Here is a 65,007-nt window from a genome sequence, read left to right on the forward strand (position 1 = left end):
GGTGATGCTATACATTAAATGTTGCAGAGAAAGCCTAGTTTTAAAAGTAAAACTACTGGCAGATAGGTTAAATCACTAAAAGTATGAATGCTTTCATAAGCAAATACACAAAGCTGTTTGGTATACACTGGTTATGGAGTAGTATAGTTATATATTCAAAGCGACAGAGCTAATGACAAACATCAGAATAACTGAAATACAATGATGTGCTCTGTATATAATATATAACATCCAATCCATAGAGGAAATCAAACCAGTTTTTTTATATATAAATTTCAAGTTCCATTGCAAAAAAAAAATAAATGGAAAAAACAAAACGAATATTATCGTGACTATTGATTACTTGATAGAATTTCAAATTTCTGTGCATAACTTATCTCATTTTAATGATTAACCTCTGTGAGAAAAAAACATTTAAATTAACTATATCATAGTATAATACATTAATTGACACTGTTGTTTTAATTGACACTGTGGTTTTCATATGATTAACATACAAACTCAAAACTTGATATTTCATCAAAATTGAATAAGAATGTAGTGTAATGAGGAAGTTGCTACAGAAAAACAAACCAACATTTGTGCGTACAGTTGGTTTATCGGACCAAATATTAGGCGTACAGTAAGAAAACTGGAAATATTTTATATTTTTTCGGATAGATATGGAAAACTACTCTTGTATATCGTTTTGTTTTCAAAATTAAACATGTTGGGACTTAAACTAATCGAATATCTCGTTTTAAAACGACTGTTACATTATTCGTTTGCATGTGCATATCAGGTTGACAGTTGAATTTGCAGCAACAAATACCTCAATAACTTCCTCAATTCTATAAAATTTAGTATTTTATTTTGACAATCATGCACAATTATAAGTTCTGATCAGCATGCACAATGCTATTCTTAAAAAAATTACAATAGACACTAAATAATTGGAAAAAAACATGCTCATACCCACTTTCGTTTTCGCTCCCGTCCGCCATTAGGGCGTATCACATGAATTCACCTCGCTTAAAGGAGTATCGCACCGCTATACGTTCGACCCCCTGGTGAGGCAAAATTCTAGTCGCCCAAAAATCTCTATGAAAAAGTCTGACATGTATATTTTATGAGAGTAAAAGTGTAGAGCCCACAAATTCTAATGAAAACCAATACAAATAATGTCTCCTTTGAAGTTTTCTTTTCTTTTGTAAAGTTAAATAGTTAAATATCAGATTGTTCACACACATGGCTTCACTTTCTGTAAAAAAGCCACTTTTTACCCCTTAAACATTCAATATGTGTTACTCACTAGAATAAGTGGCTATAAGAAATAATGAAATATTTACAAAAAGTAATGGTGGAAAATAAACCTGGACCATCTTTTTATATTGGTTTTCTGCCCCACTTGATCACAAATAGTCACATGGTATAGGCACCGTGTAAGTATGTAGATTCTATAGGCCAGATTTTTTTTCTTCTGAAAGCATGTAGATCAGAGTGTAACTAGGCATTTATATCTTTGAGTTCAAAAGGTCATAGTGAATTTCCTGTACAAGCAGTATAAATCCAGGCTAGCCTGAACATCTGTACAGACTGTCCAGACATTATGCTTGCTCGGGTTGTAACTCTGTCATTAGTAGACAGAAGTTTTTTAAATAACTTCACACAAATGTTCACAATAACGAGACAGTGTGTCATGTACAAGAACAGTGACTAGGACAAAGGTCAAGGTCATACTATAAGGTGAAATGCATAAAAACGGTCTCCGCTTGCCCGCACCATAACTCTTATCTCTAGCTGGTAGAATTTCAAATTACCTTGCACAAATGTTCAACATCATGAGATGGTGTGCTGCTGGGTCAAAGGTCAAAGTATTACTTTAAGGTCAAATGCAAAAAATGGTCTCAAACAGCTTGTCCGCACTATAAATCTAGCACTAGCTGGTGGAATTTCAAATAACCTGGCACAAATGTTATACATAATGAGACAACATATTCTAATAAAGGATTCTGTTTTTCTCTATTTTAAGAATTTACCACAAAATTTGAATTTGAAGTGGATGTATTATCTGAAGTCATTATTTGCTTAGATTTAGATGCACTGAAACATTTTTTCTAAACATACATCAATTGTTTTATATGCACAAATACACATTTGCTATATGGATGAATTAACTACATATTCATATCTTCATAAACACTATTTGTATAGAATTTTAACACCACATACTCCAAAGGGGCATGTTAACTATTATCTGAAAATGGTACTTGAAATTGAGCAATTTTGCACTGTGAAATTCTTTTTTTATATATTTTCACTGATTGTTGGTTTGTTTTTTATGCAGATTTTAAAACATTTCTGGTCAAATCTGAGCAGTTGGTCCATTTAATCAGCTTTTCTTGATAACTTACCAGTAATTTTTCATTTCTCCCACAGGACTTAACAACTGTGAGAGACAAATGACCCTTATACACAATGTCTGAAGTCAATTTTCACATGAAAAAAAAGCTATTGGCTAAAATGTGCCACCAGATTAACCTGAACATCTTGCACAAGTCATGTCACCTGAGTCCCCCCCCACACCAGGCAGGCTGAACATCTTGAACAAGCCATTGGTACAAGACTGTCACCAGGCCACTGAACACCTTGCACAAACCATTGGCACAAGACAGTGTGCCACCAGGCCAGCCTAAATATCTTGCACAAGCCATGGGCACAATTCTGCAACCAGACTAGCTTGAGCATCTTGTACAAGGCATTGGGGTCAATGTCTGTAAATCTTGTACAAGCCCTTGAGCAAGTTTACCACCAAATTATCCTACACATCTTTAAGAAGCCATTGGCAATAATGTATCACAGACTACCTTGTTTATTTTGAACTAGACATTGTTAACCACTATACCAGGCTAGCTGGCATACCGTGCACAGACAATTAGCATCAATATACCATCAAGCTGGCCTGAACATCTGTCTAGTCTCTCAATAGTAAATGTACATCTACTTCCATTTTAACTTCTCAGACATTGATAATGGACACTCTTAAATTGAAACTAGGACAAAGTCATTAACATAGAGTTTCTTGAGATGAATTCATCAATAATCTGTTTTATAATGTAAATATATGTTTTGTATAGGGACCAATCAATAATTAGTGTGCTTAATAATAATAGTTTATAGTTATTAGAATACTGGTATACATTTGTTTAAAGGTTAACAAATTTGTATCTCAATGTTAAAAATCAAAGCCTTGTTTGACCTCTGTAAATTTCAGATACATGTGTTTGGTTTTAAAGTAATTTTTAAGAAAGTGAAAACAAGTTTTTTTGTTGGTCTTTTTAATTTTTAGCTCGCCCATCATGTATGATAGCATGAACTTTTAGCATTAGCTGTTGGTCTGCAATAGATTGTCTGCAATTCATTCATATGATCTATCTGAAACCACAAGGTTAAATTTGATCAAACTTGGCAGGAATGTTCCTTGCATAAAGCTGTAATGTTCTGGTCCATTTTACAGCTTGGTCACACAAAAATGAAATAAAGTTTAAATGTGCAGTTCTTGAAAATCTTCTCTGAAAGTGCAATGCCAAAAGCTTAGATAATTGATTTGTAGAATCTTCTTGTGAATCTCTATCAAGTATGTTTAAAATTTAATTTATGGATGTCATATAGAAAAAAATATTCTCAAATCCTAATGCCTAGTGCTTATACATTTGATGTAAAGCATATTCATGTGGACCTTTACCAAAACTTTGTTCAGATCATGTCCCTGGTATCAAAATTGGAATGGTATTTCACTTGATCATAAATTTAATATAGTAATGTTTTAAATTACAATGTTATTAATAATGAAATAATAAATTCAATCAGAATAAGTGTCAGTGAAGATGAATCTTCTGTACAACCCCTTCTCCCCCACCTAATTGTCCATTCCAGTTTTAATATGGGTCCATCTACCCTCTCAGACCCTGAGAGGTTTGACCCTTTCCTGACCCCATTCATTTATTCAGTATTATAAATAGTGTATTCTTGTTTGAAGCAATAAAATGTTGTTTTTTGTGCAGTCAGAAAAAAGCCAGTTATCATAGGTGTGGTTTTTCTTTAGTAGATAAAGTCATTGGAATATATAGAAAGAATTATATGATACAGAAAAAGTTGTTAAGACTATTGAATATTGAGTTTTGTTTTATTTGGTATATTATTATTGTTTTTCTCAAATTAGAGAAATGCCCACATATTGGTATATAAACATGTTGACCTTCACCTGCCGGAATAGGTGATTTAGCCTTTGCCATCAGTATATAGAGCCAGGACAGTCTAAGTCTGACTAGGTTCAATACATGCTGGTGATGGACTAATATCAAAGTATACATCTTGATATTTCCTACACCTCCCCCACCCCCAATTAATAATTGATGATGGACAGTTTCACAAATGAATGCTAAGCAGTTAATTAAAGAAATTCAGCTAGTTAAGGGGGAAATAGTTTCATGAGCATAAGTGACTAGACACTTGATGTTTAACAACGGAGAACACTGTTACCTGTTTTTTCCCCTACACTTTTCGCATTTTTTCTACACTTTATTGCTTTTTCCTTACTACATCTCACTACCTAATATGTTTATTCAGATACTTTTCCCATGTGCACTGGACAATGCCCCTTCCGTTTCCTGTGTGTCTGTCCGTCCATATTTCTGATAATGTGAAGCTTTTAGGAGATTGAAATATTCTTTGTGTTTTGTTTTTTTGCCCAAAAAAATAAACAACAACAACAAACACCCCATAATTATAATGTCAAGAATGTCATTTTAACACTTGGAAAGAATTATGAGAGCTATTTTGTGATATTCTTTGGACTAAAAATGTCTTGTTCATCAAAAATAATGGCACATGCTAAAAATACATTATCTGATAATCCACAGCACAGTAATGTAATGAAGTTATTTAATAAAAACTATATTACACCTGTGTAAGAGCATTTTGAAGTCATTTGTGCATATTAACAAACATAGTGTAAAAGTGTGCTAAATTTCGCTTTACACTATAGGCGTATCAATTAAAAAATTGATTTTTTCACCTATTGACCATTTTTATTTTGGATATGTGATAAATAGATTATTATATTCATATAGATTCAATAGTAAATTTATTGAACTTCTTGAATAAAACAAATGCTAGGTGGCAAGAGGCTTGCATTTTATGTTTTATTCAACTTGTTCAATAAATTCAGCATTAAATCTACACTCATTCAATATCCTCTATATGTACATGCATCAGATGTCACAAGTGTGAAAAAAATCAGTGAATGTCTGTGAATTTATAACAATGACTTTGATAGAATATTTTTTAAGGTATTTAATTAATAAGAATCATGAAACTCACAGATGTTTGACTATGATTAATCCTGTATGGAAATAGTACATTTATTACAATACAGGTTTTTTCCTACCTCAATCTGTTACAGAGTTTGTTCTGATAAATTCACCTATTATAATGTGTTGTAGTCATGATTAATTTGTTTTTATTTAGTGCCAACTTTGTTATCTTATGTTGGATTAATTCCTTTTAGAGTATCTCAATTTTTATGATAAGGTTGAAATTGTACACAGATTTTCTTGTCATGAATTCATGAACATGGATAGTTGATTTATAAATAAAACAAACTGAAATCAGTAACTGACTTGTTGTTGTATTTGTTATATGTCACCCATATTCCATCATTATAACACAAGTATAAATGCGATAATCTTCTTTTTGACCTAAAAGTGCTGCACCTCATGAAAACAAAGATCAACAAGAAAGGGCGGCATTCAATGAAAGCACCCCAAAACAAAACCCTACAGGAAGGGGCCCAGCAGGATACAAAGCAAAAACAGCTAAAAATTCTCCTTGTTGTAGCTATTTACTGCCTACTTTGATGCCTTATACCTTCTCTGCCGTCTTTGAATACAAGACATATATCATACAAATTGACCTACAATTCTTTTGCGCATTTTTAACCTTCACCTAAACGATTTTGTGTAACTAACATGTCCTGATTTGGTTTTCAAATTATAGTCTTAGAAATTTCAGTATCAAAATATTTAAAATTTAGCAGCTTGTCCAGACTAATAAACAGGTTGGGCTTGGATCTGAAGTGGTCAAGTGGTGACATAGTCAAGTTATATTCTGTAGCACTAGATGTTTAAAAGGACTCCACTGACAGAATGGATATATTTTCTCTAAAGATTTTTTTATACCATTTTACATCATTTTATACCAATAACTTGTGTGCATAATTTATCAAAAAGGTGCAAAGTTATTTGCGGACACCAGATGAGTTCTTAGAATAGATTGGCTAAAAGATAAAAGTAATAAGATTTTCAAAGCAAGCAAACTTAATATAGTTTATTCTATAATTTTTCAACAAGAAATCTTTTGAAGACTAAACAGAGTAGATAAATAAAAAAACAAACATGTTACATGTTCTTTTCTAAAAATACTTCAGTTACTGAAAAGTCGTAAAAAATAATAACATAATTATTCCACACTGCAAAAACAACAAAACGTAATAATTCCTCAAAGAAGATTTTTTAGCGAAATAAAACATTTTTATGAAAATCAATCTTCTAGATGATTTATTCTGTGACAACAATGCAAAACAAAAAGCTACATTTGAAATAAGGCAGACATGTGCACCAAAATAAACAAGTGTTGTCGAACAAACGGAACAATTCACTATTTTCTATGTTTTTTTACACTGAATAAAGATCATAAGTTCTCAAATGTAGAAAACTTATTAGGTGATCCTAAAGACATGATTTTGTTAAAATTCAGTACTTTGGGAAATGGGACTTAAGTGCAAAACTTTAATTCTTATGATGTATTGTTATGCAAGTGCATTAACGGGTTAACTCGTATTAAATTTAACAGAAGTTAACCAGTTACTGCACTAAGGTGATTTTATCAGATGTGCACTTATCCATCTTTCAATTTGATAAAACCATTCATTATTAAAGGAAAAGTTTTATACAAAGTTTTTAAACTGAATAGCAAGCAGACCATGATATGTCACAGCAATGGAATATATAGTACAACAAATAATAAACATTTACAGTATTTTTAAACCAAAATACTAACATACATGTATTTTTAATTACATTTTTTTTTAACATTATCATTTTTTTTGGCAAACTTCCAAATTGTTAATCTAATTTTACAATACAATAAACAATCACAAAACATTGGGCTGTGCTGTTTCCTTTTACCCTTTTCTGGTTAAATTTACAAAGGGATACAACTCAATGAAAATCAGTGCTAGAGATATGATATCATAAAAATTGAGCTTGTTGGTATGAAGTTTTAGGTGATTTTTTTGTTTGTTTGGTTTTACAGTGCATAATACAATTTAGATCATATGGCGTCGAAATAAGAAAGATGATTTTGGCTAACCTCAGGTGTTACAAACATAAAGCAACACCAAGGGTCAAAAACACCTCAACTGCCGGAGCTTAGAGATACAAAGACTGCAGTTAATCAACCCCATTTAGAGCTTATTATGATCATGCAGGGATAAACAAATGTTGTGATTCTAATGCATCAACCCTTAAAGGCAACCCCTCAGTCACAAAGGAGTTTCTGGTGAAAAATAAGATACAAATAAGCATGCGTTACTGTAACCAATGGTAAAGCTAATGCTGATGTCAAGTGAGAAGGCAAGCTTGACTATGAGATTGTCTTATCAAAACAATTATACATGTAACAGAATAAATGCTGATAAACTAGAGGTGAACTGATGATAAACTTGTAGTACACTGCTGATAAACTGGTGATAAATTGCTGATAAACTTGTGGTACACTGCTGATAAACTTTGTGGTACACTGCTGGTAAACTGGAGGTAAACTGCTGATAAACTTGTGGTACAGTGCTGATAAACTTTGTGGTATACTGCTGATAAACTTGTGGTGCACTGCTGATAAACTGGAGGTAAACTGGTGATAAACTTGTGATAAATTGCTGATGTGGTACACTGCTGATAAACTTTGTGGTACACTGCTGATAAACTTGTGGTGCACTGCTGATAAACTTGTGGTGCACTGCTGATAAACTGGAGGTAAAATGTTGATAAACTGGTGATAAATTGCTGATAAACTAGTGATTTACTGGTGGTAAATTGCTGATAAGTGTTTTACTGGTGGTAAATTGCTGATAAACTTTTGATGAACTGGAGGTAAAAGTTGATAAACTGGTGTTACAATGCTGATAAACATGTGGTACACTGCTGATAAGCTGGTGATAAATTGCTGATAAACTGGAGGTAACTCACTTTAATAAGACTAGATATCAAAAGTTATAAAAACATAAAAGTTACCTAATACATTATAATTACACACACATGTTTATCAGTAAACTAATGTACAAGTATTCAAGTGTGTAACATTAAATGTCATTTATGCTACATCATTCAATGAAGTTACTTAAAGTAACATTTTGCCCATCCAAGTGTAAATGGTGAGTGCACAGCTAAAAGTCCATATAAATTTACATTTTGCTATAATTGTGTTCAACTTCAGATTTTACGATGCAAAAATAATTATCCATGTCACCCATGGAAATTCTATAAATTTCGTTTGGAATGTAGCAGAAACATTCAATTTAGAATACGTAGTTTTTTGAAATTGTATTGTAACCTAATTATTTCTAATGACCAATTATTGGTCCATCACTATTAAAAAAGTGAATCTGTTAAAAACTAGAAATGTGTCCATAGGACACGGGTGCCCCCACCGCGCCACTGTTTGTCAATCTTATGACTCTAGGTCAAATATTTTTTGAAAACTAAAAATCTTTTACTAAGTAAAGGGCAAGAACTTTACAAATACTGAATAAATCCACAAGCAAACCCCAAGTTGAAAACAAACCTCAAGTGAAAATTGCAAATTTATACTACTGTAAGTCAATAACTCTAACAAAACTGAAAAAAATCCACATGCAAAGTCCAAGGTTCATAGCTTCACAGTGATGTGAATCATTATTCCTGTAATTTAGTGATGTTGATCATTATTCCTGTAAAGTTAGTCGATTCTAACTCTAGCACTCAAGCACTCAAGGAACAAATAACAACATAATGAAACAGTTTTTACTAAGTCAAGGGAAATAACTCTACAAATACTGGATAAATCCACAAGCGAAACCCCAGGTGCAAAACTAAATATGCTGAGCAACCTTCCCATAAGGTTTAATGACTCTATGTCAAATCCTTTTTGAGTTACATGCGACACAAGTTGAAAATTGCAAACATTTTCTAAGTCAAGGGCAATAACTCTAAAAATACTAAATAAATCCAGACGAAAATACCCAGGTGCACAACTACACATGCTGATCAATATTCCTGTAAAGTTTCATGACTCTATGTCAAATCCTTTTTGAGTTACATGCGACACAAGTTGAAAATTGCAAAATTTTACTAAGTCAAGGGCAATAACTCTAAAAATACTAAAAATATCCAGACAAAAATACCCAGGTGCACAACTACACATACTGATCAACATTCCTGTAAAGGTCAAATACTTTTTGAGTTACATGCGACACAAGTTGAAAATTGCAAAATTTTACTAAGTCAAGGGCAATAACTCTAAAAATACTAAAAATATCAAGACGAAAATACTCAGGTGCACAACTACACATGCTGATCAACATTCCTGTAAAGTTTCATGACTCTAGGTCAAATACTTTTTGAGTTACATCCGACACAAGTTGAAAATTGCAAAATTTGACTAAGTCAAGGGCAATAACTCTAAAAATACTAAAAATATCAAGACGAAAATACCCAGATGCACAACTTCACATGCTGATCAACATTCCTGTAAAGTTTCATGACTCTAGGTAAAATACTTTTTGAGTTACGTGCGACACAAAAGAGAACGGACAGACTGACGGACGGACGGACAAGGGTAAATCTAAATGCCCGCCACTAAAGTGGGGGCTCAAAAATGACTAAGTCAACTAAACCCGACTGAAAAAATGAATATAATGTCACTTTTAATCCAGACACGCTGTATATCTTCTAAGTATTAAACATCATATATGTCTATATGTTGTCCTGACTCAAAACTGTTTTCCTCCAGGAGTGGTATCAATTTACTAACTGATTCTTCACATTTTAGAAGCTTCCCATTCTTGTACATATCTGAATAATATGAAAGCAAAGTAAATGTATCATTCATTTATCTGTAACATAAATACTTGTCACCAAAAAAGCTACAGGTTCTTGTCTATGGTATAGTGACTTACTAACAGGGCAAGCTTTAATATCTGCTCTATGTAAACGTATGACAAATATATGGCCGAAAGATTTTCTTACAGTGGCAGAAATCTTCATATTGTACCATTTACTACATACTTGTTCAGAACTATATTTAACATTACAAAAATCTCTTCTGGAGATAAATAAATCAACAACAGGGTTTTATTTACGCTATATACAGTGACGGATATACATGTATTCAAGACCTGAAAAGTGAATTAATGTTTATGATAATTCCAAGTAATTTCTAATATTCCGTGTCAGTATAAATATCAGGTTAACTCTTTGCAACTTATACAAATATTATCTGTGTTAACAGTATTTTATTGCTAACCTAAAAACATGTTGGTCAAGAGTGTATAAAGCAATTAACTGATAATAGATGTAAACAGCTGGATGCTGAATTCTGTAACATACTTCTCCTGAATTCAGCTATTGAAATAAAAAAAAAACAACACAATAAGTTTTATTCACTTTGTATTTAAAAGTAAAAAGATCTGGATGACTGTCTATAGTAACTGGTTAATTTTACAGACAGAGGAAATCAAAATAATATTTTGTTTAGATATGACACCACACCCCCGTCTTGTACATTTCAATGGATTTTCAGTATCATAACACATGATGTTGTCTAAAGCAATGTAAAAATACATTTCAAGCTAAGTAAAGAACGTAAAACTTATATATTATTAACTATTTTAATTAATTACAGTATAAAATACTTAGTATATATCGAATTACAAAAATTTTATTGCAAATATCAGTCAAATCTTAAGACGAAGCTGAGGTATCATTAGCTTATTGCACTTGTCCAGTTGGTCCGACTTGATTATGTGGTCATATTGTTGAAATCCTCTACTGGCAGGAATATAACAAATCATTGGGGAACACGGCACTTCCTGAAGATGTTGCCTGAAATTAGCAACCCTAAATATTCCATGTACTGAGGGGACTGAACATTTGCAGAAAACCTATGCAGGACCTTGCAGTCGGAGGGTATTAGGAAAGGCAGCATCGAGTTTCAGCACTTCTTTTAACATTCCAAGACATATTCACTCAACAGTATATAATGCAATAAGAGGACAAAATATGTAATAAACATGCTGACATATTCCCTGCAGCTGTACCATATATGTAACAAAGCACAATGTTAAAAACAATTTAGTAATGCGATCATTTCTTTTTAATTATTTATTTTAATGTAATGTAAGACACAAAGACTAAACAAATGGTCCTTTAAAATATGCTTAAAAACATTTCGTCATTGGTGTCCATGATCGTTAATCTTATTGTGTGAAATGCTTCAAAATGAGCAACTGTTGTCATGTATTGATCTGAAATAGTACATAAAATAACTGTTATTGCTTTTTAGTATAAAAACGGTATTGATTTAGATTCTGAAGCAATTATGTTTTAAATGTCATAATTATAAGTGTGATATTTAAATGAAATTTACGAACAAAACATATTTTTATGTTAATAATTAAAAAAAACATTAAAAAAACAATGTAATGAGAAATCAGATTAATTAAGGTAAGTAGTAATACGTCTAAAGTAGCTTGGTTTAAAAAAAGAATAGAACAATGGACTTTTACCTTGAAATGTTCTCATTCATTCCTTTTTATTTTCACAATCCCTGCATTTATTAAACTCACATCCTCAGGTATTTTATAAAAAATAACCGTATAATCTATCTAGAATTGGAATCACATAGTGAAACACAACAATAAAAATGAGGTTTAACACACTTGGGCTTATCAGGTCAGACATTATTTGTTTACATTCATGCCCTGTTAGCCTCTCTCTGGTGATGGAATGTAAAGCATGCATATAATTTGAGAAAGGCCTATAGAATAACTTTCCTATGATATAGTGACTTGCCTAAGATATAGTGACTTTCCTACTATATAGTGACTTTCCTATAATATAAAGACTTTCCTGCAATGCAGTGACTTTCCTATGATATAGTGACTTTCTTACAATTCAGTGACTTTCCTACCATATAGTGACTTTCGTATGATATAGTGACTTTCCTATGATATAGTGACTTTCCTATAATATAGTGACTTTCTTGCAACACAGTGACTTTCCTATGATATAGTGACTTTCCTATGATATAGTGACTTTCCTATGATATAGTGACTTTCCCACAATACAGTGACTTTCCTACAATACAATGACTTTTCTATGATAATGTGACTTTTCTATGATATAGTGACTTTTCTATGATACAGTGACTTTCCTATGATATTATATAGTGACTTTCCTATGATACAAAGACTTCCCTACGATATAGTGACTTTCTTATGGTGTAATGAATTTCCTATTTCTATGATATAGTGAATTGCCTATGATATAGTGACTTTCCTACGATATAGTAAATTGCCGATGATGGAAGGACTTGCCTTTGACATTAGTGCATTATCTGGGGCACAAGTAATTGAGCGACCTTTATTGCTTTTTTTCTAATAATAACCAGTATACTACAACTGCTAGTCTAGTCCCTGAAGTGTTATCAACGTCAGTTTGTTATGTCTAACAATTTACAAATCAAGTAAAATACTGACAATCTACCAGTCTGGGTAAACTGGAATTTTGGTCCTCATAGCCAATGCTCCTGTAAAATGTAGTAAATATCTAATCATTGCTGGAATGGGACAGTAAAAAAATGGCCTTAGTTGGAAGATTTTTCAAGGAGTTATCCCTCTTCACACAAAGTTTTCCACTTCCTTTCCACAGATTATAACAAACCTCACTACATGTACATTCATACATGAATAAATAACCAATAATTAAATTACTAAATTTCAATGGTTGACTGCAAAACCGAAGTACCTGATATGAAATAATGAAGGACATACAATATTTTTGCAGTCAACCCTTCATATATGTTCTATATTCCCATAAATATAATCATACATATTAAATATAGAATGTTACCATTAAATGCTTCTCTCAGTGTCGGGTCAGCACATTGACGGCACTGGGCTTGCATGTCTGTGTCTAGTGGTCCCGGGGCCCAGTTCAACACACGTAGTGATGGGTCTTCTTTTGCCATTGTCAGGAAAAACATATCCCTAGCTGCCTTTCCTATTTATAGTATAAATATTGTGTCATCAACATTTCATTGAACAATTTTTGATGTATTATCCAGTTAGTCATTTTACCATAAAAAGTACGAATTAGATAATAATATATCCCCAGCAGTGATTTTTATCACCAAATAAAATCACGGTTTGTAGTTTGGATGTGCGGAATTATATCACGAGGGCATAGCCAAAGTGATATAATGCTGCGAATTCAAATGACAAAGTGATAAAATCACTACTGTGGATATAATATTTCGATTCCAATACAACATCAACAAATAAATGCTGCCATACCTGATATCCAGCTAAATTGTGCCTGAATTGTTTCAGTACTTATTTTCAGTGCATTGCATTTCAATTGAATACTTCACATGTCAAAATATAGATTGTCAACAGTGATTCCAAACAAATGTTCAATAGGGAAAAATGTGGATCCCGTTAGAACAACACTTACAATGCTGACTAACTGTCAAACAGTAGTAAGAAATTCCTTTTTGACAAACTTTTCAAGTTAGGCTGAACTTAACATTGTTATTCATTTTCATGGCCTGAAACTGTCAATTAGTAAAAAATACCTTTAAGTGAGCTAAAGAAAGGCTATTGCCCAAACTTAGAAAAATTTGTTTTATGGAAAATCTGGCACTTTGTAGTGGCACCTTGGCCGAGTGGTTATTTAATGACAGCTGCATGGGTTCAAATCCTCGTCAGGAGCAAGTTATTGTTTCTTTAAGCGAGAAACTTTACACACATTGCTTAGCACTGGTTGGTTGCAGGAACAGATTCGAAAGTGTACCTATAAGCTTATAGATTCCTACACAATTGAACTAAAATAAATTCTGTAAAAACCAAAATTGTGTCTAAAAGCTTAGCTTACAGGTTCCTACACAATTGAACTAAAATAAATTCAGTATAAAGTAAGTTTTGCACAACTTACCAGCACAGTAAAGTGACCATGATGCGAAAGGTTGCAATGCCGCGAGAGAGGATATATTAACTATCACCTTGTGCTTGTAATCATGTTTTCTTATCTCAGTCAGAAGAGAGGCATTGAGTAAAAACGTTCCTGTCAAATTTGTGTTTACAGCAGACGACAACATGTCAGCATCTATGTACTCCCACGAGTACTTTGTGAGATCCCCGACTGAGCCGGCATTGTGAATTAAAAAGAAAGTTTCAAAACCTCCAAGATTTTTGCAACTTTTCTTAAGAATTGCCTCTATATTTTCTGGTGAACAATCGCTTAACTTGGACTGATCAAATTCACTCCAAGTAACCTGTACTTCTTTATTCAATGAACGTAACTGTGCTGTAACCTGTACGAGAAGTTCAGTGTTTCTAGCGAGCAGAAGTAGGTGTGAACCGGGTACCAGTCTTGTTACAAACATCTCAGCTATACATTTCCCATAACCCCGGCTGGCTCCAGTTATCACACAGAGTGACTTCCCTTTGAAAGGTGATCCTGACATAGTAACTGTTTTCCTGTCACTGAAAACATAAAAAGGATACATGGGATATAATCAAATGGGTCAAACAAATGGAGATTAGCACCTCATGTTTTTTGTCAATTAATATGCACATAACATCATTTTGTTTTGTTGATCATTTTGAAGAGGTTCCTTTTATTTGTTGCAAAATATTCAATGTAAATAAACAAAATATGATTCAACCAGGCAGTGGCATATTAGATTTCAACAGTCCTATTGTATTTACATGTAAATTGTCTTAAATACTCTAAAATTGATGTTAAGAAATTAATCTATGTATTTTTTTATAATAACATTATCAATATATGGTTGAAACACTACGTTTACTGAACACTAATCAATCTACTGTCAAATGGCGTCAGGATGCCAACATGAGAGTTTGGTTTGCGTTGCACCAATGCAGTATAGGTCATATGGCAACTTTCCAGCTTTACTCATGGAGGAAGACCTCAGATGCCCTTTAATGCATTATTTCAGGCACCAGAAGGCACCAAAGTAGAACTCACTGACATTCAGCAAACTAGCTGGATAGCTGCCTCACATTGATCAATAAATTCTATTCTGTTCTGTACATGAAAGAAATTCCGAAGTCCCTTCAGCAATGAAGGGTAAGTGGTATGAAGTAAACAACCTTAACCACTAGGCCACAAATGCATACAATACTGAGGTAAGGTTATACTTAAAGAACCTAAAAACAATTGTGTAGACCCTAGGCTTCAATTATACCTCTTTGTCAGTACTACATGTATAGGTCTTCAAATTTTCTATGAAAAACCTTTAACAAGTGCTGTATCATCAATCAGTTTTGTTAATACTTGTTCAAAATTTTGAAAAGGAGAAGAAACATTTTAGTTCACTCTGAGGCTTAACATTTTAAGTCCCAGGTTCACTATTCAAAGCATTAGATTTTGGAAGTTAACCTCCTCATTGGATTGGCATCAGTGTTGGTAATTAACAATGAAATAATAAATCAAATTTATTTTAATAAATAAATATAATATGGTTTTACAAGCAAGTTAATTACATGTAATTCTAATTAAGTTAATAATGAAGAATTTGAAACTAAACTCATATCCGAGTGTCTAAAGATGAAAATCTCACAATCCAAGTCAAGTCAAGTTAATTTTATTTATAAGTTGGAATTCATATAACAATAAACATAAGCTCTGGTGAGTTTTTTACATATATTACATTGGGTATTCACTGATATCTATCTATCTATCTTCCATATAGTCAAACCCCTGCTGGGGACCTAGACTTGACGCGCGTCAACTGACAAGAATGTTAGTAAAAGAACTGAAATAAAAGAATATAAAAGTAATGGAAATGAGTAAATTGTTAAAAACAGGTTAAAAATAGAGAAGGTATTTTAGGGAGACGTATGTTCAATCCGGCTAACAGCCAGGCTGAACTCGGGGCCAGACAAGTTCATGATATCAGGTGGTAAAGCATTCCAGTGGACTATTGTTCTTGGGAAAAATGAATATTTATAGTAATCAGTTTTAGTTTGGACTTGTTGGAATGCATGGGGATGGGATGTTCTTGATGATCTTGTAAGAGGGACGATATAATTTGGGAAAGGGATAGCCACCTGGTCATGCAAGATGTTGTGAAACATGACCAGGCGTTGGTCGATACGCCGAAGGTCAAGGCGCCTCCATTGAAGGGAAGTCAACATGTCAGTGACACTCGACATACGGCCAAAGTCATGTTTGACCCACCTAGCAGCTCTTCTCTGGACAGACTCTATCTGGTCAATGAGATTCCTGTGTAGGGGGACCAGACCGTGGAGCTATACTCGAGCTGGGGCCTAACAAGTGTCTTGTATGCAGTTGACTTTAACCTTTCTGAGTGAACCTTGATATTTTCGGCGTAGAAAAACCAAGTGTTTGATTTGCCTTTGTTTGTGATGTTGTTTATGTGTTTGTTCCATGTTAGATCATTTGATATTGTAATGCCAAGGTATTTTGCAGATGAGACTGTTTCTAATGTTGGTGTTATGTAGAAGGTATTGTGTTGGAATGACTGTTTTTTCGTTTTGTGATTTGGATAACTGTGCATTTTGATGGATTAAATTGCATGTCCCATTTTGTCTCCCATTGTTCAAGTTGGTGTAAGTCGTGTTGCAGTAAGCTAGAATGAGAAGCGACAGTCAGAGATAGATAGATGGCCGTGTCATCAGCAAATAGGCGGACTTTAGAGGATTGGACATATTCAGGAAGGTCATTGATGTATATAAGAAATAAGAGAGGTCCGAGGACCGAGCCCTGGGGAACACCGGAGGAGACTGGTATGGAGCTGGATGTGGAGCCATTTACCACCACGGACTGTGACCTGTTATCAAGAAAAACCTTTGATCCATTTAAGAGTTTGACCCCTTATACCGTAGAAATGCAGCTTATACAGGAGTTTTTCAATGGTTGACCATATCAAAGGCCTTAGAGAAGTCAAGAAGGATTAAGTCTACTTGGCTTCTCTGATTTACTGACTGTAGGATATCATCTATAAGCATTAATAGTTGGGATTGACATGACCTTTTTTCTCGGAAACCATGCTGCAATTCATAGAACAAGTTTGATCTAGTAAAGTGCTTTGTTATGCTGGAGGAGACAATGTGTTCCAGGGTTTTACACAAGATACAGGTAAGAGAGATAGGGCGATAGTTTGCTGGGTCTGACTTGCTACCTTTTTTAAAGACAGGGGCCACATTCGCCATTTTCCAGATGTCTGGTAGAGTGCTGGACTGCAGTGATTTTTGGAAAAGTTTGGACACTATAGGGGCTAATTCTTTACTGGTGTTTTTCAGCACTGATATATGAAAAACATGGTTACAAATTATTATACATGGAAAGCTTCAGATACGAATCCTGCAAAAGTAAGAGGTAATACATATTAAAATCTGATATAACCAAATATCCATTAAGGTACATATTACAGACTACATAAAACGTGCAACATTTAGCATACTGTATACACAGTCAACAGGTATTTAATGCATACACTCGACTTCCAAAAATTAGCAAATTATAGATAAATTAAGCAAACAAAGACGACCTATGATGCTTCCAAAATTTCATAAATTTGTCCTATTAGCAACATTATCATAAATTACAAGAAAAAACAATAAGAAACATACAACATGCTACAAAATATTGGCTAATACTTTCATTTTGCCACTTGTTTAATTATCCGGAGTTTGACGGAAAGGACCGAATAGATACGGTTGATCGTTGTTCTTCGCGATTTTTTCCGATAATAGACGGAAATCTCCGAATGTCAACCGGAAATAGATATTGGAAATTAGACTGTGTTATACTTTAGATAATTTGTTGTCTAGAGGATTTATTATTGGTTGATAAATTTACACCAGTCAAGCACTTGTTGTCAATTAGAAAATGTCGCGAATTTTAAAAACAAGTCCTTTGTTTTTATCAAAAAGTCGACCAAATGAAGCCATGATGTGATACACATTACCATTTTTTTATATTAATCATATAAGGTATACTTTTGATATCGATGTTCAGATGCATAACCGTAACTTCTGCCTAGATATTACATAATAAATTTGTAAATTTTTATGATGCTTATCAAACATGTCAAATCACAGGCGCTAGTCACATAATCAAATATTTTACATAATCGGTCTATATATGTATATAAAGATATCTTTATATACATATATAGACCGATTATGTAAAATATTTGATTATGTGACTAGCGCCTGTGTGTCAAATAAAAGGAAACAATAATTTATGTAGCCTAGTCTATGTTTAATATAGGTCCATTAAGGTGCCCGGGAGAACTTCGGCGGCAAAATCAATGATTAAAAATCCATATCCTTACCGAAAACACTCGCCCAGTTCCAATTGTGTATGGCTCGTTGAATGTTCACAAAATATGGGGCAGCACGAAATACCCAAATATTGCCCAAATATACTAAAAATAATGTCCAAATATACTAAAAATAAATGTTTTATACCAAAAAGTGCTATTTTTATTATGAATTACAATATAAACATTCTCGACACTTAGATAAAGTCAAACATAGCCAAATATACATTTTCCTATCACCAAAATATACCCAAATACAGTACTGGCATGCGAGCAGTTCCCGTACAAAAATCGTAGTTACTTAAACATTATTTTTTATTACGCTCACTCACCAAAATTTGAATGTTACACATTACTATTCGGCTCGTCACACAAATCATGGAAATTCCATCATGTTCTAAATAGAGCTGTCATCGATATCGACAATATCGATGTATCGTTGATATTTTTTTGTCGATCAATAATCGATACACATTTTAAAAAATCGATTCTTTTAAATTATAAATTAAATGCCTAGAAATTATACAATTCACCTAAAATATATGCAGAAACAATTATTTATATCAAATGTGATGCTTTTGTTATATAGTGGAATTATTTCATAGCAATGGTGACAAAAAATATAGTCTAGAAAAAATCATGCAGTGGACAAGACAATGTACAGAACATGTTTTTGACTGAAATCATTGAAACAGGTATGAAAATGAATGACAGACAAGTGAGTATAGGATATTATCGATATATCAGTGTATCGTTGATTTTAGTTACTTGATATCGATATATCGTTGATATGCTTTGCACTGAATCAATGACAGCTCTAGTTCTAAACATAGAATAACCCTTAGTTATGAGGCCTCATATGGGGTACAGAAATTATCCATTATTTTGTATGAAGAGAAGTAGTTCCCGTACATAAAATTTAACCCATTATAATTATACAATTTTGTTATATCGGACCTATTTTTCAATTATAATTGTTAAACAGACCATTTCCTAAGGTACCGTTACCCCAACGCATTCACATACAATGGCATGCTTGAATGCATGATATTTTATGCATCAAAGCCATAAAATTATTTAATATAGTAATATTGATCAAAATTCTGATAATTTAACAAGTTTTCATCACATTGCCTACTTATCTGTAAACAGGTGGTATTAGTGGAAAACCCTTTAACATGCCTCACATGTAAGTATTTTAGCGCATGCGCGCAAGGACGGAATCCCCCAGAGAAAACAAGGTCACGTTTTGACAACGCACAGGTGAAAGTGATTTAAAATGAGACTTTTTATACGTACTGCCGAACTGACACTTAGATTTTGTCTCTTTTATGCATTTGCTTGATTTGAAATGAATTTTTGAAGATTGCAAGTAAAAATCAAGCGTTTAAATGAAAAATACGGGTACTGCTTCTGTACGGGAACTGCTCGCATGCCAGTATACCCCATTAAAGCTATATTAAATTTTCTAAAAAAATAAAACTATGGACACTTGTATGAAATTTTAGCAAAGTTATACCAAAAAAGAAAAATGAAGTCAACAAATTTTATCATATCTTTATCTTAAGTTGCAAGTATATTCATTAATGAACATACTGTAGATAAGCAAATGTCACAAGATTATTTTCTTACAACATCTGAACTGCCCATTTCAACGGAATGAATGAAAGTTATAGCCACCTAAGTCATACTATGTTATAAATATTAATTAATTTTCTCATTATAATCTGTATTTTATACAAAAATAAATGAATATTGCTACATTTGGGTATATATGGGCAATATTTGGGTATATTTGGGTATTTTGTGCCGCCGCAAAATATGTAATTGATGCCATGATGGTAGAAAACATTTATCCTAAGTCAGAAATGAATTCTAAGTTAGTTCATTCCCATTACACTATAAACTAATATATAGACAAGGGAAACAACTCCCATAAGGAGGTGTCTATGCCCAATCTGGGTTTTTGCCTCACAGTTTTTTATACGATACAGCATAAATAAAAAGGAATTATGCAATATGTAGTCGAATAATTAATGTATTGAACCAATGTAAAACTTTTCTCTTTTATACTTAACGTGTACTGGCCGCCAAAGTAACAAAAAAATATCTATTTACGCGAGGTTGACATCGATGGTGGCTACGCAGGAGCTCAAAGTTACGCCACTGTTGCAATCGTTAGAGATAATATCACAAGCATTTATCATGCTGGGCAATTTAAAATACATAAAACTAAATTATAAATCAAAATATTCCAATAACCTATAGTGACAATGTGATATAAAGTAACCTGCGGCTTCAGAATATTTCCCCGTTGAAATTTATATGAAAACACCACCATCTTGACGAATATAAACAACCGACATCTGATTTGTTGATCTATTTCCTGAAAATATACCCTTTGGGCCAGCTCTTCAAGCTCACTATCAATATTGAAAAATAATACAGGGTAAAATCATATGTTAAAGTAGTTGCAGACAGATTCTAAATCTAAAGTCAAGCTGGTGCCGTTAAGGCACAAAAGCAGTTTTGTTGTTGAATATGGACCCCAGACATGTATGCAGACTTCCCAAAATATGTTAATCTGATGGACATGTCCGATAAGTATTGATTTGGTCCGACAAGTCTTTATTCCGGATCGGTCCTTAGATGTCCAGCTTTTATCCAAGTTGCACATATGCAAAATGGCGTCGCTAAAGGTGCCAAACCTGGAAAAAAATAAATCGGTCAGGGGAGCGTGCAGATCAGCAGTAAATTTTACTAAAAGGATATAAAGAATTGACCTGACAAAAAATTTAATGAAAAATGGAAGCAGACCATTAATGGTTAGTGTATGACACGGAGGAGGTGAAAATGCGTTGTACGGACTGTCGATTTTTACGGTGTAAAAATTAAAACCAAAAAATGTCTTTTTTTAACAAGTTTTCCTTTCATTTTGTTTAATTTCATCCGGTCAGACATATTTCATTTTAGTCTGACAGATTTTCATGGTATGTCAAACCAAATGTCTGACACTTTTTTTTTAAAAAAAGTCTGGTATGTCAAAACTGAATGTCAGGAATACGGGTTAACTTGACACTATGTCTGAAATTATCTCAGCTCCTAGGGGTTAGGGTTAGGGCCCTGTACCAACTCAGAACGGGTCAACCCAGCCCATAACAGTAAACTGTATATTATTAACCCATTACGCGATATACACACCTTTTAATGCCTTTTTCACCCCCCTCCCCTTTTGTTGTCTCAAGTGGTGAAAAAATTCCTTATTTAGGCTCCCCAACACTTTTTGTTGTTTAAAATGCTGTTTAAAAAAGTGACCACTTTTTCGGTGCAACCCCCCAACCAAAAGATACATCAGTGGGTTGTCAGAAGGGGGATGCGCCCCCTTCTGTTTGGGGGGGTTGAAGGGGGCGGCAGTCCCCCTCATTGCCAAGAAAATTTTGGACTTGTGAGAGGCTAAAAATGACCCAGATCGATCATGGACTTGTGAGAGGCTAAAAATGACCCAGATCGATCATAAGGTAACGTGTAAATAACGCTGAAAAGCATTTGACTCTATCTCAATCCATTGAGAAGTGGCAAAATCAATTTTGATGGAAAAAATCAACGCAAAATAGTGATTTTTGGCAATTTTGAGATGTCCCCTCGTTGCCATGGTAACAGGAAATTTAAGACTGAGCATGTTGTTGCAAAGGCAATGGTCCAGTCAACACTTGTGCCAAGTTTGATTAGTATTGAAGCAGTTTTTATAGTTTTATAGCAATTTGAACTTGTAACGGGAGACTTTTCAATGAAAACAGCTATTTTTCACAAAATGCTCATGAAGTAATGGGTTAAGTTGGGAATGATTTCTGTTAAACTTTTATATATTTTCATCATTACTTTCGTTTATTATTTTCACATTTTCAATTTTTCAATTCAGAGCATGAGTATTAGCCAAAGATAGAGTTTTGGCCAAAGGTAGGTCACTGTTTAATAGCCATTGAGAACAAAGGGTCTGCCATTCAAGCCGTCACTCTCTGTCCTAGGGGCTCCCACAGCACTCTTGCACACTTAAGGTCCACTTGCCTTGGCTTTAGTCTAGACATCGGCAGTTGGTCTGCAGTTACAAGTCCTGGTCATTGTTTCTTTGTCTCCATCCCAAGTTCTTAAGATCTGCCAATGCCCTGTGCCTTCTCTGTGATGAAGTGACCCAATGCCTCCGTGGTCGAGGGGTTAAAGTCGATGACTTCTAATCCAGTTACCTCTCTGGCGAGGGTTCGATCCCCAGGAGATGCTTTGGTAGTTTAGCACAGAGGAAGGTAGTCTAGTACTGGTGTAACTCTAGGAGCGATGGTTAGGAAACTACCCGCCTATATTTCTGAAATACTATTGGGAAAAAGGGTAAAATGAAACGAACAAACAGACACCAGACCCATTCCCAATGGCATATATCCTTATTTTTTCCTGATCTTTAAAAAAAGAGCCTGGGGCAGTCTAATCAAACTAAAATTTCTTGATATCAAAACAGACAAATTGCTGCTGTCCATTCCAGTATCATGTATGGTATCACATAATTAGACAGAATGTTTCCACACATTTCATTGTCAAATTTTAACGTGTTTTGCACAATTCAAAATACTTTGCCAAAAGAGCATGAAGATTGTTTCAAAAGGTACAAGATTTGGTCAGCCCAGGGCTTATAAAAGTCACAGATAATTGGAAAAAAATATCTTTCCAAAAAAAAAAAAAACATTAGTCTGACAACATGACAGATGACTGTCCATAGTCAAAGGTGGATTTTTTTCATTGAACAATTTAATCTCCAATTAATTGACAGACCTGTGGCTTATCCAAAAGTTCTATTCAAGTGAAAAGATTAATTAAAGATAATTTATCATTGCCAAAAAAAACTTTTAAGTCCCAAGCAATTGTTGCATGTCTGTTTCTTTTAATGATTCTGTGTTTGCCCATATATGGGGATCTAGAATAAAAATAATAAATATCTTGTAACATTTGTTTGATGTTTAAATTGGCCAAATTGTTGTTAAAATAGAATCCAACCTGGTCAATGACCCAATTCATTTCAAATCAATTTAAATGGACTGTTGGCTTTTTTTAACTGTGTCATAAACACATGATTAAAAATATTGTCTATTTTAGTGAGTGTACATGATTACATGTTGTATTTAGGTTAGTTTACTAGGCATTTTCACCCTATTACCGTGGAAATAAGGCCCAATGCCCAATCCAAAATACCCTCTTTTTTCCCCAATTTAATTTTTAGAAAACAAAACATTCCCATGTATAAACCATTTAAATACTAAGTGACTGTTCAAGCTTACACCTCTTGACTCTAGCAGACTGGCCAGATAGCAAGTACTGTATTACTTGTTACAAATATTTCTTAACTCTTGAGACTTTATACATTTTATCTGATAGTGTTATCAAACTTGAAAAAAATTAGCTTAAAGATTACAAGTACTTTAGACAAGGGAAGGAAAAAGCAGCTGTTTTGTTATCAAAAGATACTTTCAGATACAATGTAGTTTAGAAATTAGTTGCATTTTTGTCCATTTTATTTAGTTGAAGAAATGAAACATAGAATTTGTAATATATTGTCTAAAATCAACTTACATGTAGTAACAAACTGTGAAACATACTTAATTTCTTATTTTACTTTTCAGATATATAGACAATGGCTAACAAAGAACCTAAAATCGTCAAAAGGTTTCCAAAGCGTCTTTTGTCAAGTTTTCGTAAAGGAAAGAAGTTAAATTTACCTGCTGGGAAAAATGAGCCTCTTGTGGACTCCGATGAAAGGACTGGATTTACTTCATATGACATTGAGAATGCTCAAAATGAAAACGCTACTATAAATTTGGAAGCTTCTATTGTTCTCACAACTCCTAGAAAACAAAAATATTCTGAAAGAGGAAATATTAGCGCTTTAGTTACTCCGAAAAGAAATTTAAGAAGTGTTTTACATACGGATTCAAATGATGTAGCAAATAATTTATCACCTCCAGCAGTGGAGAGGCTTGTGCTAGGAGGGCCAATGAGTGCCAGTGCCGATAGCGGTATAGACTGTAGCATATTGCTGTCAGAGAGGAACAGTCCGGAACAGTTTGTGGCGTTTACGAGACGCGAGGCAGAGAGACTGAGGCAGGAGCAATTACATAATGCCTCAGTTCTAGAAACCCTTAATGAAACTGATAGAAGCTCTGGTGATGATTGTGATACTGATAACTTGAATAGTGGAGCTGGTGTGGCGATAGGTACAGGAAAAGAGAATGAAGCGAATAATGAACAATTGATTGGGGCAGAAGGAGGTTTAAGTTTAGATGAGACTTTGTGCAAAGTAGGTTACTCCTCGAGCAAAATAGCATGTGACACCCTTCCTCCTCCACCACCATGCATAGGGGCCTCAGCGTGCGAACAAACAGACACTTTGACATCTGATTATATTCAGGAGAATTCTGATAATTTGTCAGGTGGAAATTTAAATAATTTGGGCGGAGATTATGTCATGTTAGCTGAAAACAGTTATACAGAAGCATCTCCTATTGTAGATGTAACTGGTATTATATCAGAAAACATGAGGAGAACCAAAGAAACTGAAAAATCAGAATCTGTTAGCAGAAATATTGGCATAAATTACTCTTTAAGCTCACCTTGTGATACAATAGAAATGGAAGAGACTCCTGAAAGTGTTGTCAGCAGTGAAAATGTTACAACTGATCAACAAAGTATTAATACTGATAAGAGCTATTTGCATTACTATGCCAACAGAACGGATGAAATCAAATCGGCAGAGGCCAGATTCAGAAACGAGCAGTCAGCTGGTACCTCAATACACCTGTCAGTGTCACATGACATAATTAATCCAGTTCCCATAGTAACACCTAGTGTAGCCACTCACCGTGTTCTACAGTCTACTCCAAGTCCCGCTAGGTTATATGTGAATGAAAACAGTGCGTTTGCTAAGTGTAAGTCATTGAAAAGAAGTGTTAGTGATGTGGGTAAAGGTATTTTAGGACGATTCAGACATCGCAGCAAGGATAGCAGGGCACAGAAAGAATGTGATAATACTGTTGAAAACACCAAAGAAAAGAAACTGCATGGTAAGAAAGCAAAACAAACTTCTAGAAAAAGACACAATAGTGAAAAATCATTAAAGGTGACAACAAGTTCAGTCAGTTATTCACAAATAAAATTCAAGAAAAAACAGTCTCTAAAGTCACCTGTTACAAAAGAAATTCTGCCAACAGGAGGAAAGACAAGTAATGAAGCTGGTGGTGATTTGGGTAATCCAAAGCAGTCGCCAGTTTTCAAGGAGATTTTGAGCCACAGCGTAAAGGAAGAGTTGGAAGCAAGCTTTAACAGACAATCTTTTCCGTTGGAAACAGAATCAAAATTTAAACAACGATGCTCTCCAGTCGTAATGGAATCCATCGAGGATATGACTAGTAGTATTAGTAAGATGACGTCTGCTCTGTGTGCAAGCTCTGCCGAAAGCATTGCTTGCATTTGTGATTGTAAGAACAGATTTTCTGACCCGGAATGCTGTGAAAAAAGAAAAACGCCTTCTCCACATGGGTCACTGGAATGTAATGATCAGAGAAAAACACCTCCACTTGAGGGTAGTGAACATTTTGAAAATACTAAGTCAGATTGCAAAGCAGCAGTAAATGTTGTTGATGAAAAGGAAACTTTAAACTCGTACACATGCCCTACTCTTGAAAATGAAATAACTGAATATTCGCCCCTTATTGATCGTGGCAATGCTCAGAAAAATAAGGGTGAGAATTTACCGGAGGCAAGTGCATTGTTCTGTAATGATACTGATGATACAAGTGATGATAGTTGTGATGAATGTTACTCTGATAATTCTGATGATGATGACGGTGAATGTTCAGATTTAGACTGTTCCAATTGTTGTAATGTTTCACCGAACACCGGAAATGTAAATTTGCTAAGCAGTAGCAGTTCCGGTTCTGAGTGTAGTTTAATAGACTCGTGTGAAAATCTTGCAATGAATGGTAGAATGAATAAAAGTAAGAAATTAGAAAATTCTGGATCGGGATCTTCTCAAAGTTCAAGTTCATCTTTCATGTCAAATGCAGGTTCCAGTAACTCAAGTGGTAATTCTAGTCCAAGTATAGAGGAATACAGTTTTAATATGGAGAATTCGTCTTTCTCAGTCAGTTTTAAGGAGATTGATTTTGAAAACGGTGATGTAATGTATATAGAAAATAACATTGGGGATGATTTTGAAGAAAGACAGTTGCCTGAGTCTGATGATAGTTTTAAACTTTCCTCAGTTTGTGCAACACCAGTTTCTAGTCCTAGAGTATACATGGATGAGTCCCTCGAGAATAGTCCATGCATAATAAACCCTGATATCATAAACTCTTGTCAAAATACAAACTATCGTAATAAACACCCTGAGGATCATTCACCGAAACTTATTCAAAAGTCTATACCTGCTAATTGTGTGAAAGAAAACAATGAAGATTTGACATCTTCACCATCTTTGAGTGTGGAAACAAGTCCGACACCTTTAAATCTTAGTCAAAGCTCATCTTTTACCAATGTTAGTTTTGAGGGAAGTTTTGCTGATGTTAGCTTTTCAGTTCACAATCAGTCTTCAAGACAAAGAAGTAAAAAGTCATCTGAAAAAACTGTTCATGAGAATTCTTTTATAAATGACCAATCTAAAATAGACAATGACAAATGTGAAAAATTTGATTATAGTTTGTCAGAAAGCTTTAACAGGTTGAATGACAGCATGGGTGGACAAGGTTCTAGATATAAATCTAGGCCAGTTCGAAGAGGGTACAATACAAGCCTTAGTTCGTTGAATGATTCTAGACTATTACAAAACACTTTACGTAGAAACCACAATCGGATGAACGACTCTTGTGTTTTAAATGATTCTTTATCTTTTAATCATAATACCAGTGTAGGGAGTTTGAATAGAAATGTTAGAAGGAGGCAAAACCTTTATAGACATAGTCTAAACTCTTCAAACTTATCCACCAGTCAAATTAACGAAAGTTTTGATAGGTTCAATACAAGTCGTGTAAGCTATCTCGAACCCTCCGAGTCTCCCATGACATCGCCTTTAGATCTCTCAATTAACAGAGGTAAAGCAACAAGTCTAGATAGGTCTATGACTAAGAAATCAGACAAGCATTGGGTGGACCGACACGTAGGGCAAGTGTTTTCTCCAGCAAAGAGAGTGTTACATAAAAACAGTGGATTAAGCGAGTCTGATTTGTGTAAACAGATTCTAGATTTGTATGTAAGTGATGCTGATGAGTCTGGTTTCAATATACCAGATATTGATGTATCACTGAATGAGTCTCATAGTCATAATGTAAGTCAGGATCATGGCAACGGTAGTGCGAGGGTTGACAGCTTTGCCAGTACAAATCTTGATGATTCTAGCAGTGATGAAGACCGTCCAGGATTGCATTATGGGACGTACGTGGCCCCTAGAAATGTCGTCAAGGAGACGAATGTTGATGATTTTACAACTACAACTGTCTGGACTTGTTATACTGGTGAGGCAAAGACCAGAAAACTGCAAGGTATTATATAAATCACCTTTCTTATATAATTTTACAATATTTATGGCCTATTGTGAATATTATTATACATGTAATTAAAGTTCAGGTAAGTTTCATTCTCAGTCGCTCGAGAAGGAGCATCCGTGGCCGAGTTGTTACTGTTGTTGTCATGAAGCCACTTGCCTCTCATTGATTTAGGTTCAAGTCCCTTTGGATTCTTTTATGTGAGGAAGCTATCCAGACCCTTACGGTAAGGGCACCTGAGGTCTTTTTCCATCAGTAAAGCTGGAAAGTCCCCATATGACCTTTCTGTGTTGGTGCGATGTAAAACCCAACCAAGTTGCACAAGAATTTAAAAGCATGTGTTGGTCTTGCATCCTTTTTCTTCAATGACATTGCTGTGAAATAGGTCTTGACCTTGACATCAGTTTTTCTCTAAAATGTTTAAATGAGCTACTGATTTATTATTCATTTAGTTGTTTTTAAGGTAGATTATAAGATATTTAAGCAAGTATTTTAGTAGCAGGTCAGAAGCATTTCCATGCAATATGAAGAGCTGGATACTGCTCAAGTTGCTTTGTTGATATTGATACTTTAGTAAAAAGTTCAGTTCCAATGTCAAAAGACCAGTGCTTTAAAAACTAAACAAAGTAACTGAGCTTAGGAAAGATTGCTTTTGTCTTATTTTGATGCAATGGTGTTATAATATTATATACATTGTATATCAACATTTATTTTTTAGATAAATCTGGAAGTGCACATTTGAGGGGTGAGGACAGACGAAAGGCAGCTCTTAATGAACTTCACAATATGTCTATGGAAAAAACATCTAAGGTAAATTGAAATAGTTTATACCTGTAAGCTCTTATTTGGTGGTAGCACCACTGAAACTGGAAACTTAGTGGAAAGACAGTGTAAGTGTGAATTTAAATCCAACCCATTATTAAAATCAGTGTTAAATAATACTTCAGTTCAAAAAGCCTTCCTTTTTTAAGATTGAATTTTAATAGGAAAGACTGAACTTAAGTTTTATTCAATATAGTTTTATCTTAAAATCCTCCAAAGATATAAGAAGGTAAAGTCCAGTTTTCAATCTGTCATATGTAGAGCTGTCATCCATATGTATCATAAAGATATTTTTCTGTGGATCATTAAGTGAAACACATTTAAAAAAATCTATAATTTTGATTAATTATTCTAATGTCTATGAATAATGAAAACTCACCCAAAACATTTACAAAAGCAGGAGACCATGTCTTTAACACTAAGCTGTTGTTACATAATGGACACATTTCATAGTGATGATGACAAAAAATGGTTAGGAAAGAATCATGCAAAGGACATTTTTAAACAGGACACAACATATTTGTAAGAACAGAACATATATTTTACTAAAATCATTTAAACCGGTATGAAAGTGAATTATATACAAGAAATTAGGAGTATATATATCGATATATTGGTGTATCGCCAATATTTGTCATCCGATATCGATGTATCGTCAATAAGCTTTGCAATGGATCAATGACAGCTCTAGTCATATGCAATGTTAGAAATTTGATACAATTGCTATTAAGTGCATATCATTTATAAAATGAACTAACTACAGGTGTTCTACAATGTATTTTTCTTCTTAGACTCAAGTTTTTAAAATCTGTTAAAATGTTTTTTAAGTGACACAGGTGTTTTATTTTCTTCCTAGAAAATTGTTGAAACAATTTACCGGTAGTTAGTACATGTTGTTAACATTTATGAGTGGCATTTTGGTTTGGTCTCGATAATCTATATAAAAATCCATCATATATATATCATGTTATGTAAGATTTATGTATTTAGTATTGGCAATCTGCTTCATTTAAAAAATTATGAAATGTTATATGTATAGGAAATTTCTATAAATACAATGCAAGGTTGAAAACGTGTGTGGTTAAAGGTATGTACTTTATCAAAGTTGTTATGAAAGACATATCAGCACCTCAGTGCAGTAACAGGTTACTCTAGTAAGTCCTTTAAATATAATTTGAGTTAAACAGTTATTGCACTAAGGTGATGATATAATGGCATATATCTATGCGATATAGCATAAATTAAGATTAAGTTTTTGCTGAGATGATAATTTCTTTCTTTGTAAATAAAAAGAACAACAAATAAATAGATTAATGGCAAATAGAATCTGATGTAAAATGGTCCTTAATGGTTATTAAGACTACTTACTTTGATCTGGAAGTTGTATTTGTTGGAATTTTGTTACGCCTGTATCACATGATGCAGGGAAGTATGAAATGTGATCTGGTTGTGTGAAATCCGATTTTAGGTATTTTTACATCATGCCTGTTTCATTTCATATTTGTATTTAACCATATATTCAACAAAATGATGTTATATGAACAATGTTGCACTTGTATTTCATCTGTATTGTATTTGTTTTCTGCCTATAACACTCGCAAGAGGGGTTTGCAGTACTCAGAGATAGAAATACAATAATTATAATGTAGGGACATAATATTATGTAGGTATTTAACATAGACTAATAATTTTTATTGAACTTTTTTCAGAACCGATCAGTTGATGAAAGTCCTACGAAACATGGCAAGGTCAGAGGTCGTGAAGCCCTGCAGGACCAAACCAACACCAAACGTAGATTGTCAACTCTTGATATGCCGGTATGCATTTCTGATTTGTTAGTTTTACTTTTAAGATTATACATGTTTCAGTGTAAGATCAAATTATTAGTTACTAAGTGAACACCACAGTCATGAAGTCTATATCTCCCATAGTTCATACTTTTCAAGACAGGCGTTAACATAAATTCTACTAAATATGTGTAATTGATTTGCTTGACTTGTTATCTTTAAAAGATTTCAGTATGTCTCTCCTTTTTTTTGCCAGCTTAGCTTAATAGTGTGTGTGTCCAGAGGTTGTTATTTCAATCCTTAGGTGAGGCAGAATTTCTCTGTGACAACTGATCTTGGACATTGAGTGTTAGTAGATTTATATATTTATATATATATTCAGCCTAGATTTATATATTTATATATATATTCAGCCTAGATTTATATATTTATATATATATTCAGCCTAGATTTATATATTTATATATATATATTCAGCCTAGATTTATATATTTATATATATATTCAGCCTAGATTTATATATTTATATATATATTCAGCCTAGATTTATATATTTATATATATATTCAGCCTAGATTTATATATTTCAGCCCAGTTTAAGTGACAGTATCACAGCAGAGGGTGTTCAACAAGATATCAGGGAAAACAGCAGGAAGGCAATGAAAATGGTAAAGATTTTTTTTTTTTGCTCGACTATTCGAAGAAACAGGGCTCTCCTACTTACCCAGGTGTCAGTGTTTGCGTTAGAGTAACATTTTAGTTAAAGTTTTTCTGCAACTTTTTGTACAGCCATCTCATGGGTAAAGATTTTTTTTTTTTGCTCGACTATTCGAAGAAACGGGGCTCTCCTACTTACCCAGGTGTCAGTGTTTGCGTTAGAGTAACATTTTAGTTAAAGTTTTTCTGCAACTTTTTGTACAGCCATCTCATGAACCATTGAAGATATTAGCTTGTATCTTCACACACTGAGATCATTATAGGTGGTCACCAAGGATTTTGACAGAATTATGGCCTTTGTGAACTCTTTAGTCAAAGTTTTGTATGCAATATCATTCTTCAAAACTACTGAAGATTTTCAGTTTAAACTTAACACTTGTACTTGTTTTCAAGATCATTATGAGAGGTCAATGTCAAAGGCCAATATCTCTGGCATGGATTTTATCTTTATGGCCCCTTGTGAACTTAGAACATAGAAAATTCTTGGTTAAAGTTTGCAAGCAACATCAGTCTTAAAAACAATTGAAGGTGTTCACTTTATACTTAAAACATATCTCACTGTCACAGATCTTGTAGGTCACTTATCTAACTTTGATATGGATTCTTCATTAAACTTAAAGATTAAAATCAGTCTTCAAAACAAGGGAATCGTTTTAAAACTTTACATAGGGCTTTAGATCATAATTGGTTGCTGCTGAAAATGTATCACAAATTTATTAGGATATCTTGTTTGTTCTTCGTTATAATATTGTAATAGAGTCTATGTACATTTGACAATAACAAAGGTCATGAAATTTGTCATGTGATATAGCTTTATTAACAATTTATTTTTAGAATACTACCCTTCCTAAATTGAATTGGTAAACCTTTAAAGAAAATTTTTTTACTAACCAGAATCTGGTCCGAGGATATATATTTTTTACCAAACACGTTTTTCTTAAAGGGAGACACAGGCAAAATTTTCATTTCTTAGTTTTGAATTTTTCATTCATTATTCTGTAAATGTCCTCAAAGTAGATACAACAGGCAGTAAAAGGAAAAAAACTTTTCTTCTTATAAAGAAAAAAATGAAGGTTACCTAACTTGACCCGCGTGGGTCAGGTTAAAGCTGTTAGATTTCACAATAGTTGTTACAGTGAACTATGGGAACATTTAGGAACAAATGAAATGAATGACTTAGACTTGTTTCAATCATACAATATCCAGAAAATCTGTTATTGTAGCTTCCAGTTTGTATTGAAATTGGCTAAGAATGGTAGTTTTAAAACTACTTGGTGATTATGTTTGTGTATAAATTTTGTTTAAAATATACAGATATATTTACTGTTCAAATCCAAAATATATGGAATTTATCCAGAAATTTATGCTAAGACTTTAGTAAATGTCATTTTAGCGTGATTTGAGTACATACAATCATTTTAATATTTTTATCATTAACTGTTGAAACATTTAAACAAGGCAATATGAGAATCAATGTATCACATGGTTTCAATACTGAAGCCTCTCAAGTAAAGTATTTATTCACATGACATTATAAATATAATGAATATAATTAAAGTTTATATGAGTTGAGAAGAACAAGCAGAGTTCTGGCTGCATGGTATGGTGTCAGGGGATCATGCTTGCATGGGCCTAGGGGCAATGTCCTAATTTCTTGTGCTCAGTGGCCTGATTTTTGTGTGGAAAAAAGCAATAACATTGTTGTTCCGGGAGAAAAAAAACAACACATTTCATAAAGAAAATTATTTAGTAAGTTTTATTATGATGATTATCTGCTAATAAGTCCTCATAGAGGTTCATTGGATAAGCTAATATAATATTTGCCCTTCTTCCATGTGACCAAATTCTTCAGCAGAAACTAACAAGCTCACTAGAAATAAGCAAACACTTGATGTTGAATACCATGAATTAAAAACTACATAAAATTTTCTTGAAATTTGAAAAGTTAATAGATGGTAATATGGAGATTATGCACATTGTTTTATTTTCCTCATGTGTTGAGAAATGTGGTTGCCATGGCAACAAATACATAATTAATACTGTCATCTAGACCCTGTTCATATAAAGAAAGTACCCTGTTTGTACTCAAGAAATATTTATAGTTTGTATTTATATGCTTCCACATATGAAAATGGTTGATGACCTAAGAAAATGATGTACCCTGTCAAAACAGTATCGTGATATATCTATAAAAAAGTATAATTTCTTGTACTAAACTGAAAGTCAAAATGAATACCTTTATTGAAAGACTGGTTTAATACTATGATTGTCAGATGTGTGGCTGTTTTAGTTATTACCCGTTATAAATCTAGATACCCGTAATACTGAATATCTTTTCTACTGACATTAAAAATAGTGCTTGGATTGTTATCATACTCAAAGAAATCAAAATCATGTTTATAGATATGTTTAAGTTGTTCTAATAACTCCGGTTTAACACTACTATATATTTCAATTAGAGCCTCAGTCCTCTGTTTTTTTCTCTCACTATATGGCGTTTTCTCTTTCGTTGTCCGTACAAGGTTAATGAACTCTTGTACACTTATATTTTCAGCTTGTTCTGCAGTTAAAGGTAACTCTTCCTTTCCTATCACACCTCGAATTTGTAATTTTTTCCATATTCTTTTGAGAGCTTCAAGCCAGGGTATACACCGCTTGATTGTAGCTTTCCATGCAAAAGGGGAAGTAACTGTGTCTTGTAGTGCATCTTCATCAGCTAATTGTTTCCCTTGCTTGGTTAATGTTTCTATTGCTCTACTTAAGTTTAGTTTTTCGTATAAGAAATAGGAATCAGTGGCAAATTGCTCCATTTTTCCAACAAAGTTCATCTTAAGTTCACATGGATGGCAGGTACTGAGGTAATTTGAGTCGTGACAGTCTGCTGAACCGAATTCTGCATTTTGTATATGAGATACTACGACAGTTTTGACATATTCCTCAAATGATACATCTGACCTACATTTTGTCTTTCCATGTCTATGTACTGTATCTATTTTAAGCTTACGAAGAATATTCCTCCAAATTTCCCAAAATGTCGGATTTGGGGCAAATATTTTATCAACGTAAGCAGACAAAATCCGTGCATATGGATCTCGTACAAACATGAATTTAAAGTAATTGTCATACGGCGTCCCGGACGTACCTACAGCAATTTGTAATCTTTCTCCAGTTGGTTTGGCATTACTTAGAGGGATATCGTACGGTGAGAGAATACTGGTATCATTATTGTACATGTCTAACATCTTAAAAAACTTCGTCCAATATGTGGATGCTAGTTTACACATAGGACAGAAGAAAAGATTGTAGTGGGCGTTTGTTGTTATTGGGAATTTCTGAGTCCTCTTCCGTAAAGTTGGCAGGTAATCTTGGCATTTTACACTCATCCTTCCAGCCAGAAGCACTGGCGGTGACTTTTCTATTGGAATTTTTACCTGAAAATAGGCGGAAAAATTAGTAGAAGTTTGAAAATATCACATGTGAGAAAATGGTAAATAAATCCAGTGTGAGAGTATTTAAAGCAGCATACTTCCAGATTTATGCTTTAATATTTTCATTAAAATTACGAAAATGTATTTAAGAGAAAAATATTGTGAAGTGAACAAAAAATGTTATTTACACTTTGCAAACGACACTCACTTTCCAAATGACACTTACAAATACAATCCACATAAATGACATAAAAAGGACAAAATAAGCAAAAATAGCCCTTATATTAACACATGACAAAACCAACAGAATGATTAATTCAAATGTGACCTTGACCTTTAATTGACCTTGACCATCAAGGTCAAATATGAAATTTAAATTTCATTTGTTGCCAAAAAATTATGTTTTGTAGGAGAAATCTTTACTCTAAAAGTCTTCCTTAAATGTGTTTGACTTTAGAAATTGTGGTCCGTACTAGGCAGTGGATCTTGTGTTTCCTAGAATACTACAATATTCTTCCTTCAATGTGTTTGACTTAAGGAAGGACTTAACAAAGCTCTTAATTATTATTATTTATAATTGAACTCAAATGTATGCACAATGACTTTAAAGTGTACATTATATTCCTGAACAGTCAAGCGACAATTATGACTCGAAAGTGACATCAGATTTCATATTTGCAATCCTACTCATATTTTATAATGGCCTTAGTTGAATTCAGAGCAGGTCAAAGCCATTGACACAGTTTCAGCAGAAAAATGTGTAAGTTATAAAATATGTGTGAACTATATAGAAATAATAATGTGCAATGTACATGTATATAGATTTATATACATAAAATAATGTACATATAAATGATAAAAATAAAATAAAATAATAAATATAGCTATATAGCATTTGTGCTGTTGTATGTTAAATTTGTCGGACACTTTTCAATTGTTGAATGTTGAAACTTTAAGCCTGATTGTGTGAACTTATTCTACACAGGTGACCAGTGCAGACCCAACCCACAGAGACCAAGATTAGCCCGCACACCCGTGTGGTCTGCTCATGCTCTACACTGTTTTCGCTTTAATTCTCTCAATACTTAAATTGAAAATTTCCCTTAGATGATGAATCATGAATGTTTTTGTCCAGAAAGAACAATGGACGAGTCCATTTTAAGATTATTGGGGTATAACAAATTTGATATTAAATTATATGCTGGTATTTTAAGGCACCAACCAGTATTTAGTCTGGACTAGGTTGCAAGGATGTGCACAAAAATCAACAAAAATTAAAGCCAGTTAGCCTTCGCCACGAAGTAGGTTCCTTCAGAGCTTAGTGCTCTACTGATTGAGCTATTACGATATTTAATTTTCGCTTTTACAATTATCAGTTGAAAGTACAATCAATCAGAACATGCTACATTTCTTTTACCTATATAGTATTAAAATTGACTGTTCCATACTATAAATAGTTATGAAGATATTTCTGTTCACATGCTCGGATTATATCTGTTTTATGTTTTTTAATGGAATAACAAGGTTATATAGTTTTGAACTTTCCTTTGTTTCGACTGGAAATAAACATGCAATACCAGCTTCTGTGGTATTACCATACCTGATGTTTTTCTTGTAATGTTTTTGACACCTCGTCTCTATTCTTCTTTACAATGACCTTTGACGCACCTTTCCTTATTCCTGTAATATAAAATGAAATGACTAACAATTTCAAATTGTATGTAAAACTATCTGAAATACATGTATGTCTTCAGGCGTTACTCTGCTGAAACCAAAAGCAGGTAGCCTTCGTCACCAGTATAAAGCCAGGGTCTTTTAAAACATTTATACCTTTATTTTTATGAGAAAAAACATTGCACATATTATTTTCAATTTTATTATCAAACTAAATCATGATTCAGACAATTTTGTTATTGGATATTTATTTTGTATGATGCATGTTATGGTGTAAAATTTACACAGCATTATGAATTTGTTGACGCAACCGATTTGCGAATAATAGCGAAAGTTAAAATGTCGCAAATAATACCCAATTTACAGTATGATTGTGAAAATCCCCAAATACAATGTTTTAGATCTTAACTGTGTCAAACTATCAAAATTTTTGTTTGACCTTTTATATTCAAATTATATTTATTCCCTACTGTGCATTATGATATAAGGGGTGTAGCAGTTATGATTTAACAGTATTTAAAGAGAAACAGACAAAAACATTTCATCATTTTTAGGGAAAATTTCAAAATTGTATGTACTGACTCATCCTCAGTAACTCAGGCTATTTATCGTATACATGTTTCGGTAAATATTAATATTAAATGTAGTTATATACAGAATGTGTAACGTGGGTTCCGACGCTGGTACTGAATAGTGAACAGTGCAGACCATGATCAGATGGCATTGAATATTGTGCTGACTGTTGGTGCTAACTGATCTTGATTGGCTACTGATTACATTAAATTTTGTAGATTCTATTGCCGCCGCCACGGCAGGCTTGGTGAAAACATGAAAAGAAATTAACATTGGAACAGACTTAATGTGAAACATCTTTGGCTATGTTTGTTTTGTTTTTTAAAGCTTAGAAACCTTTGTATTTCAATTTTTAATTATTATTAGTTTTTTTTTAAAGAAATAAAATTAATGCTACAAAAATGACAATATAAAAAGCTTCATATATGTATAGTAAAATTAATCGCTTATACAGTATGTATAGTAATTGTCTTTAAAAAAAAAAACACACAATGAAACATGTTCTACTTTCATTATGAATTAATTAAGTTACTTTAGTACATGTTAATACACAAGTTACAGTATTTTAGAATTCATTCATTTGATATTTCAATTTGTATTTGAAATCATCTGCCATCTATAGTTTATATACAGAGTTTTAAGAAATAAATTTTCGAGCGAACAAAGTGAAGTGACAGACAGTTAGCACCGCCCATTCAAATTGACTGCATTATGTTAATAGGTGGAGTCTATTAAATGGGCTCATTTAATGTACAAATTTAATACATACAGTTGAGTTACAGCACTGTATGGTAAATATTTTGGCAAAATTAAAACAAAATAGAGTGATTTCATTGGCAGACAAACTGGCGAACTAGAACGAAACAAAGAATAAACTAAATAAACATGTATATTTTGTACTTGCTAAGCTTCCCATTGTGTAACCAATGACAGGAAGTGATGCCACCCATGTAACCAGTGCAGACCCAAGATCAGTCAGCACTTTCAGCTGATCATGGTGTGAATTGTTTGTAATTGACAGTCAAGTTATATTTTAAAATCATCATTTAAAGTGATGAATTGTTTTGTACATATTGAAAAATGGTAAAAAAAAAGATAAAAAAAAAGTCCATTTAAGATGTCAAGGGTGTCAAATAATGTGAAGGAATATCAGTAATTTGTGTAAAAATAAATTAAGTTAAGCTTAACAAATATTTGGTTTGAAGGAAATGTATTCTTTCCAAAAAAAATTTTTTGATTAAAAATAAAAAAAAAACATAAAGAAAAAGAAATCATAAAAAAACCCAACAAATCAGACATACATAAAGATTGGTCAAACTGCATGACTTACTCAGACCAACTTGAAAAATTTCTTTAATTTCATTTTGGAGAACTTTATTATTGCCAAGTGAAATATCAATATGTACCAGTATAAATGCGCCAAATTCAAATTGCAATTTGCCCTTTCATTTATTCCAAAAACAAAATTTGCAATGGACTGTTAATATAAAAAGATCTCTGTTTTAGTATATTTAAGACAGTAAGAAAAGTGTTTCAACATAAAGAAAGTAGACATAATTGTAGTAGTGTTAAAAGGCTCCATTCATAATTATATATAGAGAAAAAAGGTTAAAATAAGGCACTTTAAGGTTTTAGTTGTAATTTATAGTAACTGTTGAACAATTAGTTGAACTTCCTTGAAATAACGAGATTTTGCCAAGTGTGTTACTTTAATTAATGTGACGTGACCTTCAAGCACTTAAGTCTTACGAGATTTTGGATAAATTGGTATTTGCTTACTAACGCATGTTTATTTTGAATTCTGACTGAAAGTTTGTGTACTTTTTATTTCCCCTTGTCGGTCTGTCTGTGCATGTGTGCTTCTGTCTGTTTCATGTTGTGTCACATGTAGCTGTTAAAGAGCTTTAAGCTTAAGGGTCAATAAAGTTTATTATTTAATTTTACCCATGAAATATGGTGCTATATCAATCAAATATATTTCATATTCTTTAAAAATATGAAAGAGGGCGGAGTCAAAACTCATATTTATTTTAAGGGACTTCTTTCGCCGTTTGTTTGAAAAATCTGATGAAAACAAAAAAACTTTTTCTTGAATATTGTTTTGAAAACTATCTAGCATGATAGACAATGGTCTAACTAAGAAAATTAATCCGAACACCAATATCTTTAATTCAGTAATTAACGTTGTACAGACGTTTAAAGAGTTGTTTTTAGCTCACCTGTCACAAAGTGACAGGGTGAGCTTTTGTGATCGCTTTTCGTCCGGCGTCCGTCGTCCGTCGTCCGTCCGTCGTCCGTCGTCCGTCGTCCGTAAACTTTTACTTTAAATGACATCTCCTCATAAACCACAAGGCCAATTTCATCCAAACTTCACAGGAATGTTCCTTTGGTGGTCACCTTTAAAAATTGTTCAAAGAATTTAATTCCATGCAGAACTCTGGTTGCCATGGCAACCGAAAGAAAAAACTTTAAATATCTTCTTTTAAAAAACCATAAGAGCTAGAGCTTAGATATTTGGCATGAAACATCTTCTAGTGAGTGTCTACCAAGTTTGTTCAAATAAAAGCCCTAGGGTCAATATTGGCCCCGCCCCGGGGGGTCATTGATTTTCCCTATATGCATATAGTAAAAACTTAAAAAATCTTCTTTTAAAGAACCCAAAGAGCTAGAGCTAAGATATTTGGCATGAAACATCTTCTAGTGATTGTCTACCAAGTTTGTTCAAATAAAAGCCCTGGGGTCAAAATTGGCCCCGCCCCGGGGGGGTCATTGATTTTCCCTATATGCATATAGTAAAAACTAAAAAAATCTTCTTTTAAAGAACTCAAAGAGCTATGGCTAAGATATTGAGCATCAAACATGTTCTAATAGGTGTCTACCAAGTTTGTTCAAAGAAAAGCCCTGGGGTCAAAATTGGCCCCCCAGGGGGTCATTGATTTTCCCTATATGCATATAGTAAAAACTTAAAAAATCTTCTTTTAAAGAACCAAAAGAGTTAGAGCTAAGATATTTAGCATGAAACATGTTCTAATAAGTGTCTACCAAGTTTGTTCAAATAAAAGCCCTGGGGTCAAAATTGACCCCGCCCAGGGGGGTCATTGATTTTCCCTATATATGCATATAGTAAAAACTTAAAAAATCTTCTTTTAAAGAACTCAAAGAGCTATGGTTAAGATATTTAGCATCAAACATGTTCTAATAGGTGTCTACCAAGTTTGTTCAAATAAAAGACCTGGGGTCAAAATTGGCCCCGCCCCGGGGTCATTGATTTTCCTTATATGTGTAGAGCAAAAACTTAAAATCTTCTTTGAAAAAACCCAAATAGCTAGAGTTTAGATATTAAGCATGAAACATATTCTAGTAAGTGTCTACAAAGTTTGTTCAAATAAAAACCCTGGGGTCATAACTGGCCCGGCCCCAGGGGTGTCATTGTTTTTAACTATATGTGTATAGTAAAAACTTAAAAAAAATCTTCTTTTAAATAGCCCAATGAGCTAGAGCTTAGATGTTTAGCATGAAACATCTTCTTATGGGTGTCTACCAAGTTTGTGCAAATAAAAGCCCTTTGGTTAAATTGGCCCTGCAACGTTTGGCGGGGGGATGGGGGTTGGGGGGCCTATATACAGGTGAGCGACCTCAGGGCCATCATGGCCCTCTTGTTTTACATGACGTCACAATGTAGCGCCAAACAGCGCGTGCTTACGCATAAATTACTGCGCTCTGTACAATTGCAGTTGGTAGCAAGCAAAGGCATTCGTTACCATTTTCTTTGATAATGAAATTAAATAAAAATGTTATTTTTTCGTTTTCCGTTAAATATGGTATATATTTTCACTCAACATGATAAAATGCCACATATTTTCACTCGCCGTACCGGCTCGTGAAAATATGTGGCATTTTATCATGTTTCGTGAAAATATATTCCATATTTCACGCAAACGAAAAAATATCCTCTTAGTATTCTAAAAACTCATAGAAATATAGCGCATGTATATTTTGTGCATTATATCACTACTTTCATGTCTTATATAAGATTTGAAGTTGATCTTGCTGTAGGTGTTAACAATAATTGTAAAATAAAGTTCCCTCTGGTGAAAAACAATTCTGTCCACTCCTCTTGTATTCATGGGGAGTGCTTGAAGGTTACATTAGTGCCGTATTACTTCCCGATCCTATCTAAACTGTTCATGTTATTTCATATGTTTATTGATTAGTCGGTAAGGTATTGTGCAAGATGTGAATATAAATACATTTGATATCCCTTAACTTGCTGAATTTGTGAAATGGATTTCCCCCCTGCCTAGAATTTGTTGGAACAGTCGAAATGACTTAATAAGGAATTTTATTGCAATAAAAAAATACGAAAATTGAGCTGCCAACAGTTAAGGGAATTTGTGTATCAACTTCATTCAGCATTTTACCTATATAAATTATCCTAAAAAAAATGATTGTTGAGGAAAAAAAACTTGGATTGCAAACAAAAAATATAAACAAAACTTTTTCAAATTTCAAAAATGACCTTCTATCATCAGTACTTTTAGGTCTTTGATATATCCATTCACAAGATAAAAAGGCTAGAAAATGGAAAAAAGTAATATTTAGGTTGTGACAATAATAATTAAATTATGCAAATCTCGAAATTTATGAAAGAAATCACTTGTTTTAATGAGCTCATAAATTTATGGTAACCAGTAACTGTCAAATATTTTATGAAAATTTGTCAACTATCAGAAATTTAATTTACAAATTAGAATTAAAAACTAACCTGACAAATAACTTTTATCTATTACCCAAAAACTGTTGAAATTAATATTTAAAGGAACTCCTATGAGGTTTTTTTTTACTAAAAGGGACCAAAAATATTTTTTCTACAATTTTGTATAACTGTCATGTAGATCTGGACAAATAACTTATGTACAAAATTTTAGATCATTTGCTTGACCAGCTCCCCAGTTTACAGTCAATTTAATTGCCCAAATTGATCACAAAATGAAAAGCGTTGCAACTCATTTCACTCAAATCGGTCCCAGAACCCATTAAATATTGATCATAAATTTAGGTCTGAGTATTATTATTATCTATTGCATAGTTTTCTATTTTAAGTGAACAAAGTTGATTTATGAAAGAATTTCAAATTTTATGATTTTTGGCTATTAGACCTCAGTGGAGTTCCTTTAACCCAACTTGGAGTTTTGTATGTGTTGTTCCCATCCACACACCCCCCACCCCCAAAGTTTAAAAAAATGTATAAATATTTGTGTATCCCCTCCAAAAGTTTTTTTTTTAAATAATTACTTGTGTAGTTCTTTAAAGTAATACCATTACCTATCATGAATTTGTATCATATTATTGTAATTAATTAATTAATATGTTAAATAATTCTGATTATCATGAGTACCATAATTTTTATGCCATGTTATAATTATTAATTAGAAAATTTTACCTTTCATAGCTGTTGAAACATTCTCAGTTTGCAGTTCATTTTGAAAACATATCCATAACGTGAAGGTAAAGATCACTAAAATAAATAGTCCACATCTTTTAATGCTAATTCTCATAGCTTCAGTTAGCCTTTATTTAAACAAAAAATATAAAAATAAATAAAATATTGCATAGGTTTGGTCACTCACATATACATAATACTGATATCAGTTAACTATAGTTTATGTATGTGCTGCAAGGCAGTTTTCCAATAAAGTTGAATGTTAATTTAGATTGTTAATTTAGATTTATTGAAATTCTTTATGCTCATTGTTTAAATTTCTACTTTCAATTGATATTAAGATAGTATAGATTAAATCCACAGTATGAGAAAATTTAGCCCGGAGGCAAAAAAGTCCAGTAGTGTTGTATGTTAAAACTGACATCTGATCTTACATTCAGCAGAAGACGCATTGACTTAATGCTTTAACTGATACGATGGCAGACGGCTTTAACCGTTGATGATGTTGACAACTTTTAAGGCTGAATAATGGTCGTTAACCATTGTCTTGTTTAAAACTTGTTATTTGAATACTTAAGTCAATGTAATTTTTTCAACAGTTTAATTAAAATCATTTTGATGGACAATTATGGTTTTTGTTATGAAAATTTAAAGAGAAGACATGATGTTTTTTTGCGATTTTTTTTTTTTTTTTATGAAATTTCTATTGATTTTTCTATTGAATTTAATAGAAATTTTGACTTTCAGGGAAATTTAATGTCAGTTGCAATTGAATTGTACGTAAACTGTATCTGATAGTAATTGAAATTTTCCTGTAAAAGAAAGTTCTTGGCATGTTATTTTATGAACTTGACTTTTCCTTATGTTTTTGCGTGACAAACAATTACATTTTGAAAGTATGTTTTTGACATCTATATGTTCCTAATCTACAGTATATTGTTATCTGTTCCTGACATATAATTTAGGGGGCATCTGTGGCCAAGTGGTTACTGTCACTCAGACTTCAAACCACTTGCCCCTCACCACTGTGAGTTTGAAATCAACCAAGTACGTTGGATTCATTTATGCCGGGTACCATCAGTGGTTTTACCCTGATGCCTGTTGTTGTCTGAAATAAGGCATGGCGGGTCACCTGAGGTCTTCCTCCTCCAGTAAAGTTGAAGTCTCCATATGACCTTTGCTGAGTTTGTGTGACTTAAAAACTAATAATAAAGAATGTATTATTTTTTACTAGGAACATTTTTTTTTCAAGATCTAAACTAAACATTGTCTTTTGATTTTTTCTTCAATATTTAAGGATGTAAAAAACCATCATAGTGTATGCCTACAATAAAAACAAATAAATATGGACATTGTTCTTGCCAGAAAACATTATGATTATAGAAACCGTTTAACAATCTATATAACGATTAATTTATGTTTATCTAGGAATTTAATACTACTTTAAAAAGTTGCACAGGTGTAGGGTTCCTGTAATATTGTCTTTTATGATGGCAAGTCATTGTTATTATACATATCATATTAATTATATATTTCACAAAAAGAGGGGATATTGTTGTGATCATTTTTTTCTCCCTCTAACTTTAGATATTAAAAGATATACTTTGCTCAAATTGTCTCCAACTTTACTTTATCTGTGATAAGGAACGCAACTTCCCATACATAAAGTTAATTTATTCTTTTATTCAAATTAACCATATTCAGAAAGAATTCCATAGATTTCAATAAAGTTCTGTGATTAAAAAATTTACTCGAGGATGAGCATAGTATACAGGTATCTTTAAAAATGGAACCATCATTGATTATGATAGTTAAGCCTATTTGAATGTGTGAGCAAGATGATATTCATCAGTAAATCAAAAAAGGCTTCCACCTCTGAGAAAAAAAGATAATTCTCGGTGTTGATTCCTTTTAAAAAAGCTGTTGCCCCGGTAACTAGTGAAGTGAAGTAATTTTGCCTGCTTGTATTTAAGTGAGTGTGTTGTTTTTTCTCTCTCTATTATTACGGCAGTGGATTATTGATTATAAGCCGCCCTGAATGATCATGGAAGGATTCTCAGCTCTTGATGAGACACTGATTTTGTTGTCAATCAGTTTTCTCTACATTCAACATTTCCCCAGTCTGGTTCCATGATCGAAAAATAATTCAGATTCCAGTCTATCAAAAAAGGTTTTGATCAGAATTTTTTTTTAGTCTCTTCCGAAAAATCAATTGTTATAGTACGGTGAATTATGAAGATTAGCTTCCTTGCTGAAAATACGAAAAACAAGATCAACATTGATTGAACAAGGAAGGGCGGCATTCAAAGAAACACACCACCCAGTAACACAGGACCACAGTTAAATGGTAAGAAGCTCAGTAGGACACCAAGTAGTACACTGGGCACACACTGGTAAATCATGGAGGGACTGCTGAAGTTGTCCAATTAAGTATGCCCAACATTGAATTAAATTGTTCAGATCAAAAATCGTTATAGGGATTGCAGTTTAAGCCCTTTGCCTGATGTACCCATTGACCTTTGCCACCAGATATAACCAGGCCAGGCTGCTTGACCCTGTACAGTCCTTACCAGGCTCTTAGACTGTTTGGTGACCCACTATAGTCAGATTTTCATCTTGACATCCCCAAGATTGATAATAAATGGAAGGTGGACAAGTCTATTTTTAATAAACTCAGTAACATAAAGGTTCATGCAAGATGCTAAAATTTTAGCACACAGATGTATAGGACTGCACAAAAAACAGGTTTGCCTGTATGAACTAGAGTTAGGAAATATTAAAGGAGCATAATTATGCAATTGTTGGGGTGTTTGTCTCATTCATATAAGCAGAGTTTAATTTCTGTTTACATTGACAGCTGCACTTAGTTATGACAACTTTAATTGCCAGTTAGAAAGTCACATTTGTTATGCTCTGATGTTTGCAGTGTTTATCTGATGGGTTGAGAAATACAGACAGACTTGTGTCTTACAGGTTAAGTTAATGAGAAATACAGTCAGACTTGTGTCTTACAAGTTAAGTTAATGAGAAATACAGTCAGACTTGTGTCTTACTGGTTAAGTTAATGAGAAATACAGTCAGACTTGTGTCTTACAGGTTAAGTTAATGAGAAATACAGTCAGACTTGTGTCTTACAAGTTAAGTTAATGAGAAATACAGTCAGACTTGTGTCTTACAGGTTAAGTTAATGAGAAATACAGTCAGACTTGTGTCTTACAAGTTAAGTTAATGAGAAATACAGTCAGACTTGTGTCTTACGGGTTAATGAGAAATACAGTCAGACTTGTGTCTTACAAGTTAAGTTAATGAGAAATACAGTCAGACTTGTGTCTTACGGGTTAATGAGAAATACAGTCAGACTTGTGTCTTACAGGTTAAGTTAATGAGAAATACAGTCAGACTTGTGTCTTACGGGTTAATGAGAAATACAGTCAGACTTTTGTCTTACAGGTTAAGTTAATGAGAAATACAGTCAGACTTGTGTCTTACGGGTTAATGAGAAATACAGTCAGACTTGTGTCTTACAGGTTAAGTTAATGAGAAATACAGTCAGACTTGTGTCTTACGGGTTAATGAGAAATACAGTAGACTTGTGTCTTACAGGTTAAGTTAATGAGAAATACAGTCAGACTTGTGTCTTACGGGTTAAGTTAATGAGAAATACAGTCAGACTTGTGTCTTATGGGTTAATGAGAAATACAGTCAGACTTGTGTCTTACAGGTTAAGTTAATGAGAAATACAGTCAAACTTGTGTCTTACAAGTTAAGTTTATGAGAAATACAGTCAGACTTGTGTCTTACAGGTTAAGTTAATGAGAAATACAGTCAGACTTGTGTCTTACAGGTTAAGTTAATGAGAAATACAGTCAAACTTGTGTCTTACAAGTTAAGTTTATGAGAAATACAGTCAGACTTGTGTCTTACAGGTTAAGTTAATGAGAGAAATACAGCCAGGCTTGTGTCTTACAGGTTAAGTTAATGAGAAATACAGTCAGACTTGTGTCTTACGGGTTAATGAGAAAAACAGTCAGACTTGTGTCTTACAGGTTAATGAGAAATACAGTCAGACTTGTGTCTTACAAGTTAATGAGAAATACAGTCAGACTTGTGTCTTACAGGTTAAGTTAATGAGAAATACAGTCAGACTTGTGTCTTAAGGTTAAGTTAATGAGAAATACAGTCAAACTTGTGTCTTACAGGTTAAGTTAATGAGAAATACAGTCAGACTTGTGTCTTAAGGTTAAGTTAATGAGAAATACAGTCAAACTTGTGTCTTACGGGTTAAGTTAATGAGAAATACAGTCAGACTTGTGTCTTAAGGTAAAGTTAATGAGAAATACAGTCAGACATGTGTCTTACAGGTTAAGTTAATGAGAAATAAGTCAGACTTGTGTCTTAAGGTTAAGTTAATGAGAAATACAGTCAGACTTGTGTCTTAAGGTAAAGTTAATGAGAAATACAGTCAGACTTGTGTCTTACAGGTTAAGTTAATGAGAAATACAGTCAGAATTGTGACTTACAGGTTAAGTTAATGAGAAATACAGTCAGACTTGTGTCTTAAGGTTAAGTTAATGAGAAATACAGTCAAACTTGTGTCTTACAGGTTAAGTTAATGAGAAATACAGTCAGACTTGTGTCTTAAGGTTAAGTTAATGAGAAATACAGTCAGACATGTGTCTTACAGGTTAATGAGAAATACAGTCAGAATTGTGTCTTACAAGTTAAATTAATGAGAAATACAGTCAGGCTTGTGTCTTACAATTAAGTTAATGAGAAATACAGTCAGACTTGTGTCTTACAAGTTAAGTTAATGAGAAATACAGTCAGACATGTGTCTTACAAGTTAAGTTAATGAGAAATACAGTCAGACTTGTGTCTTACAATTAAGTTAATGAGAAATACAGTCAGACATGTGTCTTACAAGTTAAGTTAATGAGAAATACAGTCAGACTTGTGTCTTACAGGTTAAGTTAATGAGAAATACAGTCAGACTTGTGACTTACAGGTTAAGTTAATGAGAAATACAGTCAGACTTGTGTCTTAAGGTTAAGTTAATGAGAAATACAGTCAAACTTGTGTCTTACAAGTTAAGTTAATGAGAAATACAGTCAGACTTGTGTCTTACAAGTTAAGTTAATGAGAAATACAGTCAGACTTGTGTCTTACATGTTAAGTTAATGAGAAATACAGTCAAACTTGTGTCTTACAGGTTAATTTAATGAGAAATACAGTCAGACTTGTGTCTTAAGGTTAAGTTAATGAGAAATACAGCCAGGCTTGTGTCTTACAAGTTAAGTTAATGAGAAATACAGTCAGACTTGTGTCTTACATGTTAAGTTAATGAGAAATACAGTCAAACTTGTGTCTTACAGGTTAAGTTAATGAGAAATACAGCCAGGCTTGTGTCTTACAGGTTAAGTTAATGAGAAATACAGTCAGACTTGTGTCTTACAAGTTAAGTTAATGAGAAATACAGTCAGACTTGTGTCTTATGGTTAAGTTAATGAGAAATACAGTCAGACATGTGTCTTACAAGTTAAGTTAATGAGAAATACAGTCAGACATGTGTCTTACAAGTTAAGTTAATGAGAAATACAGTCAGACATGTGTCTTACAAGTTAAGTTAATGAGAAATACAGTCAGACTTGTGTCTTACAAGTTAAGTTAATGAGAAATACAGTCAGACTTGTGTCTTACGGGTTAATGAGAAATACAGTCAGACTTGTGTCTTACAAGTTAAGTTAATGAGAAATACAGTCAGACTTGTGTCTTACGGGTTAATGAGAAATACAGTCAGACTTGTGTCTTACAGGTTAAGTTAATGAGAAATACAGTCAGACTTGTGTCTTACGGGTTAATGAGAAATACAGTCAGACTTTTGTCTTACAGGTTAAGTTAATGAGAAATACAGTCAGACTTGTGTCTTACGGGTTAATGAGAAATACAGTCAGACTTGTGTCTTACAGGTTAAGTTAATGAGAAATACAGTCAGACTTGTGTCTTACGGGTTAATGAGAAATACAGTAGACTTGTGTCTTACAGGTTAAGTTAATGAGAAATACAGTCAGACTTGTGTCTTACGGGTTAAGTTAATGAGAAATACAGTCAGACTTGTGTCTTATGGGTTAATGAGAAATACAGTCAGACTTGTGTCTTACAGGTTAAGTTAATGAGAAATACAGTCAAACTTGTGTCTTACAAGTTAAGTTTAGTTTATGAGAAATACAGTCAGACTTGTGTCTTACAGGTTAAGTTAATGAGAAATACAGTCAGACTTGTGTCTTACAGGTTAAGTTAATGAGAAATACAGTCAAACTTGTGTCTTACAAGTTAAGTTTATGAGAAATACAGTCAGACTTGTGTCTTACAGGTTAAGTTAATGAGAAATACAGCCAGGCTTGTGTCTTACAGGTTAAGTTAATGAGAAATACAGTCAGACTTGTGTCTTACGGGTTAATGAGAAAAACAGTCAGACTTGTGTCTTACAGGTTAATGAGAAATACAGTCAGACTTGTGTCTTACAAGTTAATGAGAAATACAGTCAGACTTGTGTCTTACAGGTTAAGTTAATGAGAAATACAGTCAGACTTGTGTCTTAAGGTTAAGTTAATGAGAAATACAGTCAAACTTGTGTCTTACAGGTTAAGTTAATGAGAAATACAGTCAGACTTGTGTCTTAAGGTTAAGTTAATGAGAAATACAGTCAAACTTGTGTCTTACGGGTTAAGTTAATGAGAAATACAGTCAGACTTGTGTCTTAAGGTAAAGTTAATGAGAAATACAGTCAAACTTGTGTCTTACAAGTTAAATTAATGAGAAATACAGTCAGACATGTGTCTTACAAGTTAATGAGAAATACAGTCAGACTTGTGTCTTACAAGTTAAGTTAATGAGAAATACAGTCAGACTTGTGTCTTACAGGTTAAGTTAATGAGAAATACAGTCAGAATTGTGACTTACAGGTTAAGTTAATGAGAAATACAGTCAGACTTGTGTCTTAAGGTTAAGTTAATGAGAAATACAGTCAAACTTGTGTCTTACAGGTTAAGTTAATGAGAAATACAGTCAGACTTGTGTCTTAAGGTTAAGTTAATGAGAAATACAGTCAGACATGTGTCTTACAGGTTAATGAGAAATACAGTCAGAATTGTGTCTTACAAGTTAAATTAATGAGAAATACAGTCAGACTTGTGTCTTACAATTAAGTTAATGAGAAATACAGTCAGACTTGTGTCTTACAAGTTAAGTTAATGAGAAATACAGTCAGACTTGTGTCTTACAGGTTAAGTTAATGAGAAATACAGTCAGACTTGTGTCTTACAATTAAGTTAATGAGAAATACAGTCAGACTTGTGTCTTACAAGTTAAGTTAATGAGAAATACAGTCAGACTTGTGTCTTACATGTTAAGTTAATGAGAAATACAGTCAAACTTGTGTCTTACAGGTTAAGTTAATGAGAAATACAGTCAGACTTGTGTCTTAAGGTTAAGTTAATGAGAAATACAGCCAGGCTTGTGTCTTACAAGTTAAGTTAATGAGAAATACAGTCAGACTTGTGTCTTACAAGTTAAGTTAATGAGAAATACAGTCAGACTTGTGTCTTACATGTTAAGTTAATGAGAAATACAGTCAAACTTGTGTCTTACAGGTTAATTTAATGAGAAATACAGTCAGACTTGTGTCTTAAGGTTAAGTTAATGAGAAATACAGCCAGGCTTGTGTCTTACAAGTTAAGTTAATGAGAAATACAGTCAGACTTGTGTCTTACATGTTAAGTTAATGAGAAATACAGTCAAACTTGTGTCTTACAGGTTAAGTTAATGAGAAATACAGTCAGACTTGTGTCTTAAGGTTAAGTTAATGAGAAATACAGCCAGGCTTGTGTCTTACAAGTTAAGTTAATGAGAAATACAGTCAGACTTGTGTCTTACAGGTTAAGTTAATGAGAAATACAGTCAGACTTGTGTCTTACAAGTTAAGTTAATGAGAAATACAGTCAGACTTGTGTCTTACAGGTTAAGTTAATGAGAAATACAGTCAGACTTGTGTCTTACAAGTTAAGTTAATGAGAAATACAGTCAGACTTGTGTCTTACAAGTTAAGTTAATGAGAAATACAGTCAGACTTGTGTCTTACAGGTTAAGTTAATGAGAAATACAGTCAGACTTGTGACTTACAGGTTAAGTTAATGAGAAAAACAGTCAGACTTGTGTCTTACTGGTTAAGTTTATAAGAAAAACAGTCAGACTTGTGTTTAACAGGTTTAACTTTTCTTAAAATCATTATAAGAACACACTTCTTCAGTTTGATTTTCTTTAAATATTTTGGCTCATCAGGAGGCATGCAGCCATATTGCTGATTTTAAAACATGTTTCTTTTTTTGTCACATCTTTTTGGTCAATCCACATATCTTAATTTTCCTGTAAAACTTACCAGTGATTACCAGTTTCTCCACAAGTGACCAACCCACATGATTTTATTAATCAGCGTTGAGAGACAAATGACCGTTAGTCCGCTACAGTCAATGTATGAGATCAGTTGTCAGAGAGAAATTACACTATAAAATCAATGCAACCATTATGCATACAACAAGTACTCTAAATATTATTAGTACAATCCTCTTATTATTATTAATTGTCACGGACAAATTAGGCCTTAAAAATCAGTGCATCCATTATGCATAACTTAACAAGTATACTAGAAATATGGTATTTTTAGTACATCTTCCTTTACAGTTTATGTGATTATTTTCACAAAACAGAAATCTGCCATTTGTTAAGACCCTTAAGTGCAGACAAAGATCATGGTTCACTATTCAGTCTGTATTCAATTGAAATTTTCCCTTAAATGATAAATGATTTTGTCCAGATTGAAAGATGGACAAGTCCATACATGTATATTATTAGTTATAAAGATTGTTGACAGGTTACATGGCCCTATATAAACGGCTATTTGTTAATATAACCTGAGCTGCTAGGTGAGGGTTATATTGCAAACAGCAGTTTATACGAATTTATATTACAGCACACACCATTTTATAGAGAAAAAAGTAAGATTTCTTCATGAATCGACAGCAGCCGTGTATATAAAACTATATAAACGTCACAATTATCCAATGAAAAGTGACGCTACAAATGTGCAGTATTATAAAGTGTTATATAGTGGCTGTAAGGGTTAAAACATAGCACCATGATGGCCCCAACTGACACAGTTATGTAAGTGCTAATTTAATTTATAAATACTACATAGAAATGAAAAAAACACATGAACACAATCCTTTTTAATTTTTGCCATCAGGACCATAGTATGTTAAGTTAGTGTTCTGATTTCACAACTCTAATGGAAGATCAAATAGTGAAAATCTGTAACACGGTTGACCTAGTTCTAGCTTATAGATGAAAAAGCCATCAGAGATTGTCTGCTTATAGAAAGGGGGAAAAAAAGCTTTCTCATTATAGTAGAGGAATTGATCTGAGTTCAACAGACATTTGACTGACAGATTCTGTAGAAAAAAAATCAATTTGACAACTTGGCACTAATATGTTGGCACTATATATGGGAAAACTATAATTCTCCCTTGTGGGTACTGCATAGACAGTCAATTCTATGTGGGTTATAGCCTCTAATTGCTCGAGTTTTTGTTACACACAGAAAGATAATATTTGTATTCTACAATAATGCACTAATATACAGGGCATTTGCCATCAAGTTGTTTTATTTGATTTGGCTAATGTCGGATATGAACAAAGTTAATTGATTATCAATAAGAGAGATAGAGAGAATTTTTTGGAGAAATGGAGCTGATGTTTTCCAATTAGGAAAGATTAGCACACACAAAAGTCTAATTAAAATCAAGACATGAAGGTAGCTTTTATAAAGATAAGTTAATTAGAAAGATAAGACTTTCCTTTGAATTTTACAAGAAAGATAAGGTACCGTTTTCCATGGAAAAACAGTGCAACATATACGAGTACATGTAAAAGGTGAATCTAAAAAAAATTACTGTAACAGTTCTATTTTTCCATGGAAAAACATTGTAAAATATACATGTAAAAGATGAAGTTTACAAAGAGATACTGCTTTAATTTTCCATGGAAAAACATTGTATTTTTTTATATTAACACAAACCACAAAATTTCAAGAAATTTGTACAAGTGCTCACCCGTGTAATTATGAACGAACCATTCTAATTGGAACGTCTGCAAGCACTTGAAGTCCATTTTATTGAGTAACGCTAGTTGCGTTTTTGTTTTTTTCAATTTACCGATTTATTTTAATTTGAATTTTTTTAAAGAAGAAAAAAGGCATTGCCAGAGTGATGATTTGTATTCCGTTTTATCAGTTTATCCCAATTCTGATAAATTTGATGCAGATGGTTATACTTACCAAAGAAATGGAAATGAATTTCATCGCCGATTGTATAAATTCATTAGTCATAATACATATTGTGAAAATAAAATAACAAATTGTACAGGAATATAATGTTGTCATTGTTAAATTACAAGCATACAGTTTACATATGAAATTCAAAAGATTCTTTGATGTACACAAACATGTAGTCTAAGCAGTTTAATCTGAAACATCAAAGGAAGTGCAGAAACTTAGATGACTTTCACACATTGTTTTATTGATCAAAACTGTCATGATTTTTTTTTTGAAGAAAAGATTATGCATGTTTAATTATTGTTCAAGAAGATTAATATTTTTGTGGGATAATTAGTGTCAAATAATGACATTATTAATTGTGAGTGCATTTGTTTATCTGTGTTACATCATGTGAAGCTTCATGTTGGATGTTAAATCATTCATGGCATATGTTTGTGAATGATTAACAACTGATGATGATAATGATGCTGATGTTGATGATGTTGATGATGATGATAATGATGATAATGATGATGATGTTGATGATAATGATGATGATGATAATGATGATGATAATGATGATGATGATAATGATGTTGATGATAATGATGATGATGATGAATAAGATTACTCTTTTTATAATATAAGTTAGATTTAATTTACACAATTTAGTAAATAAGGATAGCATAGAATATTATTTTATAAAATACATAAATGATATATTTCGATAAAAATTTGTTCCTCCATTCAACAGCCACCTGTCTTAAGCAGCCAAAAAGACAGTATCTCTTTGCTAGCTGCTTAAGACAATTTTGACTGTACATGTAAAAGGTGAAACTAACAAAATGACACTGTTTTATTTTCCATTGAATGGCAATGTGACATAATTGTAAAAGTTTGAATTTCATCCAAACTAATTCAAGATTTTATACACAAGACTGTATGACATCAATTTTGGCCTATTGTATCAAAATACAGTCAAACCTTGTCATCAAATTCCCAGAATGTGAGGAATCTTCTTGCCAATGGCTGCACTTGGGTGCTTAATCATGCCTGAAACAATTGGGTACAAATGTCAGGGCTTTCATCTACTAGAACTATCCAAAAGATGCCTATATGCTAACATAAAAGTGACCATTTTAGGATTTTAATTTGGTGATTTTATACATGTAGATACCTCATTATATTTCAGAATGACAAGAGTTTTGATCACTTGACGTTGTTACATACGGCACAGAATGGTCAGAGAAGAGTTAGATGTCTAACGATGGACGAGTCACAGAGTGTTGTCAAATATTACCCTCGTAAGTACCTGTTTTACTGTTTTTCTGAACACAAGCTTTGCTGGAAGACCCTTTGCTTGCTGGCAGCAACAGATTGTGCCAATGTGATCAGTGTAGATCAAGTTTAGCCAGCATATCTGTGCCTTCTGATCATGATCTGCACTGATAAAATTTGTATTCAGAAGGTAAATTATGTATACATATTTTTGAAATTTTTATCTTAAAAAAGATCAGTCGTTTTGTCCAAATTAAAAGATGGGTAAGTTCATTTAGATTTCCACTGGAGGGCAAATGTCAGGGATTCTATGTCAATTTTCTGACAAGTGATATGTAATTAATTTTATGAAGATTTAAAATAAAAAAATAGGTGGAGAATGAAACATTTACCTTGTACCTACCTGAGTTTAAATCTCTCAATGGACATTGAATTCTTCCATGTGACGAAGGTTAATTAATCTAATCAGAAGTCGAAGCTTGCCTTAAAACATTGGATTTTCACGGTCTTCCTCCACAAGTAAAGCTGAAAAGTCACCATGTGACCTTGACAATGTTGGTGTGTTTTAAAAACCATGCAAAAAAGAAAATGAGGTAAAAAGTTTTATACAAACATAATATGGACTATGTTTTCTGGCTAGGTTCTTTGCTTTGATAAATCATTTTATACTTGTAAATTTTACAATAGCACCTAAAGAAGCATCACGGATCAGTTGGGGTCAGACTATCAGTGAGATGGACTTGTACAGACATACACCTAGAAAGACGCCAGTGAAAACTAGACCAATCCTTAACCAGGTAAGTTTAAGAAGTTTGTAAACTGAAAAAAAATATAGGCAAGTTTTAAACTGATTTTTCATCACAGATAAATGGCTAAGTTTATGTCATATATAAATGACTAACATCCTGTCACAGTGTATTTAATGCTTATTTTTCTGTCACAGATAAAATGGTATACTTTTCTGTCACAGATAAAATGGCTTATTTTTCTGTCACAGTAAAAATGGCTTATTTTTCTGTCACAGATAAAATGGCTTATTTTTCTGTCACTCATGAAATGGCAAATTTGCTGTCACATATAAAATGGCTAATTTCTATCATGATAAATCGCTTCTTTTTCAGTCACAGATAAAATTGCTTCTTTTTCTGAAACAGATAAAATACTGGCATATTTTTATGTCACAGATAGAATGGCTTATTTTTTTTTGGTCACAGATAAAAAAATTTATTAAATTTATCTGTGGAAAATAGCTTTTTTTCTGTACAGGATAAAAATGGTTAATTTTTTTTGTCACAGATTATATTCAGTTTTTGTTGCCAATCGGTGACCAACATAAACGGCTTATTGTCTGTCATACATGTTTTAGGAAAGCTATCCAGACTTTCCAGTGTTGGCTTCCCACATTAATATTTTCATATTGAAACTATTATTAGTTTCATATTCAAAGGGAGGCAAATCATATCACAATAAAACATATCCAATAATATGAAATTGAACAATATATTTCTTAATGTAATTCTGTGTAAGATATTAATATGTTGATAATTGATAATTATGTTTTTATATTACAGAAGGAGAATACCTACCCGTATGAGGACGATACACCCTCGCCAATTGTTCTTACCAAAATGAGGAAACCTAAGTCTCTAGCCAAGAAATACAAAAACTGGCCATGGTCATAGTTTGAGGAAAAAATACAGAGAAAATTTTCTCACCAATCTGTATAGAGTTTGAGGATGGCTGGCCGTAGTTAGGGGCTGAGAGAAACTTGACAATTTTAAGGCATGAAACATTCTTCATTGTTATAGAGTATTATTTAGTCCTTGGCATGGATGTATATTTGAAATGAGCAACTGTGAAATTGTGTCGAGGTAATATACCTGTGATTGTTGAAGACAACACATTTCAATAAACTTTTATGAACAGTATCTGTTCTTGAACAAAAAGTGCCAGTGCCAGCCATATACCACAGTAACAACTGATAAATTATACATATGTAAGGCTTGATAACTTACTAACTTAAAGGAATCATATATATTCATATTATGATAATATATGATAATTATTAATATATCACTGAAAAGATTGATAATTTATACTACCTTAAGGATTGATAGATTAATAACATTGAAAATCCTAAATTATAGTCTTATACCACTGTAAGGATAAATATATTTATACCACTGTCAACATTGAAAACTGTATGCCACTTTAGAAGGATTGATTTATTTATACCACTAAAAGGGTTGTAAATTTTATACCACTGTCAGGATTGGTTTATCTATACCACTCAAAGAATGAAAATTTATACCACTATAAGGATTGAATCATTGATAATGTATACCACAGTAAGGATTTATTTATTTATACCACTCAAAAAAATGAAAACTTGTACCACTGTTAGGATTGGTTTATTTCTACCACTTAAAAAAAAGAAAACTTGTACCACTGTAAGGATTGGTTTATTTCTACCACTTAAAAAAAAGAAAACTTGAACCACTGTAAAGATGAACAAATTGTTAACATATAACCCAGTTTTATGGAAATTAACAAATTATACCACTAAGAATGAACAAGTTAACATCACTTTATCAAATAACAAATTTAACCACTTTTTAGATTACTAGCTTTTACCACATAAAACATCAAAGAGCCACAACTACTTTAGTTATCACAGAAAATTCACTAGTGAGAAAATGTTCTATGTTAAAATGGATTGAAGTTAGATAAAACTGTAGGAAAACAATCTTCTGCAAGATGATGGTGTAAGGATATCAAGTTTAATTCAATTGTTTGGAAACAAACCTCAGGTCACATAATAGCTCGTGGGAATTAGATGTCGAATGAAGATGTCTTCTTGGGAGAAAGAGAATTATTTGAAAATGCCAGGAAGAAGTTAGGCATTTCTTGAGTAACAGATGTAGATTAACTGATAATTTGAGTTAAAGGCACATTATGCCTCAGAAACAAATAAATTTTTACTTCCTTAGAAAGGGCAAATGTGAGTTTTATAATGTAATAAAATTGGTTTTAGAGAATGTTAGATGCTTATTACCTGAATAAAGAAGCAATAAATGTGAAATGATTCATGATAAAAGCAACAAAATGTAAACAAAATAGTTTTTTTTTTACTTCTGTATAAAATACTTATTTACTATAACTGTACTTATTGCCAAAAAGTAACAGATGAATGAACTGGTTCTGGTGATTTGCCAACTACTGAATTAGTAATTTTTTTTGGATACTATAAAAGTACAACAAAATTGAAAAAAAAAACTTTGAGAAATAAAAATTAAAAGAAAGTAAGTTCTTATAAGTAAGTTTTTTTTATCAGATTGCTTTGTGTTCAAAATGATATATATGGTAAAAGATTAGAATCTAACAAAGCTTTATCTATGCCATGAGAGATTTCAATTTTTCTTCTTTTTTTTTGATCTTCATGATTTTCTTATAATATTTACCTCTTTCCTTCTAGTCAAATTAATAATTTCTTTAAAGTGTCACGCAATTTAGCTGATATCTTGATTGAAATATGATCCAATTAAATGCCAATCCAATTAGTTTCTATTAAACATCATGCGATTTTCTCGTCTATTTTGTAGAAATAATCACTTAGATAATTTTGTCAGTTTTGAAGTGATTTATTAAATTGTTGATTATGGTTAATTATTATTTATGGTGCTTTGAATATGATATATTTATACATTACCAGGTTAGTTTATTTTTTTCCTAATTTATGGTGCTTTAGTATACACATAACATTCATGTGTCTTTTAGAAGGTCCTTATTCAAGGGCATAGGAGTTTTTTCTTTTAAAACATTTTTACTTTTTGATTAGTGGTTGTGAAAAAAACAAAACAACTAAAGGCAAGCAATAGATGTTTATTTGTGTCCTTGTATAGGGCCTTCTTTTGTCTTTTTCTTTTTAACTATTTATGGAATGTTTAGGCGTTCTTTGTATATTTTCATTGGTTTACAATTATTGAAAGCTCATCATTCTTCTTTTGCTTGATGAGAAGGTGAAATAGTAAACAATATAGTGTTCAATGGCTAAATATCACATATACATGTATATTGCTCAATATGTTGTACTGAGCATTGCATACATTTCTTTCCATATGAAGTACCAGTTATTTTATCTTTTTCTGTGTCTTTTTTTACATTTTTTTTAAGTAATGAAGAATCTGTGTCATGTATGGCACTGAATTTAAATAAAAATAAATGTTTGTAATGCAGAATCTTACATAATATCATAACACGTGGAAACCGCCTCATTTTCATTATCGTATTGTATGAAAGGTCGTAATGACACCTTTTATCCTAGAATCTCAATTTTTAGCTCACCTGTCACAAAGTGACAGGGTGAGCTTTTGTGATCGCTTTTCGTCCGGCGTCTGTCCGTCGTCCGTCCGTAAACTTTTACTTTAAATGACATCTCCTCATAAACCACTAAGCCAATTTCATCCAAACTTCACAGGAATGTTCCTTTGGTGGTCACCTTTAAAAATTGTTCAAAGAATTTAATTCCATGCAGAACTCTGGTTGCCATGGCAACCGAAAGAAAAAACTTTAAATATCTTCTTTTAAAAAACCATAAGAGCTAGAGCTTAGATATTTGGCATGAAACATCTTCTAGTGAGTGTCTACCAAGTTTGTTCAAATAAAAGCCCTGGGGTCAAAATTGGCCCCGCCCTGGGGGGTCATTGATTTTCCCTATATGCATATAGTAAAAACTTAAAAAATCTTCTTTTAAAGAACCCAAAGAGCTAGAGCTAAGATATTTAGCATGAAATATGTTCTAATGGGTGTCTACCAAGTTTGTTCAAATAAAAGCCCTGGAGTCAAAATTGGCCCTGCCCCGGGGGGTCATTGATTTTCCCTATATGCATATAGTAAAAACTTAAAAAATCTTCTTTTAAAGAACTCAAAGAGCTATGGCTAAGATATTGAGCATCAAACATGTTCTAATAGGTGTCTACCAAGTTTGTTCAAATAAAAGCCCTGGGGTCAAAATTGGCCCCGCCCAGGGGGTCATTGATTTTCCCTATATGCATATAGTAAAAACTTAAAAAATCTTCTTTTAAAGAACCAAAAGAGTTAGAGCTAAGATATTTAGCATGAAACATGTTCTAATAAGTGTCTACCAAGTTTGTTCAAATAAAAGCCCTGGGGTCAAAATTGGCCCCGCCCCGGGGGTTCATTGATTTTCCCTATATGCATATAGTAAAAACTTAAAAAATCTTCTTTTAAAGAACTCAAAGAGCTATGGCTAAGATATTTAGCATCAAACATGTTCTAATAGGTGTCTACCAAGTTTGTTTAAATAAAAGCCCTGGGGTCAAAATTGGCACCGCCCCGGGGGTCATTGATTTTCCTAATATGTGTAAGCCCTGGGGTCAAAATTGGCACCACCCCGGGGGTCATTGATTTTCCTTATATGTGTATAGCAAAAACTTAAAAAATCTTCTTTGAAAAAAACCCAAATAGCTAGAGTTAAGATATTAAGCATGAAACATCTTTTAGTGAGTGTCTACAAAGTTTGTTCAAATAAAAGACCTGGGGTCAAAATTGGCCCCGTCCCGGGGGTCATTGATTTTCTTTATATGTGTATAGCAAAAACTTAAAATCTTCTTTGAAAAAACCCAAATAGCTAGAGTTTAGATATTAAGCATGAAACATCTTCTAGTAAGTGTCTACAAAGTTTGTTCAAATAAAAGCCCTGGCCCGGCCCCAGGGGTGTCATTGTTTTTAACTATAATTATGTGTATAGTAAAAACTTAAAAAAAATCTTCTTTTAAAAAGCCCAATGAGCTAGAGCTGAGATGTTTAGCATGAAACATCTTCTTATGGGTGTCTACCAAGTTTGTGCAAATAAAAGCCCTTGGGTTAAATTGGCCCTGCAACGTTGGAGGGGGGGGGGGGGGGGGGGGGGGCTATATACAGGTGAGCGACCTCAGGGCCCTCTTGTTAATCTTATTTTGGATCCAGACCTAAAAAACGCCAATATCAACATTTTAGATATTTTCTTTTTTCTTTAATTTATAATTCATATTTTTAATTAATTTTTAATTCATCTGCCTTCAAGTTATATGATAGACCTATTTACGTTATTAGCTCACCTGTCACAAAGTGACAGGGTGAGCTTTTGTGATCGCTTTTCGTCCGGCGTCCGTCCGTCCGCACTACCGAATAAGGATAGGGGGCCATCTAACTGTAAACAGAACAAAAGAGAACAATAGAGTTCATTCCGTAACAATAGAGTAAGGGGCCATTGGCCCTCTATTAAACAATAGAAAATAACAAAAGAAATGGCCCTTTATTCCATTTCGGCCAGACGTCCGTCCGTCCGTCCGTAAACTTTTGCTTTAAATGACATCTCCTCATAAACCACTGAGCCAATTTCATACAAACTTCACAGGAATGTTCCTTTGGTGGTCACCTTTAAAAATTGTTCAAAGAATTTAATTCCATGCAGAACTCTGGTTGCAATGGCAACCGAAAGAAAAATCTTTAAATATCTTCTTTTAAACAACCCTAAGAGCTAGAGCTTAGATATTTGGCATGAAACATCTTCTAATGAGTGTCTACCAAGTTTGTTCAAATAAAAGCCCTGGGGTCAAAATTGGCCCCGCCCCAGGGGGTCATAGATTTTCCCTATATGCATATAGTAAAAACTTAAAAAAATCTTCTTTTAAAGAACCCAAAGAGCTAGAGCTAAGATATTTGGCATGAAACATCTTCTAGTGAGTGTCTACCAAGTTTGTTCAAATAAAAGCCCTGGGGTCAAAATTGGCTCCGCCCCGGGGGGTCATTGATTTTCCCTATATGCATATAGTAAAAACTTAAAAAATCTTCTTTTAAAGAACTGTAAGAGCTAGAGCTTAGATATTTGGCATGAAACATCTTCTAGTGAATGTCTACCAAGTTTGTTCAAATAAAAACCCTGGGGTCAAAATTGGCCCCGCCCCAGGGGGTCATTGATTTTCCCTATATGCATATAGTAAAAACTTAAAAAATCTTCTTTTAAAGAACCCAAAGAGCTAGAGCTAAGATATTTGGCATGAAACATCTTCTAGTGAGTGTCTACCAAGTTTGTTCAAATAAAAGCCCTTGGGTCAAAATTGGCCCCGCCCCGGGGGGTCATTGATTTTCCCTATATGCATATAGTAAAAACTTAAAAAATCTTCTTTTAAAAAACTGTAAGAAGAGCTAGAGCTTAGATATTTGGCATGAAACATCTTCTAGTGAATGTCTACCAAGTTTGTTCAAATAAAAACCCTGGGGTCAAAATTGGCCCCGCCCCAGGGGGTCATTGATTTTCCCTATATGCATATAGTAAAAACTTAAAAAATCTTCTTTTAAAGAACCCAAAGAGCTAGAGCTAAGATATTTGGCATGAAACATCTTCTAGTGAGTGTTTACCAAGTTTGTTCAAATAAAAGCCCTGGGGTCAAAATTGGACCCGCCCGGGGGGTCATTGATTTTCCCTATATGCATATAGTAAAAACTTAAAAATCTTCTTTTAAAGAACTGTAAGAGCTAGAGCTTAGATATTTGGCATGAAACATCTTCTAGTGAATGTCTACCAAGTTTGTTCAAATAAAAACCCTGGGGTCAAAAATTGGCCCCGCCCCAGGGGGTCATTGATTTTCCCTATATGCATATAGTAAAAACTTAAAAAATCTTCTTTTAAAGAACCTTAAGAGCTAGAGCTTAGATATTTGGCAATGAAACATCTTCTAGTGAATGTCTATCAAGTTTGTTGAAATAAAAGCCCTTGGATGAAAATTGGCCCCGCCCCAGGGGGTCATTGATTTTCCCTATATGCATATAGTAAAAACTTAAAAAATCTTCTTTTAAAGAACCCAAAGAGCTAGAGCTAAGATATTTAGCATGAAACATGTTCTAATGGGTGTCTACCAAGTATGTTCAAATAAAAAGCCCTGGGGTCAAACTGGCCCGCCCCGGGGGTCATTGATTTTCCTTATATGTGTATAGCAAAAACTTAAAAATCTTCTTTGAAAAAACCCAAATAGCTAGAGTTTAGATATTAAGCATAAAACATCTTTAAGTAAATATCTACAAAGTTTGTTCAAATAAAAGCCCGGGGGTCAAAACTGGCCCTGCCCCAGGGGTGTCATTGTTTTTAACTATATGTGTATAGTAAAAACTTAAAAAATCTTCTTTTAAAAAACCCAATGAGCTAGAACTTAGATGTTTAGCATGAAACATCTTCTTATGGGTATCTACCAAGTTTGTTGAAATAAACAAATAAAAGCCCTTGGGTAAAAAATTGGCCCGGGGGGGGGGGGGGCCTATATACAGGTGAGCGACCTCAGGGCCATCATGGCCCTCTTGTTTTTCATACTAGTCTACATTGTATGCTTATTTGTTGGAAGAAATGTAGACTTATAAAAAATATTTGAGAAGAGAGTTACCTGTATGAAATGTAAAGGAAATTTTAGAATCTGTCTGATATATAAAATTATTTAGTGAAAAGTTAATCAAAGTTTTGTATTTCTTTCACCTGTATAATATGATAATTATGGAAGTAATTTTGTATCCAATGATTTATTATTTTAGAACAAAATAAAGTGGTTTTTATGCATTTTATTTGAAAATGTCTTAAAAATTTTATTTGAAAATGTCTTAGAAATTTTATTCTTATATTTTAAGATAAATGAGTCGCGTCATGACAAAACCAACACAGTGGGTGTGCGACCAGAATGGATCCAGACCAGCCTGCGCATCTGCACAGTCTGATCAGGATCCATGCTGTTCGCTATCAGTTTCTCTTCTTGTAATAGGGTTTGTAAAGCGAACAGCATGGATCCTGATTAGACTGCTCTCAAATGCATTACATTGGTTTTGTCATGATTTGGCTCATTAATGTCATATGGATGTAATAACAGTTTTAACAGGTTGTTTTTGGCAAACATTTTATCCTGATTTTATAATATTTTAAAACACACTAAAAGATTTGAGTTGTCTCAGTTTTAAATATGAAATCAAAATTTTATTTGCTTATTTATACTCACTCAGTTCTGGAATAAAATTTTTTACAGAGGGTATTTTCAAAATGTATTTACATATCTAGGGGTGTCAATAATTTAGATTTTTTAAGAACTTGTATGCATAATCTCATCAGCTCTAGGATAACACCCAGTTAAGGTTTTGTGTGCTGCACCATCATTTAATTTTCTCTTGAAAGTTCACACATGTTTTTGGGACAATTATTAAAGTTCCCTACCCAAGACCCACAACTCTGACCTATCTTATTCATTACTTTTGGTATTCCCTTTAAAAGTTCAAAAAAGTTTTTGGAATCTACCGGTCCCTATTCAGGACCCATTACTCTTACCTTTATTTTGACCAAATTATACCTCTTTAAGATCATATAAACTTCCTAGTTGAGCCTTTAAATGTACATTTTTTCCCCACAGTTTTTCATGTGAAACTTTGGAACTCATTTATGTAGGTCAGTGAAAAATATATGTGTTTTTAGTATGTTTTTATGCTGAATAATTACTTCCTTTTATGAACTTACAACATTTCTCCATGGTCAATGTTGTTGGTTTTTTTTAAACACTTGAAAAAGTTAAGCATGTTGTCTAATCTGGAAGCTTTTGTTTTATTAGCCTATTTATTTATTCTTCTTAATTTATTCTCCTACATTGTTTTCATATGTAATGTATATTTATGAAATATTAATAACTACTTAGAATAATTATTACTACCACATAAAAAAGCCAGATTTAATTACAACCACATTAAAAAAATCATATTTAATCACTACCACATTAAAAATACCTGATTTAAATACTACTACATAAAAAATTCTTATTTAATTACTACTACTTAAAAGAAAACCGACTAATTGCTACCACACAAAAGCCCCTATTTTATTACTACTATGTTAAAAAAAAACATGGCTTAATTATCACCACATAAAAGCCCGATTTAATTACTTTCCACATAAAAAAGTCCAATTGTATTTGCACATGTTCTCTGTAAATGAAATTGACAAATGTTTGTGTGATGTTACACCAGCTGTCATGATAGTTGGATACAAAATCTATATTGCTTCTTTGTTGAGTTATGCGCAGCCATTATGATTTATTCCTATGAATTTAGAAGTTATATGATTTTATGAGACGAATTAGCTATCCAGCTTGCCTACAGAAGGCAAATGGTTCTACTTGGGTTCAGGCTTCTCCCAAAATAATGCAAAGAGTGACACCTGAGATCTTCAACTCAGAAGCTGGCAAAATGAATTTTATGTGAGGTTTAACATAATTAAACAAAATAAACAGACAACATTTGGCCAAATGATATTTTTGTTTATATTTTAAGTGATTATTACTTAGTAACATTTGGCAGAATGATATTTTTGTTTATATTTTAAGTAATTTTTACGTATTTTTCATTTTTGTTGCATTTGTGGACAGTGGCGATCACATCCCCTTGTTGTACTATATTAGATAAGTATATAGGAACAATGGGTTTAATTCTTCCCATAGGTTATACATGTATATTTAAATAATCATGCCAATATTTGATAGTGAAAGTGTTAATTTACTATTTGTTTAGATGTATTTAATTTAGTAGTTTAAGTACCAACTTAAAGTTCATAGAATGAAATCTTTATATCCAGGGTTGACCACAAAACTGCTGT

General features: G+C 33.0%; 3 protein-coding genes across 3 annotated transcripts; 1 reads left to right on the forward strand and 2 right to left on the reverse strand.

Moving 5' to 3' along the window:
- Positions 1–9,972: 9,972 nt before the first annotated feature.
- On the reverse strand, positions 9,973–18,053 carry LOC132718681 (sepiapterin reductase-like). Its single transcript, XM_060702396.1, has 4 exons — positions 17,975–18,053; positions 14,289–14,839; positions 13,206–13,355; positions 9,973–10,148 (listed from the first exon to the last, which is right to left on the reverse strand). The coding sequence occupies exons 1-4, from the start codon at positions 17,977–17,979 to the stop codon at positions 10,033–10,035; spliced, it is 822 nt and encodes a 273-aa protein (XP_060558379.1). The 5' UTR covers positions 17,980–18,053; the 3' UTR covers positions 9,973–10,032.
- Positions 18,054–18,164: 111 nt separating this feature from the next.
- Positions 18,165–58,483, forward strand: LOC132718680 (uncharacterized). Its single transcript, XM_060702394.1, has 8 exons — positions 18,165–18,337; positions 24,333–28,241; positions 28,963–29,054; positions 30,776–30,883; positions 31,444–31,521; positions 54,247–54,358; positions 55,020–55,129; positions 55,904–58,483. The coding sequence occupies exons 2-8, from the start codon at positions 24,344–24,346 to the stop codon at positions 56,012–56,014; spliced, it is 4,509 nt and encodes a 1,502-aa protein (XP_060558377.1). The 5' UTR covers positions 18,165–18,337; positions 24,333–24,343; the 3' UTR covers positions 56,015–58,483.
- Positions 33,011–43,177, reverse strand: LOC132718672 (carbohydrate sulfotransferase 11-like). Its single transcript, XM_060702388.1, has 3 exons — positions 42,689–43,177; positions 36,599–36,678; positions 33,011–35,001 (listed from the first exon to the last, which is right to left on the reverse strand). Exons 1-3 carry the CDS (start codon positions 42,801–42,803, stop codon positions 33,871–33,873), a joined length of 1,326 nt encoding a protein of 441 aa, XP_060558371.1. The 5' UTR covers positions 42,804–43,177; the 3' UTR covers positions 33,011–33,870.
- Positions 58,484–65,007: the final 6,524 nt, after the last annotated feature.

Source organism: Ruditapes philippinarum, unplaced genomic scaffold (assembly GCF_026571515.1).
Source record: "Ruditapes philippinarum isolate M1 unplaced genomic scaffold, ASM2657151v2 ctg941_1_1_1_1, whole genome shotgun sequence".
In the NCBI taxonomy this organism is placed as follows: Eukaryota; Metazoa; Mollusca; class Bivalvia; order Venerida; family Veneridae; genus Ruditapes; species Ruditapes philippinarum.

Excerpts from the sequence above, each read along its gene's own strand:
- LOC132718680 (XM_060702394.1), top strand. The coding sequence starts at position 24,344 with ATGGCTAACAAAGAACCTAAAATCGTCAAAAGGTTTCCAAAGCGTCTT. Across the intron at positions 29,055-30,775 it reads CTATGGAAAAAACATCTAAG|AACCGATCAGTTGATGAAAG; the intron begins GTAAATTGAAAT and ends AACTTTTTTCAG. Across the intron at positions 30,884-31,443 it reads TGTCAACTCTTGATATGCCG|CCCAGTTTAAGTGACAGTAT; the intron begins GTATGCATTTCT and ends TATATATTTCAG.
- LOC132718681 (XM_060702396.1), bottom strand. Across the intron at positions 13,356-14,288 it reads ATGGTCACTTTACTGTGCTG|GAAAGGCAGCTAGGGATATG; the intron begins GTAAGTTGTGCA and ends TACTATAAATAG. Across the intron at positions 10,149-13,205 it reads ACTGAGAGAAGCATTTAATG|ATATGTACAAGAATGGGAAG; the intron begins GTAACATTCTAT and ends CATATTATTCAG.
- LOC132718672 (XM_060702388.1), bottom strand. The coding sequence starts at position 42,803 with ATGAGAATTAGCATTAAAAGATGTGGACTATTTATTTTAGTGATCTTT. Across the intron at positions 36,679-42,688 it reads TGTTTCAACAGCTATGAAAG|GAATAAGGAAAGGTGCGTCA; the intron begins GTAAAATTTTCT and ends TTTATATTACAG. Across the intron at positions 35,002-36,598 it reads CATTACAAGAAAAACATCAG|GTAAAAATTCCAATAGAAAA; the intron begins GTATGGTAATAC and ends GCCTATTTTCAG.